General features: G+C 42.8%; 1 long non-coding RNA gene across 1 annotated transcript; it reads left to right on the top strand.

The window, feature by feature from the left end:
• The first annotated feature begins 28767 nt into the window (after positions 1-28767).
• On the top strand, positions 28768-29733 carry LOC132401548 (uncharacterized). Its single transcript, XR_009514606.1, has 2 exons — positions 28768-29155; positions 29231-29733. It is a non-coding gene; the product is annotated as an uncharacterized LOC132401548 (long non-coding RNA).
• Positions 29734-72089: the final 42356 nt, after the last annotated feature.

The raw sequence follows: 72089 nt of genomic DNA, 5'->3' as shown, positions 1-72089 counted from the left end.
TTTGCTACAGGCTTAATGCATTCTAATCAAAGGATATTTGTCTTAACACAGTCTCACATTTTATGGTCGGAAGATTCTTTCAAATTCCAATCAAGACCTTGGCACAAACCATTTTATAGGATTACTGCACACGACAAAACAAATAATGTTGCCCCAAATTCCTTACAATTTATGTTACTTCAGAGAAATGCTAATTGACTAGAAAGTCAGGTAAAAGTCTGTTGTGAATTTCTAGAACAAAGGAAGTGTGGAAAATTTCTTCTATGGTAGTATAGTGATTAAATTATTGGATTAGTAAATAGAGGTTAGAGTCACCAATCCAGAGAAGGAGTGCAAATCTCACTGGGACAGCTGGGAATTTAAGTTTAGACAATTAAATAATTTTTTCCATTAACAAGGAAGCATTAGTGATGGCAATCATGAAATTAACAGGTTGGCATTAGAAACTCTCTGGTGCACTTTATATTCAGGAATACCGCACACTTCTGATTTTTTTTTTCAATTTTGTCCATCTCTTCCAGAAGTTGCATCCTTGCATATTTAGTGACGATTTTGGTCACTGGGAAATCTGCATCCACATTTGTTTTCACCCATGCGTGAGTCCAGACCCAACCACAGCCTCTGAAATAACTCAGCAAACCACTCAGTTAAGGAGGAAGTTGAAATGGACATCGCAGGGTGGCATCCGCCTTCCTCAAATGAATCAATTCTGTGTTCAGTACTGTTTGCAGCTCATCTCTGATATATCTGATATATTGAAGTGGAGATCAATGATGCTACATCTTTTAATTCACAGCATTTATATTTACAAATTTAATGGTATAAAGATAGATTCTGAAATCGACTATCTATAGTGGCTAGGTCCATATGGAGATAGTGGATACACAAATTCAGGGAAAGTGAAGAATGCTGATATTTTGAGGTGTTATTATTACAGCTGCGGGAGACCTTCTGGATAGTTATTTTCTTCCTTTAAACTAAGATAGACTTTGTAGGCTAGCCTGGAGCTTTGAGGGACTACCTAAATATTCTGTCCCTTTGCCACAGTTGACAACTTGGTGCATTTAAGGCATTCCCCACTGAGGTGCTATTATTGTGGAGAATGGAATAAAGGATAGCGAAGTACATTTAAAGATAACACACCCCATAAACTATTGCCCTCCAAAAACAATGTGCATGAGATGGATTTGATAGAGATCAAAACAATGATTCATAATTCACCAATATTCCCATTTTTACATCCTATAACAGTTGGAATCTAGGATATTGCAAACTTCCACAACCACCTTCTTCTGCAGAACAGACCTGTCAATGATAAGATGAATGAGATCTTTCAAATAGATACAGTAATAATCATTCATAATTCACCCTTGCTGAACTTACAGGTACCTCAAATCAATTGCACATAGTTACTAAAGACATCATCTTCTTCTGCTTCACTGGCAAAGGGTGTCTGCATGTTTGGCCCGAGTTGCTATGCCTAGAATTTGCAGCCTAAATCATATTATATCTACATTGTGTCTTGTCACAATACTGGGATCTGGATAACTAGCCTCTTGATCAGCTAGTCATAAAGTGAATATCAGATCCCATAATCACTGACAAACATAATGCAGGGAATACCTTGTCTGATATTTCTCCTAGACGTTGTACAGAAGTGTTGTTTGTAACATCACTTATTGGGTTAAGTTACTCCCAAGAGTTGCAGAGTACTCGAGAGCACATCATAAGCCCACAGTCTCCATTGTCTGGTGACAAGAGGAATGAGCGCATGCAAATTCACCTCCAAATCACACACTGTCCAGATAGGGAGTATAGCACAGTTCCTTCATCAAAATAAACCCTGGGACCCTCTACATAACCATACTGTTGGAGCATCATTGAGAACTTGTTGACTGTAAAACCCACTGCAGGCATAGTCTTACAGAGCAGCACTAGTGATTCAAGAATGCAGCCCAATCAATGACGGTCGTGGATTGGTAACAAACACAAGACTTGTCACTGATGCCCAGATCCTATGAATGATTAGATTATATATGTTGCTGTGCAGATGGTAAAAGACATTGGAAAACTTCCTACAGATTTGCCTGGAACTCCGAAGGAATTCATCAAGCAGCAAGCAAAATAAGGTGGCAAAAGAACTGCAGTAACAAGTTTCTCAGTGAAAGTAATGCTGCACATCAGTTTTTGTCGGGGTGGGGGGGGGGGAAGAATATTAAAACATTTTTTCTTAAGCCTGAGAGAGAAAAGTAATCTGTGGGCCACAGGAATAAAAAGGCTATTCACCTTCAAAACGTTTTGAAAGACCAACCACAAATAATATACATTTGTCTTGTTATTTTTTTACTTAAGAAACAGAAAATCTCTACAACACACTCAAAATGCTAGAGAAACTCAGCAGACCAGGCAGCATCTATAGAAAAGAGTAAACTGCCAATGCTTTAGGCCAAGGCCCTTCTTCAGGACTGGAAAGGAAGGGGAGAGGTCAGAGTAGGAAGGTCGGGGGGGGGGGAGAGAGACGAGGAAGTAGTACAAGATGGTAGATGATGGGTGAAACCAGGAGGGGGAGGGGGACTGAAGTAAACAGCAGGGAAGTTGATTGGTGGAAGACACAAAGGGGCTGGAGGAGGGGGGAATTTGAAAGGAGAGGATAAAAGACCATGGAGGAAAAGATAGAGGGAGGAGTTCCAGAGGAAGGTGTTGGGCAAGTAAGGAGACAGGGTGAGAGAGAAAACAACAGGAAAGGGAATGGTGAAGGTGAGGGGCTGGCAGCATCACCAGAAATTCGAGAAATTAATGCTCATGCCATCAGGTTGGAGGCAACCCAGATGGAAATCTCTGTAACATATTTGTGTACATATTCTTTATAAGCAGGTTTACAACTTCATTACATATGCTATGCAGTAAGTTGGAGACCCTGAATGAATACTTCTCTTCTGCATTCACCAGAGAGAGGGATCCTGACAAACATGAAGACAACGTAAAATAGGCTGATATGATGGAACATGTCAATGTTATGAAAGATGATGTGCTGGAACTTTTCAAAAACATTAGGACAGGTAAGACCCCAGGAACAAATAGGATGTACCACTGGTTACTGCGGGAAGTGAGGGAAAAGGTTACTGTGCCTTTGGTAATGATACTTTGTGCTTCATTGGCCACAGGAGTACTGACAGTGGATTGAAGAGTGACAAATGTAATTTGTTTGTTCAAGAAAGGTGACGGGGAAACCCTGGGAATTATGGACCAGTGAGTCTTATGTCAGTGTTGGGCAAATGGAGGATTCTTAGAGAAGCATTTACAAGGATTTGGAGAAGTATAGATTGATATGGGATAACCTGACAAAATGAACATTGATTTGTCCAACTTGAAGTAATTTTTCCCTTTTCCCCTTCTTTCCTTTTACACTCCCCATTCTGGCTCCCCCTTTACCCTTTCTCTTCTCCTCACCTGCCTATCATTCATCTCTGGTGGCTTTCTTCATGCTGTTTCTTCTATTCTCCCTTCCAATCGGATTCCTTCTTCTTAAACCTTTTATCTCCTATCACCTGCTTTCTTCTTACTTCATCCTCCCTCTCCTACCCACCTTCCTTCCCCCTCACCTGGCTTCACATATCAACTTCTAATTGAAGTGCTTCTCTTCTCCACCCAGCCCCTTACTAGTCCAGATGAAGTGTCTCAGCCCAAAAATTGACGCTTTATTCCTCCCCATAAATGCTGCCTGACCTGCTGAGTTCCTCCAGCATTTTGTGGGTGTTCTTCTGGAATTCCACCATCTACGGAATCTCTTGTGACTAAGGATAGTCAACCTACCTCTGTGAAGAAGTCTGACTAAGTTTTCTGAGTAAGTGACAAAACATACTGACGAAAGCCGGGAAGTGGGTGTGATGCGTATGGACTTTAGTACGACATTTGTAAGGTTCCCCATGGTAGACTCATTCAGGAAGTCAGTGGTCAGGGTATCCAGGGAAATTTCATGCATGGATTCAGAATTGGCTCATCCATAGAAGGCATTGGCTGTAGTAGGTGGACTATATATTGCCAGGAGGAGGTGACCAATGATACTCCACTGGGATCAGTTCTGGGATCCCTGCTATTTCTGATGTTTATAAATGACTTGGTTGAGGAAGTGGAAGGGCGTGTTAGTAAGACTGCAGCTAACATGAAGGTTAGTAGCATTGTGCATAATGTAGAAGGTTGTTGTAGGTTACAACTGGACACGGGTAGGATGCTGAGCTGGGCTGAAAGGTGGCAGATGGGAAAAGTGTGAAGTGAATCACTTTGAAAGGTTGAACTTGAAAGCAAGGTTAATGGCAGGATGCTTATTAATGTGGAGGAAAGTGGGATCTTGGGCTCCATGCCAATCAATCCCTCAAAGCTGCCACACAAATTGATAGGATGGTTAAGAAGGCATATCGTTTGTTGGCCTTCACGAGTTTGGAGATCGAGTTCAGAGACGTGAGTGAATGTTGCAGCCATGTAAAACTCTGGTAGAGCACACTTGGAGTAGTACATTCAATTCTGCTTGCTTCATTGTAGAAAGGAAGTGAAAGCTTTATAGAGGGTGCAGAGGAGATCTGCCAGGATGCTGCCCTGATTGGAGTGCATGTCTTTTGAGGAAGGTTTGAGCGGAGCGGAGGAAGAGAGGTGATGTGTTAGAGGTACACACAATAATAAAAGGCAATGATAGATTAGAGAGCCGGTACCTTTCCCAAGGGTGAAGGAAAGTGTAGGGAGGATGACAGAAGTATCCATTGTAAGTTGCCTATCACCACACAGGTCAACAGTGGGTGCAACCTCATTGACTCTCCACTCGGTATGGATCACCTGAACAGTAGAAATACATGTGTATGTCAGGCTGCTATTATTGACTACAGCTCAACATTCAACACAATTATACCCTCAGTTGTAATCAACAAGCTCCAAAACATGGTCCTCTGTGCCTCCCTCTGCAACTGAATCCTTAACTTCCTCACCAGGTGACCACAATCTGTGTAGAGCAGAGACAACGCCTCCTCCTCACTGACAATCAAAACTGGCGCACCTCAAGAATGCATCTAAACCCATGATTTTGTGACTCGACACAGCTCAAACACCATCTGTAAATTTGCTATGAAGGACCTATTGTTTGCTGAATTTCAGGTGCTGATGAGGAGGCATACAGGAGTAAGATAGATCAGAGAGGAGCTTGAGGAGAATTGCTATGTTATTAAAGACTCTCGCAAACTTCGACTGAGGTACCATGGAGAACATTCTAACTGGTTGCAAAACTGGCTGGTATGGAGGAGCCCTGCACAGGATCAGAAAAAGCTGCAGAAAGTTGTAAGCTCTGCTAATGCCCTCATGGACACTTGCTTCCCTGACATCAAGGACACCTTCAAAAGGCAATGGCTCAAGAAGGTGGTATCCATCATTTAGGTCCCCATCACTCAGGACATGCTGTCTTCTCACTGCTACCATCAAGCAGGTATAGGAGCCTTAAGCTACACACTCAATAATTCAGGAATAGCTTCTTCCCTTCTGATATCCGATTTCTGAATGGACAATGAGACCATGAACACTACTGTACCTCTATTTTTCCTCCTTTTTTTTACCTATCCTTTTGCATTATTAATTTAATTTAATTTTCTTTTTTAATATATACTAATTGTAATTTATAGCTTTATTACATTGCAATGCTGCTACAAAACAACAAATTTCGTGACATATGCCAATGATAGTAAACCTGATTCTGATTCTGCATGTTTTTAATGCAGAGGGGTTGGTGCATGGAACAACAGAGTGGTGTTAAAAGCATTAGGGACATTTAAGATACTCTTAGATAGGTGCATAGATGAAAGAAAAATGGAGGAGTTGGAGAAGGTTAAAGGGTCAGCAATACATTTTGGGCCGAAGAGCCTCTACTATGATGCACTGTTTGAAGTTCTCTGTGCTGTTATACAGAGAAGATCTTCATAAAATCCTTTGGTTTAATTATGCATGAATATTATAAAAGATTTTTTTTAATATTTCAGACGAGTTCACTGCAATGCAAATTAAAATTCAAAACACTCACCCAGTTAGAAGGCTCTAAATCAGGTTTTTTTAAATAGCTCTTCTAACATTTAAAAATGGCTCATAGCAGATTTACAAAAAAGCAACATTCTCTTCCTTGAAACAAATTGCTGTTCTGAGTGTCATTGTTATTTTGATTGACTAACACATGATAGATGACTGATGCAATATAGACTGTAGTCTATTCTGAGAACTTCCTGATCTGTAAGGCTCATGAAAACAATAAAACTAGAACTTTGCAGTCACGCCATTGTTACTCAACAATAATGCCTCTGAATCTCCTTTTCTACAATTGATAAAAGCAATAGGTGAGGAATGATTCTCCTCTTTGGAGGAGATCATATTGCAAATATTTCAGAATACATCTCTTTCAGAAACCAGAATCAGAAGTTTCACTGACATATAACATGAAATTGGCTGTGTTACAGCAGCAGTTCAGTGCAAAGACTTAAAAGTTTATAAATTGCAAAAAATAATAAATAGAGCTTTAAAAAAAAAGAATATCATGATAGTTGTCATGGACCATCCTAAAATCTGATGGTGAAGGGGAAGAAGCTATTTCTGAATCATTGACTGTGGATCTTCAGTCTCCTGTACCTCCTCTCTGATGGTGGTAATGAGAAGAGGTCATATCCCAGATGGTGAGGGACTCCTTCTAGACGACCTCAATGATGGAGAGGGTCGTGCTCATGATGAAGGTGGCTGAGTTGACAACCTGCTGCCTTGCATGGTCCTGTGTATTAGTGGATCCATTCCGGGCTCTGAAGCAACCAGTCAGAATGCTCTCTCCTGTAAATCATCTTCCATTTACTCTTTTCAATATTTTGTTGAAACTGAGCAGATGGTCTCGAAACTTTTGTGAAAATTTACAAGTTTCTAACTTTTGTTCCTGCCATTGTATTTTCATGTCACTTCTGCATCACTGGACTTCCCACCGCAAGTTGTTTATTATGTACATAAACAATCTGGATGTGAATGTAGGAAGTGCAATAAGTATGGTGCAGATAGGATCATTTATCAGAAGATAATAGGATATAGGGACAAAATTAGACCATGCAGCCCACCAGGTCTGCTCCATCATGCAATTGTGACTGATATTTCTTCAATTCCCTTTCTCCTCCCATCTCCCCAAAATCATTAACCAATTTACTAATCAAGAACCTATCAAACTCTGCCTTAAATTTAGTGACTTTGCCTGCACCACACTCTGTGGCAATGAATTCCACAGATTAACTAGCCTTTGGTTGAATAAATCTCTCCTCATCTCAGATCCTAGACTTCCTTACTAATGGAAATGCCCTCAATAACAGGCCTAGAGAAGCCTTCCATTGTTGGAAATTACATTGTTATTGACAGTGAGAGAACATTGAACTTAAAACTATACAGCACAGTACAGGTGCTTTAGCCCACAACATTGTGTCGAACTTTAACCCACTCCACGATCGGTCTAACTCTTCCCATGTACACAAGGCATAATCCTCTAATTTTCTTTTATCCATGTGTCTATCTGAGTGTCCATTATATGACCCTATTGTATCAGCCTTTACCACCACCCGTGGCAGTACATTCCAGGCACCCGCACTTTCTGTACATAAATAATACCCACCTCTGACATCCTCCCTAAATTTTCCTCCATTTGTCTTAAATTCGCCTGCAGTGTTCAACAGCAGAGTAATATTGATCAGTAAGTAAAATGAATAGACCAGTGGCAAATGGATTTAATGGGCTGTGTGTTCCTATGACACTTCATGATCTCAGCGGAGAAACCTGATGTTGCACAAACTGAAAGCACATGGCTTAATGCATTATGCTCATTAAACCATTAGAACAGCTATATAGAAAGGAAGATGAGAAAAGGCATCTAGTTAATCCCCTACCCTTGTGTAGTACGATTCTGTAAAACAATAACCCATTCTGTGGATACAGTCTCTCAGCATTTAAGATGGTGCTGGTGAAGCCCAGCAACTATTTGCTGGTGGCAAATAAAACAAAGAGGACAATTAAATTCCATATTAATCACACTTTTTCTGGTATGCGTTCACTGCAAAAGAAACCTATAACTTCCCTGTTGGAGTTGAGGTGTTGAACCGCCTGTACGACCTAGCATGTTTGAAGTGGGAACTGAAGGTGCAGGACGGTTGTGGTGAAGTATGTTCCAGTTGAATCGAAGTGCCGGGGTCCAGGCCAGAAAGCAGAGGATGGGCCAATTGCTTGGCCGTTGCTGGAAGAGACTTGGAGGCAATTTGATGCGGTAGAACCAAGGCGAGGCGAGGCGAGGCAGAGTTGAGGTGGAGCTCATGACCAAGAGCAATGAATGACCCGGGAATTGAACGATTTAAGTGCCAGGCCAGATTAAAAAGGTCAAAGTGTCAGGACCGGAGGCGAGCATTGGGCCAATGTTCACCTTGCTGCTCCATGAGCTTTACTCAGCTCTGCACTGAAATGGAGGCCCCATGTGCTGCCGAGGCACTAAGGGTTCAGACGACGATGCACTGAAATGAGATTGTGGCCTGCAACTAACTCGCTTTCTTGAATTTCTGTTCAGAATGCTATTTGTCTTACTTTCAGTGTTTGTACGATTTGTTTTGTCACTCTGCAAGTTGGGAGTTTGAAGTTCTTCTTTTGTTTTAATGGGTTCTATTGGATTTCTTTGTTTTGTGGCTGTCTGTGAGGATCGTATTTCAAGGTTGTATAAAGTATATGTACACACTTTGTAAATAATGTTCTTTGAACATTGAAAATCATCAAAGTCAAAAGTAAATTTATTATCTTACTATGTATGTGTTACCATATACTACTTCGAGATTATTTTTTCCGTGTAGGCAGTTACAGGAAAATAAAGAAATACTATAGAATTTATGAATAACTATGCATAATAAAGACAGACAAACAACATGTAAAAGGTGGCAAATCATGCAAATAACTAAAAATGAAGGAAGTAAGTCATATTGAGAACGAGAGTTGCAGAGTCCTTGCAAGTGAGTCTACAGGTTGTGGAGTCAATTCAACACTGAGATGAGAAGATATCCACGCTGGTCAGGAGCCTGATAGTTGTATGGCAATGACTGTTCCTGAACCTGGTGGTGTGGGACCTGAGGCTCCTGCCTCTCCTACCTAACGGTAGTAGTGTGAAGGGAGAATGGCCTGGAAGATGGGGCCTTTGATGTTGGATGCTTATTTCCTGCAGCAGTTCTCATTGTACGTACTCAATGCTGGGGAGGGACTTGCATGTCAATCACGTTTTGTAGACATTTCTTTTTCTGGTTACTGGTACTTCCACACCAGCTGTGACGCAGCCTGTTAGGATACTCTCCACTAAGCATCCATAGAAGCCTGTCAGTTTTAGATACACGTCAAGTCTACGCAGACTTCCAAGGAAGTAAAGGTACTGTCATGCTATTTTAGTGATTGCGCCTATGTGCTGGACTCAGCACTCCTGATACTGTAGTGCCAAGGAATTTAAAATTACCCAACGCTCCACCTCTGATACCCTAACGAGCCCTGGCTCATGAACTTTCGGCTGCTTCTTCCTGTGTTTAATAGTCAGCTCTTTGGTTTTGCTGACCTCAACCAGATTTGCAGACTTCCCCTTATAAGACGATTTATCACTGACTTCAATTTGGCCACCTGGTGTCAGCAGCGATCTTAAGTTTGGTGTTGGAGCTGCACTTAGCTTCGCGATCTTAGATATGAAGCATGTAGAGCAGGAGGCTAAACACACAGTTTGTAGTGCACCTGTATTGATGATGAATGTGGAGGAGATGTTGTTGCCAATCCATACTGACTGGGGTCTGCAAGTGAGAATATCAAGGACCCAGTTGCACAGTAAGGATTTGCGACCTAGATCTTGGAGCATTGTGCTGAATGCTGAGCTGTCGTCAATGAAGAGCATCCTGATGCATGCATCTTCATTGTTCAGATGTTCCAATGCTGAGTGAAGAACCAATGAAATAGCAGCTGCGGATGACCAGTTGTGACAGTAGGCAAATTAGAGCATATCCAATTGATTCCTCAGGTTGCTTCATGACCAACCTCTCAAAGCACTTCATCACAGTGCATGTCAGTGCTACTGTGTGATAGTTATTGAGGCAGGTTACTGTGCTTTTCTTGGGCACTGATATGATTGAAGTACAAACCTCAAACTACCAAAACAGAACTGAAAAGATGTCAGTAAAAATTCGAGCCAGGTCTTGAGTGATCGGCAAGGTACATAGCCTGTGCTTTTTTGTGGGTTCACCCTCCTGAAGGATGTTGTCACATTGGTTCTGTGTAGAAATCACAGGGTCCTCAGGATCTGCTGGGGTTCTTGAAGATCATTCCATATTCTATTGGTGAAAGTGAGCATAAAATACATTAAGCTCATCTGGGAGAGAAACCTTGTTAGCAATTATATTGCTTGGTTTTGCTTCCTAGTAGGTGATAACATTCAAGCCCTGCCACAGTAGTTGAGCATCCTTCTGTGATTAAAATTTGTTTTGGAGTTGCTACTTCACATGTGAGATGGCTTTCAATAGGTCACATCTGGACCACTTGTACTTTCCTGGATCACCAGTCCTGAACACCACTGATCTAACCATCAGAAGATTTTGGATCTCTTGGAACAGGCAGGAATTTTTTGTTGGCCAACATTCTGAATGATTTTGTGGATACACACTTATTTACGTGCCTTTATAAAGTCTATCACAACCGTGGGATATTCTTTGTGGTACTCTGATGGATTCTTGAACGTGGCCCAGTCCACAGACTCAAAGCCATCCCATAGACGCTCCACCACCTTCTGCAACCACCTCCTTGTTGTCCTTACCTCTGGTGCTTTTCTCTGCCTCTTTGCAGATATGAAGAGGATGGACAGATGATCAGATTTCCCAAAATGAAGTCAAGGGGTAGAACAGAGGGGTGTTCCTGATGGTGGTGTAGGAAATAGGTGAGTACATTGTGTTATCTGGTGCTACAGGTAACGTTCTGATGTTAGTTGGGCAGGGATTTCTTCAAGCTATCCTGATTGAAGTCCCTGGCAAGTATGTGAAAGGCGTCAGGGTAGGCTGTTTCTTGTTTCTTGATCATGACGCTCAACACATTGAGAGCTTGCTTAACATCTGCCTTTGCTGGTATGTGAACTCTGGTCAGGATCATTGCTCTTTCAGCAAGGAGAATAGCTGGCACTTAGTTATCAGATGCTCAAGTCAGGAAAACGAGTGCGACAGGACAGCTACATTTGAGCACCGCTATGAGTTTATCATGAAATTAACGTCTCTGCCTCTACTCTTTCCTGAGTAGATTGAGAACCCCTCGGGCTGCACTGTATCCAGAGTGTTGGAGGTGAACCAAATCTCAGTGAAGCAGAGACTTTGATACAGCAATCTTTCCCTTAGGTCCTCTGTCTAACGCCCCAGTGGCTGTACATGGGCCAGGAGTATTTTGGGTAGTGGTGGCCAGGTAATCTGTCATTTCAGTGTCAGTCGAAGACTACTCTTTTGTCCACACTTCCTATGGCAGACAATCTTCTGTATCCAGGTGCCATACCTGCGGTCTTGGGAGTCCAGTTTGCTGTCTTCTTCAGGAGATTGTATAATCGCTAGTCCATTTGAACGGTTCAAAGTACATTATCTAAAGGAAAATTAAAGGCTGCAGATTGCAGTGATAACAGTTCAGAAGATATACATTCAGTAGCTTAGTGAGCTACCTGCACGTGGGGTATGTCACAAGCGCCATCTTAACTGTGCCTAATTCAGAAGAAACTTCAGGAAATTCTACTTCAACTTGCTAATGAAATTGATAAATCTTCATGTAACTTGCAACTGGAAGTGTACACAGAGTCCCTGAAATTAACCAGAATTCTTCTCCAAGGGCTGCATCGATTTCTTAGCCTCTTTTTATAATGCTAAACCAACTGTGAAGTAATTTGATGAAGACAGCTTCTAGTCTTTGTTCATTTGCCACCTACTATTTTCCAATCTGCATGCTGACTTAACATTTGAACTAGTATATCAGGCTCAGAATGTACTGTGCTCCTGTCAGCCCAACTAGAGTTGCCAAAGGGGTTGATCCTAAAGGCTAGAGGAATGAGTGATTAGTTTTATTTGTTTCTTAACTGCTGCAGATGCCAAAGTGACAAAAATGAACTTTTGAGGTGTTGGAAATTTGAAAGAAAAGAATGCTGGAAAAATTCAGTAGGCCAGGCACCAGCTGTGGAGAGGTAGAGATGTGGGGTTAATTGGCAAAGATTATAAAGTATGGAGAGAGATATAGACCTTGATTCTGGCCCTCTTCCCAGTTGATTGTTCAGGTTGAGTTAAGCCATCATGCGGTCATAATCGCTGAAGAAGTTTGCTGCTGCCTTCAGGCAGGAGCTACAGGAGTCTTAAGTCCCACACGACCAGGTTCAGAAACAGTTATTACTCTTTGACCATCAGCTCCTGAACTGGTTTGCATAACTTCACTCACCTTCAAGGATTCTACAACTTTTGTTCTCCGCATTATTTGGGGCAGCACAGTAGAGTAGTAAATAGTGTAATGGTGTTACAATACCAGCAACCTGGGTTCAATTCTGCTGTCTGTAAAGAGTTTCTGTACGTTCTGTCCACAACCACGTGGTTTTCCTTAGTGTGCTCCAGTTTCTTCTCACATTCCAAAGACATGCAAGTTAGTGGGCTGATTGGTCACATGGATGTAATGGGGCAGCACAGGGTCACTGGGCCAGAAGGGCCTGTTGCTGTGTTATATCTCCAAATATAAACAAATAAAAATATTTTTTTGTTTGCACAATTTGCACATTGGTTGTTTGTCAGACATGGTTTATGTATAGTCTTTCATAAATTCTTCGTATTTCTTTATTTTCTATCTTCCATCCATTACCTACACCACCATCTCCACAACACTGCCCAATGACAATGGCTTTGAAATCACAAACATTTTTATGATTACTTCCCCAGAACTTGCGATATCTCAGATTTTTATCCTCGGGAGACCTAGCTTCATCTAAAATGTTGTCACTTACCCAATCTTCTATATTTCATCTTGGTCACTTGCCTTATGTGATTTCCATTGCCCCCTCATTATTCCACTTCACCTGTTTCCTACCTGTAGCCCAATTACTCTTCAGGCTCCAGTCTTTGGATCTCCCTTCCATATACTCCACTGTCAGTGACATATGACTCCCACAATCAAGAGCCATCTCTCTAGGCACCACTCTTTCATGACTTACGCCAGTGTTATTAAACCTGATTCTGATTCTGTTCCACTGTGGTATCTTTGTAATAAAAAACTTCCTGAAAAGAACAAAATTGATAGATCATGAGAAATAGGAACTAAAGTAGACGATTCAGCTCATCATGCCAACTTCAGCATTCATTAGGTTCTTAACTGATCTTTCATTCAGCTTTGCTTTCCTGAATTAATCACATATTCCTTTACAGACTTAAAATCTAAAAATGTGTTGATTTCTGCTTTAAGTATACCCAGTGGCTACTTTATTAGGTACACAAGAACATCTGTTCATTAATGCAAATACCTAATCAACCAATAATGTGGTAGCAACTCAATGCATAAAAGCATGATGCAGACATGGTGAAGAGGTTCAGTTAGTGTTCAGACCAAACATCAGAATGGGGAAGAAACGTGATATAAGTGTCCTTGACCATGGAATGATTGTTGATACCAGATGGGGTGATTTGAGTATCTCAGAAACTGCTAATCTCCTGGGATTTTTGCACACAACAGTCTTCAGAGTTTACAGAAAGTGGCAAGAATAACAAAATACATCCAGTGAGTGGTGTTTCTGTGGGTGAAAACACCTTGTTAATGAGAGAGGTCACAGGAGAATGGTTGGATGGTTTAAGCTGACAGGAAGACAACAGTAGCTCAAATAACCACACTTTACAACAATATGAGCCAAAGTGTGTCTCTGAACACACGACCCATGGAACCTTGAAGTGAATGGGTGACAGCAGCAGAAGACTATGAGCATATCTTCAGTGGCTACTTCATTAGGTACAGGTGGTCACAGCGTTTATACTTTGCTACTCTAGGATACAGAATCCTGAAGATCCCCCTCACTCAGGGTAAAGAAATCTGTTTTCATCTCCGACCCGAATGACCATTTGAAAACTGTGGTTCTTGATTCTTGACGCCCTATTCAGGAGAAACAACATCCTTGAATCAACTTTGTCAAGTCCATAAGGATTTTATTCATTTCAGTGGAATCACTTCTCAGTGTTGTAAAGTCAAAATGACTTTTGCTTCATCTCCTCTCATGCTACAAACAAACCATCCCTGGAATCAGTCTAGCAAAGCTTTGAGACGTACAAACAAGCTGGATGAACTCAGCAGGTCGGGCAGCATCCGTTGAAATGAGCAGTCAACATTTCGGGCCGAGACCCTTCGTCAGGACCGTCATGAAGCTTCGCTTCATTTCCTTTATCACAAGTATATCCACCTCTGGGTAGTGAGATCATACTTGTCTGCTATATCCCAGAGGCAGTCTTTCCAAGAGTCTATCTAGTTGGAACAATTTATCCCACTTCCAATAAAGGCCAATTATATTAGTGACTAGACTTCAAATATATATAGCATTGTTCGTAATGTGCTCAGGGATATGTATGGACTTATTTTCTATCAAAATAAACTTTATTCATAGTAAAAACAATGTTTACAGGGATAAATCAAGCAATGCCTTTGCATTCTTAGCCATGGTGCTAAATAGATTTCAATTACATTTTCTTAAAATCAAAGCACTGTTGCCACTCATGCAGGCCTTTGGGGTGGTACACTACTACAATAGTTGAGGAGCTTCCTCACCCTACCCAGCCCTTCCCTGTCCAGTGGCAGGAAAACCCTACGCCGCGGTTCTGCTCCACCAAATATTTGCGCAGGCTGCACCAAGCATCAGTACGTCCCTCAGCACGCACTCCTGCATCCTATAATGCACCATTCGTCAGCCCTGCTCTACAGACATCCCGATGTGCTGGCAGAATCGAGTAGAGCAAAGGGTGTCTTTCACTGAGTTAATGATAAATCAGCAGCATTTGATGTCTGCCTATGTGTGTATCCCTGGAAACAGACTGTAGATCAGAGAATCCTCTGATGAACTGTAACACAAGCCCTTGCATCTTTCTCCGCACCGGCTTTGCAAACCCACAGTCCAAAAAGAGGGGAGTAATTGTCTCCTGATATCCAAAGACTCCCTTACTAATAGGTTGTAACTGTTCACTCAAGGACAGCCAGGTCCTGCTGAAGGTTAACACCTTTCAGATTTTCACCATTTAAAAGGTACTTGTCTTCTATTTTTTCTGCTGAGGGAGAAACCTCTTTTTCACATTACTTTCTTTCTGTCATGTCCTTGCCTACATCCTCCGCACTACCATTCTGTTTTGTATCATCAGCAAACTAGATATATAACTCCTCATCCAATCATCTAAATTTGAAAATGTGGGGGCTTAGTATCATTCCCTACATGACCTCCCAACCTGAAAATGAGCCATTTATTTCCACCCTCTGTTTTTGTCCATCACTAACCTTCTGTTAATATCAATATGCCCATGTTCTCTAATTTAATTGCGTGATCTTTTATGTGGCATTTTATAGAAGGCCTCCTGAAAGTTCAAAAGCACTGCATCATTTAATTTACTTTATCTACTTTGCCAGTTACTACCTCAATAACTTCCAACAGATTTGTCAAATATAATTTCTTTTTCATGAACGTATTGTCACTATTGTTATTTTTTGAAGTGTTACCGATGTCATGCCAACTAGATTGTGATTCAATGTTTTCTCTGTCTCTCTTAAACAGATGATTACATTTCGTCCTTCAGTAAGGAATTTGGACAGTTAACTAATTTATCCACCATCCCCATGTGAAAATTTATGACTTTCCATCAAGAAGTGCTTATCTTTAGCATTCTTTTAGCTGTAGACCACACCAAAGCTGCTATCAAATTGAATTTTGACAAGTCCAACAGTACCCCAGAGGTTCCAAATTGTGATAGCATTGGACTCCGACCTGTTCTTAAGCAACAAGAAGGCGTGAAAGTCAATTTCTAGAAGACTTATTGCCATGATTTGCATTATATTGGTGACAAGGCTTGAAAAAAATATTTCATTGACTGCAAGATCAGAATGTCATAGAGTTGTATGGTATAAAAACAGGCCCTTCATCCCACCATGACTATGATGAGCTCTATGATAGAGACAAATGATTGAATATTTATGTTAGTTCCATTTTCCTACACTAGTTCCATACTTCCTCAAACACAAGAGATTCTGCAGATGCTGGAAATCCAGAGTCACATATACAAAATGCTGGAGGAAATCAGCAGGTCAGGCAGCATCGATGCAATGGAATTAACAGTTGATGTTTCAGGCTAAGGCCCTTCAACAGGACTGGAAAAAAAGGGGGAAAGAAGCTAGGATAAGAAGGTGGGGGGAGGAGGAGTACATGTTAGAAGGTGTAAGGTCAATCTCCTGTCAGACTCCTTTTTCATCAGCCCTTCACCTTTTTCACCAATCACCTCCCAGCTTCTTACTTCATATCCCTTCCTCACTCCTCTGTCTTCACATATTGCCCTCTAGTTCAATCGTTCCATTTAATATCAGAGAAATGTATGCTACCTGCATCCTGAAATCCTTGTTCTTCACAAACATCCATGGAAGCAGAGGAGTGCCCCGAAGAATGAGTAACAGTTAAAATGTTAGAACCCCAAAGCCCCCTCCTATGCACAGGAAGCAGCAAAGCAACAAACCCCCACCCCCACCCACTTCCAGAAAATAGTAACAGCACCCTCCGCCCACCAGATGGGCAATAGCAAAGCCTCTAATAAAGACCATGGTCTGCAGTACAACAAAAAATATTCATTCACCCAATAATTCGACATACCACAAGCTCGCTCTCTCTCTTTCTCTTCCCATTACTGGGAAAAAGAGGTGTTGACTTTCACATGGTGGGGGGGGAGACAAAACAACTCATTGATTTATGGTGTTAAAAGTCTGTTGCGTTTCCCACCCCCGAGTTCTCCACTTGGAGAATCGGCAACAATCTCTCACCCACAAACGAGAGAGAGAGAGTACGATTCACCAGGTACAGAGCCTCTGACAGCTGATCCACTGTTCCCGATACTCCGCTGTCTTCCGCAAAGTTTCAGTCGGCAGCACCGACTTAGAATCAGCCTGTCCACAGTGCTGCAAAACCAAAGGCGCGCTTGTCTTCTAGACCACGTCCTTGGGATATCGAAACATGGCCGGCCAGGAGCTCCTGGGAGCAGGTCCCACCTCCGCAAAGAACTGAAATGTGAGTGTAACTCCAGGTCAGGATCTTCAACAGAACCCCATCCACCCTAAAATGGGAAAAGAGAGGCAACAAAGGAAGAAATTGAACTGTTTTCATAGATGAACATGAAGGAGTCCCAATTTAGCATCATCATAACTCCACCTCTGCCTACGTCACTCTAGCTATCACTACTACAATAATTGACCATAAGATATAGGAGCAGAATTAGACCATTTGGCCCATCGAGTCTGCTCCACCAATTCATCATGGCTGATCCAATTTTCCTCTCAAACTCAATCTCCTGTCTTCTCCCTATATCCTCTCATGTCCTAAGCACCCAAGAATCTATCAACCTCTGCTTTAAATATGCATACATACTTGGCAACCACAGATGACTGTGGCAAAGAATTCCACAAATTCACCACTTTCTGGCTGAAGAAATTCCTCCTCATCTCCATTCTAAAAGGATGCCTCTCTATTCTGGTCTTAGACTCTCCCTCCACAGGAAACATACTCTCCACCTTCACTTTATCAAGACCTTTCATCATTCCACACAACCACGACATAGCAGCAGAATTAGGCCATTCAGCTCAACAAGTCCACTCCACTCTTTCATTGTGGCTGATCCCAGATCCCATTCAACTCCATACACCTGCCTCTCACCATATCCCTTGACTCCCTGACCAATCAGGAATCCATTATCAGCATCATCATTCAATGGATTTCAATTAGGTCACCCCTCATTCTTTGAAGTCTAGTGAATACAGGCCTTGAGCCATAAACACTCTTCATATGACAAGCCATTCAATTCTGGAATCATTTTTGTAAACGCTATTTGAACCCTCTTCAATTTCAGCACATCATTTCTGAAAACTGCTCACAATACTCCAGGTAAGGCCTTACTAGTATTTTATAAAGTTTCAACATTATATCCTTGCTTTCATATTCGAGTCCTCTTGAAATAAATGCTAACATTATATTTGATGTTCTCTCCACAAACTCAACTCACAAATTAACCTTTAGGGAATCTTGCATAAGGACTCCCAAGTCCCTTTGCACCTCAGTTTTTTTGTTTTTTTCTCTTGATTTAGAAAATAGTCAACCTTTTCATTTCTTCTAACAAAGTGAATGAACTTACACTTCCCAACACTATATTCCATCTGCCATTTATTTACACGTTCTCTAATCTGTCTAAGTCCTTCTATAGCCCCTGTATTTCCTCAAAACTAACTGCCCCTCCACCTATCTTCATGACACCTTCACACTTTATATCAAAGCCATCAATTCCATCATCCAAATCATTGACATATAAAATAAAAAGAATCGGTACCAACACAAACCCCTGTGGAACACCACTAGTCTCTGGCAGCCAGCCAGAAAAAGCTCCCTTTATCACCTCTCTTTGCCTCCTACCAATCAGCCACTGTTTTATCCATGTTAGGATCTTTCCAGTAATAGCATAGACTCATAGTTGGTTAAGCAGCCTCATGTGTGGCACCTTGTCAAGGGCCTGAAACCACATCCTTAACAATCAACTCCAACACCTTTCCAACCACTGAGTTCAGACTAACTTTTCCTTTCTTCATCCTCTCTCCCTTCTAGAAGAATAGAATGACATTTGAGGGGATTTCTCTTCCATCCTGCTTCTTCCTCTCCAATGGTGGAAAAACCCTGGACTGTGGCCATTGTGGTAGCTACACCAAGTTTCACTGAGTCTCTCATCACGTACCCCTGCAGCCTGGAATGTGCCATTCAGCAGCATTTGGACATCACCATTTCCTCCTACGTACAAAATGCAGGAGGAACTCAGCAGGTCTGGCAGCATTTATGGAATTATAGAATCGATGCTTTGGGCAGAGGCACCCTCTGCAGATGGTGCTTCAACCGTTGAGTTCCATCAACTCATTTTTTTGCTCCAGATGCTACAATTAATTGCACTGTTTGAAAAGAACCATTCAAATGCAAATTATTATGAGACATCGCTTACCCTCAAGTGGTTTTAGAAAAATGTTAGGCTATTGTATCTGAATTTGGTGCAAATTTCCACTCATAAAAACTGTGCAATCATGCCATTTCCTCTTATTCCTCCAGATAAGTGTGAAGTGGTTCATTTTGGTAGGTCTAATTTGAAGACAGAATATAGTATTAATAATAAGACTCTTGGCAGTGTGGAGGATAAGAGAGATCTTGGGGTCCATGTCCATAGGACACTAAAGCAGCTGTACAGGTTGACAGTGTTGTCATCAACCTTGGGATTGAGTTAAAGAGCTGTGGGGTAATGTTACAGCTATATAACACCTTGGTCAGACCCCACTTGGAGTACTGTGTTCATTTCTGGTCACCTCGCTACAGGAAGGATGTAGATATTATACAGAGTGCAGAGAGATTTACAAGGATGGTGCCAAGATTGGAAGTAAGCCTTATGAGAATAGTTTGACTGAACTGGGCCTTTTCTCCTTGGAGTGATGAAGGATGAGAGGTGACCTGATAGAAGTGATTGTGTGGATATCCAGAGGCTTTCGCGCAGTGCTGAAATGGCAAACATGAGGGGGCATAGTTTTAAGGTGCATGGAAATAGGTGTTGCCAGGGGTAAATTTTTCACACAGAGAGAGGTGCCTGCGTGGAATGCACTGCCAACGACAGTGATGGAGGTGGACACAATAGGGTCTTCTAAGAGCCTCTTAGGTAGATAAATGGAGCTTAGAAATGTGAGGGCTATACTTTAGGGAAATTCTATGCAGTTTCTAGAGCAGATTACATAGTAAGCACAACTTTGTGGGCCTTATGTTCTATGTTCTAAATTCCTAGGAATTGAGGAGAGGTAACAATGGGTTAAAACTTTGCTGCCTTGGAATCAGAATGCGACTTTCACACCAAAGGATACTGAATGCCATTGCTCTATTTTTAAAGTAAATGGATTTGCAAATACAGTGGCATGCAAAAGTTTGGGCACCCCTGGTCAAAATTTCTGTTACTATGGATAGCTAAGCAAGTAAAAGATAACCTGATTTCCAAAAGGCATAAAGTTAAAGATGACACATTCCTTTAATATTTTAAGCAAGATTTCTTTTTTATTTCCATCTTTTACAGTTCCATCCTGTTTGGTCAGTACTTAGTAACGCCCCCTTTGGCAAGTATCACAGCTTGTAAACACTTCCTGTAGCCAGCTAAGAGTCTTTCAATTCTTGTTTGGGGGATTTTTGCCCATTTTTCCTTGTAAAAGGCTTCTAGTTCGGTGAGATTCTTGGGCCATCTTGCATGCACTGCTCTATTGAGGTCTATCCACAGATTCTTGATGATGTTTAGGTTGGGGACTGTGAGGGCCAAGGCAAAACCTCCAGCGCCTCTTGAGGTAGTCCATTGTGGATTTTGAGGTGTGTTTAGGATCATTATCCTGTTGTAGAAGCCATCCTCTTTTCATCTTCAGCTTTTTTTACAGATGGTGTGAAAAAATTTGCTTCCAGAATTTGCTGGTATTTAATTGAATTCATTCTTCCCTCTACCAGTGAAATGCTCCCTATGCCATTGGCTGCAACACAAAATCGATCCACCCCTGTGCTTAACAGTTGGAGAGGTGTTCTTTTCATGAAATTCTGCACCCATTTTTCTCCAAACATACCTTTGCTCATTGCAACCAAAAAGTTCTATTTTAACTTCATCAGTCCACAGGACGTGTTTCCAAAATGCATCAGGCCTGTTTAGATGTTCTTTTGCAAACTTCTGATGCTGAATTTGGTGGTGAGGACACAGGAAAGGTTTTCTTCTGATGACTCTTCCATGAAAGTCATATATGTGCAGGTGTCACTGCACAGTAGAACAGTGCACCACCACTCCAGAGTCTGCTAATTATTCTTGAAGGTCTTTTGCAGTCAAATGGGGGCTTTGATTTGCCTTTCCAGTAATCCTATAAACAATTCTCTTAGAAAGTTTTCTTGGTCTTCTAGACCTCAACTTGACCTCCACTGTTGCTGTTAACTGCCATTTCTTAATTACATTACGAACTGAGGAAACGGCTACCTGAAAATGCTTTTCTATCTTCTTTTAGCCTTCTCCTGCTTTGTGGGCATTATTTATTTTAATTTTTGGAGTGCTAGAGAGCTGCTTAGAGGAGCCCATGGCTGCTGATTGTTGGGACAAGGTTTGAGGAGTCAGGGTATTTATAAAGCTTTGAAATTTGCATCACATGGCCTTTCCTAACGATGACTGTGAACAAGCCATAGCTCTAACAAGCTAATTAAGGTATGAGACCTTGGTAAAAGTTATCTGAGAGCTCAAATATCTTGGGGTGCTCCAACTGTTGCATGATGCTCCTTTCCTTTTTTCCACTCTAAAATTGTACAAAACAAAAATACAATAATCTTGCTTAAAATGTTGAAAAGAATGTTTCATCTTTAACTTTATGATTTTTGAAGATCAGTTCATCTTCTACTCACTTAACTATTCACAGTAACAGGAATTTTGACCATGGGTGCCCAAACTTTTGCATGCCACTGTATCCTGCACTTAAGCCAATATTCATTTAGTTGCTAACAGGACTAGAAAACAATCAGAATCATATGTCGTGAAATTTGTTGTTTTGTGGCAGATATAATGCAATAAATAAAATATACTCTAAATTGCCATAAGAAACATATGTAAAAATATGAATTACATTGATGTAAAAGAGAGCAAAATTAGTGAGGTAGTGTTCATGAACATGAGAAAATCTGCAGATGCTGAAAATCCAAGGCAACACAACAAAATGCTGGAGACGCTCAGCAGGCCAGGCAGCATCTATGAAAAGGGAAAAACAGACAACATTTCAGGTCAAGACCCTTCATAGGGACTGGGAAAAAAAGATGTTGAGTCAGAGAAGAAGTTGGGGGAGGGTGGAAGAGGTACAAGATGGCAGGTGATAGATGAAACCAGGAAATGAGTGGTGAAGTGAAGATCTGGGCAGTTGATTGGTGAGAGAGATAAAGGGCTGGAGGAGGCAGAATCTGATAGAGGGAGACTAGAAGACCATGGAAGAAAGGGAAAGAGGAGGAGCACCAGACGGGGTTGATGAGCAGTTAAGAAATAAAGGTAAGAGAGGGAAACGGGAATGGGGAATGGTGAATGGTGAAGGGAGAAACAATTACCGTAAGTTCAAGAAATCACCAGGTTAGTTTACTGTTCATTCAGAAATCTGATGGGAAAGGGGAAGGAGCTGTTCCTAAAACATTGACTGCATATCTTTAGGTGGAAATAAGAAGAGAGCATGTCCTGGGTAATGGGGATAATGGTAGCAGCCTGGATTTATGTGTTTATTCAGGGTAGTTACTTTTTGATGCCTCATTATCCACATTAAGTGCAAACGGATGAATCCAAAGAGAATTTCCAGGCCCCTCATCATTAATCAGCTCGAAGTGCTATTAGAGTTTCTGACAGACCCTACAAGGAAGTAAATACACGTATGACTCTGTTGGTAGTTATAAAATTTATAATCCCCTTCCCCATATGTATTTAATATTCACATGTATTAATGTCAACAGAAGATAAATTAGAGCACAAAGTATAATTTCCATTGCTGCTGAGGATCAAATTGGAAACTGGAGTGTGCTGGATTCAATTTTTGAGTTTATTAAGTTGGGAATGTTTTTTTGTTGCTCTCCGAATTGCGATTGAATACAGCATATATGAAGAATTGAAAATGAGCTATTATCACTTCTCAGGATGTCACATGGCCACGCTTCACAGAGACTGCTCTCACTCTTGATCAGTTGAGCGTTTTTCAATTAAAATTTAAGCCTCGTTAAGCTGGCAGGTTTTATGGCAGCAGAATGTCACGTCTTATCAGCAAAAAGGTGCCCAATGGACATTAACTGAACAATTGAGCATTAACTACCAAAGTTTTCTTAGTGTCACGTAAAACTTCTACACGGGGGATAGCTGTAATCCTTGAATTTATACAACTTTATCCTTTTTTAAAAATATAGAGATCTGGTCTCTATGCAGCTAGGGAAAAGGTATTGCCAAATGCCACACACTCGGCTTGATTATTTACAAAAAGTGGGGTTGATCTCCAGCACCTCATATTTGTATCAAATTTTGATCACAATCCTTCTGATTTACAATTTTGTTTGCTTTGGTGCTATTCTGATCAGTTATGAGGTAGATTCCCCATCAAGTAATTTAATTCATGTTATTTGTCATGACTGAGACAGGAGTTTGTTCTTAATCTCTAGTTTTATCTTTTGGCTGTTGGCAACACACCCCTGTATTTCAGAAGGTGTTTGCCGGATTCCTCCATACTTAGTGGTAATGTTCTCTGGTTTCAGAAGTACTGTGAAAGAAGTCTTACTGAGTTGCTGCACTCCATTTTGTGAATCTCAGAGAATGCAATTAATCTTCCAGGTCATGGAGCATATGTTTAACGGGGACAAAGAGAGAATTGAGTTGCAGGACAAACTCAGAAAGGGCCATGCAGCAACCACACAGCAAGGTGCTCAGTCAACGTTGTGGGTCAGGAATCTTTACCTACGCATGTTTACAACTGGGCGTCAATGATGAGGGCTACTTTATCCTGAGTGGTGTCAAACACCTTTAGTGCTTTTGGAGGTGAGCTCATCTAGGCAAATGGAGAGAACTCCATTACAGTGCGGTAGTTCTTGCGAAGAATTTGAGGAATCAGGAGATGAATCGGTCACTGCAGAGCTCCCAGACTCCAGCCTGCTTTTGTACATGAGTGGTCTACAAGTTTTCATCTGTAGCAACCATCGATCGCTAAGTAAAGATTATCTGTTCATTAAGTTCATAACATGTAACAAAGTCCATTGTAACATGGACAGACTGATACAAAATTCTCAAAGAAGCTGTATATGGTTTCTTGAAACCTGCTACACAGATAATCTTTAGAATTTATATTATTGAAACCCAGAGAGCTGTCTGCAACATTGCACAATCCTTAAAGGGATGACTCTCTTAAAGGGAAGAAAGATTTACTGTTCACACCAATATTACCTATACTGCAAGACTTTGATATTGGTAGTATTGTAGCGATGTGCTACACGCAGCGCTAAAATTACGACACGGAGTCGGTAACTGCAGTCGAAGGAAAAAACTTTATTCGAAAACTTCAGCCTCACTTTTAAGCCTCTGTCAACCGGCCCCCCATGGCGCGGAGGCTCTAAAGCTCTGTGCTCGCAAACCCCCGTAGGCTATCTAATTGTGAGTCGGTTTGGATACGCTATGAAATGGGTCGCCACAGTATTATTAACTGAGATGGTTATACTTCCTCTAGTAGTTGATGCTTGTTGCCTGGCACTTTCGCAGTGCATCTGCTTTGTCAGACCAATGTACTAATACGTTTTAATTAATGTTTTACTTCTCCATTGTGATTATTCTGCAGGAAAATTTGCAGGTGCTAAATTGTTGTCGGTGAAAAGCAGTCAATGTAGGTGTTCTACATTTCTGTCAATGGTTCATCTGATGTGCTACTGGATCATTGTGCTAGTTCAGCTATTTACATTCCTGCTTCACTTGCTGCTTCAAGTGAATTCTTTCTTCTCTGAGAAGTGCCAGAAAGCTGAATTCCCACAGATAGCAGAGGTTATGGATGACTACAGACACAGAGTGACTACAGAACTCACACACGTTCCCACTTGGGACGGACCTACCCCATTGCCCTCTAGCAGCAGATGTTTCAAATTCCAAAACCAATAAGACCAACGACAAATTCAAGGATCATAGATTAACTTTAATTAGTCTATCTATTCCAATACAAGAAAAAAATGGCAAAATATTACATCAGAAAGTTTATTTCAATTTGTATTGGGCCCTAACACTATTATATTGGATATTAGGAATTTGAAATAAAGAAGAATGCTGGAAATGCTCAAAGGGTCAGGCAGCATTTGTAGAAAGAGGAGAGTTAACTTTGATTCTCCCTGTATGGAAGCTGCCAGATCAGCTGAGTAGTTTTCTGTTTTTGTTACTAGCATTTAGACGTGAACATAGAACTTTACAGCACAGTAGAGGCCCTTTGGCTCTCAGTATTGTACCGATCTTTTAACCTACTATATGATCAATCAATCCTTCCCTCCTACATAGCCTTCCATTCTCCGATCATACATGTGCCGATCTATTTCTAAAATGCTCCTAATGTATTTGCCTCTACCGTCACCCTTGGCACAGCATTCCATGCACCCACCAGTATCTGTGAAAAAAGCATACATTTCACATATCCCCTATACTTTCCTGCAGTCCCCTTAAAATTATGCCCCCTTGTATTAGCCATTTCCACCCTGGAAGAAAGTCTCTGGCTATCCACTCAATCAATGCCTCTTATACTTCTATCAAGTTGCCCCACACCCTCACTTTCTCCAAGGATAAAACCCTAGCTCACTCAACCTTTCCTCATACGACATGCTCTCTAATTCTTGCAGCATCCTGTTAAATCTCCTCTGCACCTTCTCTAAAACTTACATATCCTTCCTATAATGAGGTGACCAGATGGAACAATATTCCAAGTGTGGTCTAACCAGAGTTTTATGGAGCTCACAACTCTGGAACTCTTGAACTCCAAAAAAGAAAGTGCAATTGAATTTCAAGCTCTCAGTAAGAAGGCCATTAAATGAAAGGTACTTCTGATGCACACTACTTACTTCAAAAATAAGACATGCACCTAATTTTTGAATTTTGAATACCTAAATTTGGATGATAAACCTTCAGCAGTCTGAAGTTCCCGCCTACAGTCCCAGCAGGAGAAGCTCTACACCAGCAGTTCAGCTCCTACAGCAGCAAGTGGTTGTGCTCAGATGTGATTAGTACGTGGAGGTGGCATGTAGGCAAAGACTACAACTTTGCGGGATAAATGGAGATCAGTAGTTGATAGAGATATGAGAGTGATGTAGGTGGGAAATATGAGGGTTTTAAGCCAAGCCTTGAAGTAAATAATCTAAAGAAGAGTTAGGTTTCTGGTTCTAGGCTGAGATCTTTCAAAGAGACCCACCTGATTTCACAGAAGCAAGTCTCACCTGCCAGTATGTGTCCTCACTCCAGGAACATGATCTCTTTGATACTGTGTGAACTCTTCACTGGTAATGTAACCTCACAACTAATGAGTGGACTTATCACTGATGTGTGGCCAACTCTCAATACATTGAAAGCTGACTTTAACAGAGTGACTTGAGAACCAATGCAGACCAAGCTAAGAAGAACCAGCACTTGTACTCAATTTCCCATCATGGACATCAATGTACATGTCCACGATTCTTCATATTTTCATGGCAGGCACTGAGAGAAAGCTCCAATAAAATCAGTCTTCATGCACGGCATTATGAGCTCCCAGATTTCATTCCAACTTTGTCAGTGAATTAGACTGTGCATTGCATACAAATCAAACATTATGCTATTTAATTTCTAAGCAAGTTCATTTATGTTCACATCCATGCTAATTGATGACCATCAATGTAATTTTATTTCATTGAATGAGATCAGCGATTTGCCCAAATTTACACAAAGAACAGTCAGATAACTGATCACGTTCCATGGCTGTTAATAGTGAGTGATAAACATCAGCCAGAATGTCAGGAGAAACACTTTGTTCTTTTAATTTTTGTATAAACTTCCAGTGGAGTTTTAAGTCATAAACTTTTGATTAGAAATCAGACTATCACTATCAGGTAACTTGAACTCACACCTTTAATATGAAATCATTTAAAATTAATATATCTTAAGCTCTCATTTTGTACAAGAGCATAAAACATAGGAGCAAAATTAGGCCATTCAGCCCATTGAGTCTGTTCCGCCATTCCATCATGACTGATTTATTTTTCCCCTCAACCCCATTAGCCTGACTTCTCCCCAAAACATTTGAAATGAATGACAGCAGAGGAATTTTTAATGAAATTATAAAGCACAAAATGAGGCTGCTCAATCCATCATGTCTATGATAGCTCTTAGAAACAATTACCAAATTAATCCCATTTAACAGCTTGTTTTTCTTAAACTTGTAATTAATATTTCCATGGCTCTGACTAAGGAGCCTATTACAAATTACTGCAGTCCATAGTGAAAAAGATTTCTTCAGCCTCCAAGATAACAAGTATAGCTTTGTCCAAGTTAAACTCATTGCACATAACAATAAATTTAGCTTGAATGATCCATTATAGAATAATTTCTGTACAAAAAGTTGCCATTGCTGCATAAGTTAGATGCTTGAAGCAGAATGTTAATGAGAAGATACATCTCTGGCAATTAGCTTTAATTAAGTGATGTACTAGAAAATTTTCAAGAAATAAAGTACAGATCTGGAATATCAAACATTATATACCAAATTACTATCAATCTGTATCAAATTCCCATCAATCCCTATTCACCTGTCAGCTCAGTGCCACCTTCTGTAAACTCCCACAAAATCACAATGGCGTTATGTTATTAGTGTTAATTCCATTTAATTTGACTCCAAAAGTCAAACTAATTCAGAAACTATTCTAAATGGTTTCTCTCCAGCTGAAGGGTCTCGGCCGGAAATGCCGACTGTACACTCTTTCCCTAGATGCTGCCTCGCCTGCTGAGTTCCTCCAGGATTTTGTCTGCGTTGCCCAGATTTCCAGCATCTGCAGATTTTCTCTAGTTTCTCTGCAGCACCGAGCTGTCCTTTGAGCCACAGAGGCTTAAACTGCTTTTTCTGACTCCATCCTGTTTAATGGGTGTGTTGTGATTGATGGCTAAAGACATTATGCAAGCACTTGGGCACTATTATCTTATTATCTGGGCTCCAGACACAGTAAATATGTTGTCTTTGAAGTTATAGACTCAGAGCTGGCAGAGCCTCAATTCTCAGCCGTCTTGTTTACCCATCGCCAACATAGTCTAATTGCAGTACAACCTTTTGGTTGTTACGTTGAGTGTGTTGGTGTGTTCTTGTTTATGTGTGTGTGTGTGTGTGTGTGTGTGTGTGTGTGTGTGTATGTGTGTGTGTATTCCTTAGGTTATAATAACAAATCTGCCAAATTATATAATATACTCTGAAGAGGAAATAAATATTTAAAGATGCCTAAGCACAGGTTAGAACTCAACAGGTGTTAACAGCTGAGCTTTCCAGTCCTAGTTATTAAAGGATTACTGGCTGCTTTGGAAAATGGGAATGCTGCCCAGACATAATGAAGGCAGAGACACAACAAAAGCAGGGCAAGAGATGGGAAGGAACTCAACTAAAGGAGAGCATACCCACACGTGATGGAGGCCAAGCCTTCACACACCTGAATTGACTTCTGAAAAAAACCTGTTGCATGTTATGTCCATGGTCATTATCAGTTATATACCTTTCGTTCTCACAAGAACAACCTGATGGTATTACATCACTACGACATGCTGCGAAGCTCCTCCAGTACTTTTTGCTTTATTTAAGATTTCCAGCACCCTTAGCAAGCTGTCATGTTCACCGTCATGTCAGCCAGAGGCCATCCAGGCCAATTTAAAGACTGCTGCTGGGGGTAGAGCAGCAAATTTGCATACAGTAAGTTCTGACAAGCAGCAATGACATACTGACAAGAGAATCTGCTGACACGATTTTAGTTAACTACAGCATCAGGAGTACCTCTTCAGCAAAATCATGCTGAGGGATAACTTTAGTTCCCCTGAATGGAGCATATCCGGTTTAACATGGCTCTGGTGAAGCACAGTGACATCTTGCAGGTAACAAAGAAAACAAAACTACAAATTACTGGATTAATCATACTTTTTCTTCAGATACGGTCACTGCAATCAATAGCCTGTAACTCCCTTTTCGGAGTTGACCTTTTGAACAGCCTGTGTGACCTGGCATTTTTGCCGAGTGAACTAAAGTCTTGAAGGTGTAGGACGTTTGCCGCATGGTGAGTATGAACCAAATCAAGTGCAGTGGGGTTGGGCCCAAGAGATGGGAATGAGCTAATATTTGACCATTGCAGGAGCAGACTTGGAGGCAATTCGATGCAGCAGAACCCAGACGAGTGGGGGTGAGGCAAGCAGAGACAAGGCAAAATCGAGGCAGCGGTGCCTGGCCTGGAGCAGAGAACGAGGAACAATGCGGCTTGGCAGATTTAAGCACCGGGCCTGATTGAAAAGGTCCAGTAGCTCAGCCTGGAGGTGAGAAAAGGTCCAGTGTTCAGCTTAATGCTCTGCAAGGACTGCTCAACTATGCGCTGAACTAAGGTTGTGGCCTGCAATGAATGGGCTCCTGGATTGACTGCAGTGACGACTGGCTTCAGGGCTGCGGACTCTCTTTTGTGAACTTCAGTTCTGAATGATACTTGCTTACTTTTATTGCTTGCACAATTTGTTTTTTCTTCCCCTGCACACTGGCTGTTCGAAGGTTTTCTTTTTTTAAATGAGTTCTGTCGGGTTTCTTTGTATTGTGGCTGCCTGTAAGGAGACGGATCTCAAGGTTGATTATAAATGTGCTTTGAACTTTGATGGTTTTAATGGCTTGATCAAAAATTATACATTTGATAGCACAGTACATCCTCGGCCCTGCGTGAGAGAGGGCCAGATTAGAGTACAGGATTCCCCCGCTATCCGAAGATAGAGCATTCCTATGAAATGGTTTGTAAGCCAGAATGTCATAAACTGAATAAGCAATTACCATTTATTTATATGGGAAAAATTTGTGAGCGTTCACAGACCCAAAAAGTAACCTACAAAATCATGCCAAATAACACACAAAACCTAAAATAACAGTAACATATAGTAAAAACAGGTAAATACACAGCCTATATAAAGTAGGAATACTTTTCTACAATCATTGCAGCACTGTCTAGCGTAGCGAAAGTCTCACTACGTAGCGGAAGCAGCCTTTCCAGTGACCTTTAAGCTATGAAGCTGCCAAATCATACCAAATAACACATGAAAATACACAGTCTATATAAAGTATTTGAAGTGTAGTTTCACTTACCGGAATCGGGAAGACAGCGAGCACACTGATGATGGTGTGTTAGGTTGAGTCGTCGGAAGTTGAAGTGTTCAGCAATTTTTTTTCCAAAAAATTGCAGTGTCGACACAGTTAAACACTTGCTTATACAAATAACCACCTTCTGTAATTATTTTCTTCAGTTCTGCTGGGAACTTTTTGGCAGCTTCAGTATCAGCCGAAGCACTCTCTCCAGTAAACTACGAAGCTGCCTTCGCCTCAGAAACCAATCAAACCACCCACCACTACCTTTAGATTCCATTTTCACTACACTTTCATCCCCATTGGCCAGTGCTTTCTGTTTCAGCTTATTAAAAAGACTGACTGATTTCTCCTTAAGTATAAGGTAATTTAATGGAACACCACGCTTTGTACACCCATCAATCCACTCAAGCAAGACTTTCCATTTTATCCATTATTGGATGCCGACTAAGAGAGACCACTTTGCTACGGGCAGAACCGCAGCTTTCAAGATTCTTCCTCTCTACATATAAATAGTGCAAATGGTTCAATGCGCGGTCAATGTCCTTACTTTGTTCACCACGATCGAAACGCTTAATTATGTCTAGTTTTATGCTAAGTGTAACATCCTTACGAGCTCTTACAGGCTTTTCGGATTCCTTAGAACTCGCCTTGCTAACAGATGCACAAAATAAATCGACATAAAGCACAGATGCCCACAAGCACGTGTTTGAACAATGGTGGCTTGAATGCAGTACCGGGGGAGGAGCTTGGCTGCTTGGGGTGCGCGCTGCCTTTTTTTATAAGTGAAAACACCTTCTATTAGTGAAAACAGGTAACTAATGTAGGTCTTTCGTAACAGCAAGGTGTCGTAAAGCGAGAGTTCGAAAAACAGGGGCCACCTGTGTACTGCACAACTCCTTGATGTGATTGTTGAACCTGGAATCCTTGCTTCAGAGGCGCCAGTGTTGCCAGCTGAGCAACTGCTGACGCGCTCCTCCAAGCTCAAGATGGCGCTGACTACCCAGATCAAGCTGCAAATGAGCCTCTGTGAACTACAAAGACCACCAGTTCTCCTGTCTCTGATCCTAACAGCCTGCTGAACATTTTTGCATTGGCCTTCGTGGCACTCGCCATGTTGAACCAGTCCTCCTGCTGCCTCTCTGGCAGCTAGTGGGACACTGGCCGTTTAGAATGTGAGCTTTGTCCTATTGACCTACGTGTGTAGACATTTGGCACATCCATGCGGTAATTTTGCTGTCTACACAGGCTCTTCCTTCAATGCAGCTCACAGGAGTGTGACTGGGGGTGCAAGTGTGTGCATGGCACACATCACTGCGGAATGCAGAGGCACCTTTGGGAGAGAGTCTCCATCCAGTGTGCAAAGGAGATGCAGCAGTTATGAAGGATAATGAAAGGTGCCACCAGTAGGTTACACATACCTTGGCAACAGGCCATTGAACAGTGTTGTAGCTGTACAAGATTCCATATATTACCAGCTGTACCTGCGGGAAATTCTGCTGATGCTTTAAATCCTGAGGAACACACAGAACGCGGGAGGAACTCAGCAAGTCAGGCAACATCATTGGAAAGGAATAACGAGTTGACATTTCAGACTGAGACCCTTTGCTGGGACTAAAAGGGAATAAGAAGGTGGAGGGAGGGGGAGGAGTTCAATCTGGAAGGTGATAGGTGAAGCCAAGAAAGGGGGAAGGATGGTGGGTGGGGGAGGGGACATGAAGTGAGAATCTGGGCGGTGATAGACGAAAAAGGTAAAGGGCTGAAGAAGAAGAAATCTGACAGGAGAGGAGAGTGGACAATGGGAGAAAATGAAGGAAGAGGGGTACCAGAGGGAGATGATAGATTGGTGAGAAGAGAAGGGACTTCTCTCCTTTTCACTCGTTTGGAAAAGTAGCAGCAAAACCAACACAAATGTTACTCGATGCTGTAGGAGTTTATACATGTATCAAACACTTACCTGTGGCAGAGTGATAGTGAACCAGTTAATCCATTAAAGAAACAAAGGCTTGAGGAATGATATTTTTATGCTGAGTCACCTTGCATCTCCAGTAAGTGTTATGAATCGGATTCAGATACAAGTGGGATAATCTAGTAGGATTATAAGCAAAGGACACGAGAGTGAGGTTAATTTGATAGATTCTTTCAAAATGTCAGCAGGAGTTCAAAGGGCCGAACAGCCTCCTTTGATAATCATTCCGTGATTCTATGATTTGAGCATAGGAAGTAGAAAGTAGGTCACACAGGAGCTCTTGATGTACTTTTGCACCCAAAATGGGCCACAGGAGACTTGACTGTCTCAGCAGTGACTGGTCTTGCTGCTCAGGTAAGGAATAAAAGGCAGTCCCATCTGAGTGTATCCAACTGAAGAGGCAGCAGGTTAGTTGTGTGGGATGCAGAAGCTGGCTATAATGATCACTATTTTCCCAAAGCGCTGGCTTACTGAAAAGTGGCAACAAGCTCTTATAGTAATATTTTTTTTAATTGAATTCATACATGAGGAGTAAAAATCTTTATGTTGCATCTCCATCTAAATGTGCAATGTGCCACTTATAGTAACTTGTGATAAGTAGTATGTACAACCCCTTTATTGAAGCATTCTTGAGGTCCTGGCCACCTTTTAAATAATCTTTTCCTGGAGGTTCTTCAGTATTAGAAGACATAGTGAGAAATTCCCCTGGGCCTTTGAAACACATGCCACTCTTTGAAAGCTCTGTCAGCAGTTGAGGGTGGTGTGGGGCATCACAAACATAATATACATTTCTGTCCATTAATTATCCCTTAATAATCATTACTAAAGCCCATGAGCTAGTTATTATTCAATTGTTGTTTGTTCATGCTTGCTGTGTGAAAATTGATTCATTTATTCATTCATTTTTAAAATTCATTTATTAAGAGAAGAAATTTTGCAGATGTTGAAAATCCAGAGTAACACATACACAGTGCTGGAGGAACTCTGCTGAAAAGGCAGCATCCAAGGAGAAGATCCATGAAGGGTCTTGGCCCAAAACATTTTTGTTAGTCCTGACCAAGGGTCTTGGCCTGAATCATCATCTTGTTCCCTACTGTGGTGCTGCCTGACCTGCTGAGTTCGTCCAGCATTTTGTATGTGCGACTCACTTATTGTATCTGTAATTCTGGAGAGTCCCTTTGGTCCTCAAGCACAAAGAATATGCCTCCGTTCAGGACCTTCCAATTCCTGGGAAAATTCTGTCTTCATCCTCCTAGCTCTTACCATTACAATTTCATTGTTACAACATCCATTCAACCACTCCTTGGTAGCTGGAAGAGCACTGCCCAAGTTGTATGAAGAGGGAAGCAGGAAGTACATTGCTTATATTTCAGAGTGGTGAGAATGTAGGATGAGCCACCAGAGGAAGTTGTTGAGACAAGTACATTAACAACATTTAAAAGGCACTTATACAGGCACACGGATTGGAAATGTTTAGAGAAATGTGGGCAAGTGGGATTGGTTTAGATTGGAATTTTGGTCACTCAGGCTGAAGGACCTGTTTCTGTGCTGAACGGATCTATGCTCCTTTACAAGCTGGCTGTGGGGATGAAGCTTGATTAAAATGGGGTTACTATAAGAGCCTGCAATTGATCAGCAGAATAAGCTGTGCTAAAACTGACATGAGAAAACCTCACAATGCTGTGCTGTGAAATTGTAATTGAAGTTTGTGATCCATATGTGGGTTTCACAGTATCACAGTGGCCCAAGATGCTGCTTAAATGCCAGTAAAATGTAATAAAGCAATTTCTAGCCTTACATTTAGAGAAATGCTTTAAAAACTCCAGCCCAACTCCTAATCCTTGGAGATAACTTCAGCTGCAGCCTTAACTGAATTTAGAATTTCTTGAAGATCAATACTCCATAGCCTGTAAACATTTGAAAACAATGAAGGAAAAAATTTAGCATGAGAGCATTGAATTTCATAAGGGGCTCACTAATATACAATCTTATCATCTTATCTGAAATTGCAAGTGTTGGTAACAGCTCTTTTGCTTATTAGATACTTTATATAAATAATACATCTATCCTAAAATAAATTGTATTATTTATTTTTCTGTTTTATCATTGTTAATTTTTGATTAGTTATTCATTGACTTCAAATTCATATTTGTTTGACTCACTAAATTCTGCTTTCCATGAAATTGTAGATTCAAATACACACTAAATGCTTTGAAAAATGCTTAAACATAGTTCAGCAGATATACATAATGACAATGATATATTAAGAAAAGATTTTTAAATGCATTCATAAATGACCTTTTTGCAGGTCACCCCAAAGTGCATATTGTCACAGTTAATTTGTAGTCACTATTAAAATGTAGGAAATGTGAGAACAAACTTACATATTAGTGAGGTCCCATAAACTAAATCAATTTTGGTTGGGATTAAAGATAAATATTGGCCTGACAAGTTGAGTTAGAATCATGAATGCAAATCCATTGTGAGAATGTTGTTGTTGCTTACTGATTTCCAAATATCTTTGCAAAAGAACATACCATATTCTAGGTGAAGTTACGAGTCTGAAGTTAAACTTCTTCCCTATCTTGCTCTCTTCCCACCCCATTTTCTCTTTGCCCTTCCCTCTTCTCTAATCAAGGTGAAGAGCATAACTGGAAGAGCAACATGCACACATTTGGTCTGGGGTTAATTTGAAATTTTCCATGAAATACCGTATAAGTCACAGGTTTACTAGATTGCTTAACTTAACTGCTGCAATGCTGCTTTGCCTCAGGGAACTGCAGACTTTGAATACTGAATATCCTCTGCAGTGTGCAGGCCTATTTTTCTCTGCACTTCATCTAGCTGTTCCACTTTTGTAAAAAATGATCTATTAATAATTTACACCAGGGGGTATTACAGTGGTAAAGCAGGTTCCAGAACTTGGGTTCAAACTTGAACACAGAAGATGTCTGTGTAGAGGTTGAACGTTCTCCCAATGAATGCATGAGATTCCATTAATTGCTTTTGTTTCTTCTTGTGACCCAGAGAGGTGCTGGTAAACATGATTGGTTACTTTGAGTCCTGTCCAGATGGAGGGCCTCAAATTAAAAGGTCTAATATCTATTTCCCTCCACAGAGGCTTCCTAACAGGCAAGTTTCTTCAACAACCAATTTTCTTCTAGCAAACTGGTTGTTGCTCTCATCTCCAATTGCTGTTCATTCCATATTCCTACCATCTTGTGTGGAAAAAAGAACTCATCCACCTGGTCCCCTTAAACTCTTACCTAAATAGTGAAAATCTTTTCACTCTTAATTGAATGTTTGCCCTTTACTTTTAGACTCCACTACCAGGGAAAGAGTGTGACAACCCTCCTTAACTCAGCTAGTTCCTAATTTTATAAACATCCATTAGCTCATCCCACAGCTTCCCTCACTCTGGGGAAAGCAGTCCCAATCTATCCCGTCTTACTTTATAACTCAAGCCCTCTTGTCCCAGCAATATCCTAGTGCATATTTTCTGTGTGTTCTCTAGGTTAATCTAGCTTCTTACATGATGGTGAACAGAACTATACTCAATACTCCACATATGGTTAAAACAACATTCTATGCAGCTGTACCCTGATGTCTATAATCCTGTACTGAGTGCTCCACCAAGTCCTTATTCATCTGAAAGTTTACATTCTAATGTTCTGAGCAATATCAAGTTCCTGAGTGTCAGTATCTCTGAGGATCTAACTGGATCCAACAAGTTGATCCAACTACAAAGAAGGCATAGTGGCTATATTTCATTAGAACTTTGAGGAGATTTGGTATGTCACTGAAGTCACTCGAAAATTTCTACAGATGTGCCATGGACATAATTCTAACTGATAGCAGCTTTGTCAGTGGTGAAAGGATCACTGCACAGGATCAGAAAAAGCTGCAGAAAATTGCAAACTCAACTGCATCACCGTCTGGTATAGGGGGTGGTGGGTAGGCTACTGTACAGGACTGAAAGAAGCCTCAGAGAGTTGTAAAGTTAGTCAGAGCCATTATGGGTACTAGCCTCTGTAGTATCTAGGACATCTTCAAGGAGCAATGACTCAAAATGGTGGTGTCCATCATTAAGGACCCCCATCACTCAGAACATGCCTTGTCCTCATTGCAACCATCAGGAAGGAGCCTAAAGACACACTCTCAACAATTCAAGAATAGATTTTTCCTCTCTGCTATTTGATTTCTGAATGGACATTGAAGCCATGACCACGAACTCACTACTTTATATTTCTATTTTTGTGCTACTTATTTAATGTAACTATATTCCCATGGTAGGGGAGTCTAGGACAAGAGAGCACAACTTCAGGATTTAAGGACATTCAGTTAGAACAGAGATGCGGAGAAATTACTTCAGTCAGAGGGTGGTAAATCTGTGGAATTTGTTGTCAAGATCAGCTGTAGAGACTAAGTCATTGGATGCATTTTAGACAGAGATAGATAGGTTTTTGATTAGCCAGGGCATCGAAGGGTATGGGGTGAAAGCAGCGGTGGGGATGACTGGAAGAATTGGATCAGCCCATGATTGAATGGCAGAGCAGAGTTGTTCGGCCAAATGGCCTACTCCTGCTCCTATAGCTTATGGTCTTATATATGTTTATATACACTGAATTCAGTTTTTTTCTGTTATTAAGCATTGCATTGTTCTGCTGCCACAGCGACAACAAATTTCACGATATATGCCGGTGATACTAAACCTGATTCTGACTGAATGCCATTGCTGCTTTGAAAAGCTTGTGGTTACTGAGTCTAGATGAGAAAGAAGATCAAAATCAGTTTTCTTCCTCTTGCTGCACCAAAAATTTAGTAAAACTCCACAACTTACCTAAAGGGGCTTAAATGTTCTAATTTTGATAGTGTTGCAGATATTTATTGGAGCAATCAAAATATATATAAAGAACAAAAGAAAATCAATAAATTATTTTAAGAATTTATTATCTAGTTTTCTTGTAGTCGTTTTCATTTTGCTCACTTGGCAACACAGAACAGATGTCCTAAGAACTGCTGTGAAAATTGAATCTGCAGTATGAGTGAAGGGCAAATTCCTGTGGTACCATGGGAGATCTTATAAACAAAGCACTACTTGTTAACATTAGAAAACAATCCAACAACGTCAGATGGAGTCTGTTAAGGAGAAATATAGAAATACCTCACACTGGCCAAGGTATTTTTGGAAGGTATTCTGAGGGACCATAACTGTAAGATTTGGATAGATAAGGACCGATTAGGAATAGTCAACATGCCTTTGTGCATGGTGAGTTGTGCTGAAACAATCTTATAGTTTGTTGTTGTGGATGTTATTGAGAAGGTTGATGGACTTTACTTTGTCAAGGTCCTGTGTGAGAGGCTGGTCAAGAAGGTTCAATTGCTTGGCATTCAAGATGAGGTAGTAAATTGGACTGGATTTTTGCATTAAGTGAGAGGCCAGACAGTGGGGCTGTAGATGTTTGCCTCGCTAATTGGAAGCCTGTGACTAGTTTTGTACCACAGGGATCAGTGCTGAGTCCATTGTTGTTTGCTATCTACGCCAATGATCTGGATGATAATGTGGTAAACTGGATAGGCAAATTTGCAGATGACACCAAGATTGTGGGTGTAGTGGACAACAGGGAAGACTATCAAAGATTGCAGTGGGGTCTGGTCCAGATAGAAAATTCAACTGAAAAATGGCAGATGAAACTTAATGCAAATAAGTGAACTGTGCTGCTCTTTGAGAGGGTAAACCAGGAAAGGACACTGGGGAGAGTGGTGAAACAGAGAGATCTGGGAACACAAATCTATAATTCCTTGAAAGTGGCATCATAGATAGATTGGGTCATAGAGAACGCTTTTGGCACATTGGCCTTCATACGTCAAAGTGTTGAGTACAGGAGATGGGATGTTATGTTATGTTTAAGACATTGGTGAGGCCTAATTTGGAGTATTGTGTGCAGCTTTGATCAGCTACCTACAGGAATGTCATCAATAAGATTTAAAGAGTGCAGAGTACATTTACAAGAATGTTGCCAGGACTTTAGGACCTGCATTACAGAGAAAGTTTGAACAGGTTAGGGGTTCATTGCTAGAACATAGAAGATTTTGGGAAGATTTGATAGAGGTATACAAAATGATGAGGGGTATAGAGAGGGAATATGCAATTTTCCACTGAGGTTGGGTGCGGCTTGAACTAAAGGTCATGGATTAAGGGTGAAAGGTGAAATGTTGAAGGTGAACATGAGAGTGGACTTCTTCACTGAGAGGGTGGTGAGAGTGTGGAATGAGCTGTCAGTGGAAGTGGTGGATGCAGGATCAATTTTAATACTTAAGAGAAATTTAGGTAGGTACATGGATGGAAGGGGTATGCAGGGTTATGGTCTGTGTGTAGCTCAATGGGACTAGAAAGGTTAATGTTTCAGCACAAACTAGATGGACTGAAGGGCCTGTTTCTGTCCTGTAGGGTTTAATCGCTCAAATACTCCTGCTGGATCTACTTGTGAACCCTTTATTTGTGCAGAGAAGGATGTACCTGTGTGTGACCTAGCAATCCTTAGTGTTGATGCTTCAGTGATATTGACGATTACAGCAAAGCTATTGGAAGTGACTGGCAGCTAATGCATCCATCATGGAAATGGTCGATAACTTTATAGAGCTTTGTTTTGGAAATTAAGAATGGATCTGCAAGTATTCTTCAAACTGTGATGGGCAGATATTTGTTTTAGCTTAGTTCTGGTCGTTCCAGTTCACTTCTGGTTTTTGTAGTAGAAGTTTAGGTTTTTCTTCATTCTGTGTTGAAATGAGGAAAAACTTATAGTTGACAGTGAGGGAAAAGTCAAAAAAGTTAAGATTAAACAACATCAGCCTTGTGCTGGATAGCAGTTGATAGATTCCTCCAGTAATTAAGAAATTGACTTCATCAAGACTTGCATGGGTGAGTGTGCTCCTTTGAGAACATACATAAACCAAAAACCATGGATGAACTAAGAGATTCATCGCTGAAAGCTAGATCTGATGCTTTCAAGATGGGTGATCCAGAATTTTACAAGATATGACCTACGGAAGGCTAGTTAAAGAGTGAGAGAACAATTCTTACGAAAGTTAGAGATGGAATTAGATGCACGTTATCTCTGGCCTTTACTTCCTACAAAGCAAAATTGGCTATGATATCTCACTCCCAGATGAGCCAAATGCCTTTTGGTGTACTCTTTGAAAAGGAAAATAACACTACTCCTGTATGAATCCCTACAGCATATGGTGACCCTTTAATCACTGTCTCTGAAGCTGATGACAGAACAGTTTCCATGAGGATGAACCTTCACAAAATGTCAGGTCAAGGTTCAAGGTTCATTTTATTGTCAAAGTATGCACATACAATACAACTCTGATATTTGTCTTTTCTAGATTGCCATGAAGCACACACACAAAAGTTAAAGAAACAAGACTCACTGACCTCAGAATCCGCCACCCCCTCCATGCAGAAAAAGAACAGGGACAATGGCAATCCTTGACACCCTCCCCCATAGGAAAAAAACAGCAATACAATCCCCATCCCTTCCCACAGAAAGAAACAACAACAGCAACAATCCCTGGCCAGAAAAAACAGCAACAGTAACAATCCCTGACCCGCTCACTAGCAGAGAAAAAGTCAACGACAATAGCAACACATCCCCAACTCCTCCACCATAGAAAAAATGTGACCAACCCCCTCACTCTGAAAAAAGACAGTGACTGTAGCATCAAAAATGCCCTCCCACCCTCCCTACCCAAACACAAAGAACTTACAGATCACCCACCCGCCCATCAGCCACAAGAAGGAAAACACCAGAAAACTGAAGGAGAAAACTTTATTGTATAAAGTACAATACAATCAGATAAATGACAGAACATCGAACAGTCCTTCCGTGACTCAGAACTCATGCCTGGTCCAAACAATGGCCTCCATTGGGAGCGATCACTGACCGTCTGGCACCATTGGGAGCAATTGCTCACCCTTTGGCCTCTGTTAGGAAAGATCGCCGACCGGGTCTGAATGCGGTCACCTCAGTGGTCTCCATCAGGAGCACTCGCTGACCAGATTCGCACACTTTCACCTTGATGCTTCAACCTTTGAGATGAGTTTCAAGTTTCTGGGTGTCAACATCACTGAAGATGTATCCTGGGCTCAACATATTGACACAATTACAAAGAAGACATGACAATGCATATATTTCATTAGGAATTTGAAGAAACTTGGCGTATCACCAAAGACTCAGATTTCTACAGATGTACCATGTGGAGTATTCTAAATGATTGCATCTTCATCTGGAGTGGTGGGGTCCACTGCACAGGATCAGGAAAAAGCTGCAGAAAATTGCAAACTCAGCCAGCTCCATCGTGGGCGCTGGTCTCCCAGGAGATCTTAAAAAGGCAGCATCCATTATTAAGAACCCTCATTGCCCAAAGGTCTACTTTCTTCTCATTGCTACTATCAAAGAGGAGGTACGGGAGCCTGAAGACACACACTCAACTCTTTATGAACATTTTTCTCCCCACCACTATCAGATTTCTAAATGTATACTACCTCATTTTGTCTCCTTTCTGTGTTTGATCTCTTTTTGCGTTACATATTTAAGCATATAGATTTCTTACTGTAACTTAAATTTTTACTATGGATTGCAACGTACTACTGCTGCAAAGCAACACATTTCATGACATATGCAAGTCATATTAAACCTGATTATGATTCTGATTCTGAAAGTGAAACTTAAGCACAGCAAAAGAATTGCTCACACAAGTCTGCTCTCAGGTCAAACAGAAATGTATTTTGCCAATTAATCTTCCGCTTGCAGGAGGAAGAGAAAATCAAGTGCCCTTTTTTATGTAGTTCATACAGTCTCTCTGATTTTGTGAAGTATAGGATTTTATTCATGTTTTGGAGGTGAGGTACAACAATTCAATTAATGTACAGAGATTCCATTATTATTTCTCAACTAATTGGAAGTGAGAAGGTGCATGATTAGTGATTTCCAACCTTGCTTTCCCCATGTGACAGTTGTATACTTTCGTGATCTTTGCCTCTGCTCAGTATCCAAGTGGTTTCATAACAAGATGTTCCATTTTATTGACTGACTCTACAGGACTGCTATTCCCAGCTGCCGCTGCTGACCATCTCTGTTTATAGATTTGTCAGCTGCATGTATTTCTGTAGAGGTTAATTTCAGCAGAGATTAGCTATTTTGAGAAGAACCCCACAATAGTTATATATCTTTAGAGCAACCCATGATCTCTTTCACATTCTTTTAGGCACCTTCTCTTCTAGAAACTGATCATTAACTGAAAGCCTGTAGCGGTGTGCTACACGCAGTGCTGAAATAACGATACGGAGTCGGTAAACTGCAGTTAAAGAAGATTTTATTCGAACTTCGCGGCTTCGCTTTAAAGCCTCCCTGATCCTGCCCTCCCCGGGCGCGGATGCTCTAAGAGGCACATATTCACAGTCCCATGCGGGCTTTTCCCTTTGTTGGTGAAGTAGACCTGGCGCCCTTTTGGGACTGGCCTTTATGCTGGCGCGCTGGCTATTTGTGAGCCGGTTCGAGTGCACTAGGAAGTGGGTCGCCACATAACCCCCCACCCCCCCCAGAACCGGCGATACACCCCCAATGTCCACAGTCTGGGCCAGACCCTGTTTGGGAGGTCGGGCCCTGCGCCGCGGTGCCGGGAACTCGACCGGTTGCACCACGTCCAGATGGGCCGGCTTGAGGCGGTCCACCGTGAAAACCTCCCCTCTCCCCCCAACGTCCAGCACGAACGTGGACCCATTGTTCCTGAGCACCATAAACGGCCCCTCGTAGGGCCGTTGCAGCGGTGGTCGATGCCCGCCCCTTCGTACAAACACAAACTTACAGTTCTGCAGGTCTTTGGGTATGCAGGTCGGGTTCTGCCCATGCTGCGAAGTGGGTATGGGGGCCAGGTGACCGAGCCTCTCGTGTAGGCTGCCCAGGACTGCTGCGGGTTCTTCGTCGTGCCCCCTTGGGACTGGTATGAACTCCCCGGGGACGACCAGGGGCGCGCCGTACACCAACTCGGCCGACGAGGTGTGCAGATCGTCTTTGGGCGCCGTGCGGATGCCAAGTAGGACCCAGGGAAGCTCGTCCACCCAGTTAGCTCCTCGCAGGCGGGCCATGAGGGCCGACTTCAGGTGACGGTGGAAACGCTCCACCAGGCCGTTGGACTGTGGGTGGTAGGCAGTTGTGTGGTGCAGCTGTGTCCCCAAAAGGCTGGCCATAGCTGACCACAGGCTGGAGGTGAACTGGGCGTCTCTGTCGGAGGTAATGTGGGCCGGTACACCAAAGCGGGACACCCAGGTGGTGATCAGTATCCGGGCGTAAGATTCGGAGGTGGTGTCGGTGAGCAGGATCACCTCTGGCCATCTGGTGAACTGGTCCACGATAGTCAGGAGGTGCCACGCTCCCCGCGACAACTGGCAGGGGGCCCACGATATCCACATGAATGTGGTCGAAACGCCGGTGGGTGGGGTGGAACTGCTGCGGCAGAGCTTTGGTGTGCCGCTGCACCTTGGCCGTCTGGCAGTGCATGCACCTTTTGGCCCATTCACTGACCTGCTTGCGGAGACCATGCCAAATGAACCTGCTGGAGACCATCTGGATGGTTGTCCGGATGGAGGGGTGCACTAAGTTATGAATGGAGTCGAAAACACGGCGCGAACAGGCTGCCGGGACAACGGGATGGGGTTGGCCGGTGGTGACGTCACAGAGTAGGGTCCTCTCACCTGGGCCTACGGGGAGGACCTGGAGCTGCAAACCAGAGACTGCGGTTCTGTGACTGGGGATCTCCTCGTCTGCCTGCTGCGCCTCTGCCAGCGCCTCAAAGTCTACCCCTTGGGAAAGGGCATGAACGTTAGGGCAAGAGAGCGCGTCCACCACAACATTTTCCTTACCCGAGACATGCCGGACATCCGTCGTGTATTCAGAGATGTAGGACAGATGGCTCTGCTGGCGGGACGACCAGGGATCGGACACCTTCGTGAACGTAAAGGTAAGCAGCTTGTGGTCCGTGAACGCGGTGAAGGGCCTACCTTCTAAGAAGTACCTGAAATGCCGGATTGCCAGGTATAGCGCCAACAGTTCCCAGTCAAAAGCACTGTATTTGAGCTCGGTTGGTCGCGAGTGTTTGCTGAAAAACACCAGGGGTTGCCAGCGACCCGCGATGAGTTGCTCCAGTACCCCACCGACTGCCGTGTTGGATGCGTCCACTGTGAGGGCGGTAGGGACGTCCATTCTGGGGTGCACTAGCATCGCGGCATTTGCCAAGGCTTCTTTCGTTTTAATGAAAGCGGCGGCAGACTCCTTGTCCCAGGTAATGTTCTTGCCCGGACCAGACATCAGGGTGAACAGGGGGCGCATGATTCAGGCACCTGAAGGGAGGAAGCGGTGGTAGAAATTTACCATACCCACAAATTCCTGAAGGCCTTTGATTGTGGTGGGTCGGGGAAAATGGCGGACTGCGTCTACCTTAGCGGGCAGAGGGGTTGCCCCGTCTTTAGTAATCCTGTGGCCCAGGAAGTCGATGGAGTTGAGCCTGAACTGGTATTTGGCCGGGTTGATTGTCAGGCCGTATTCACTCAGTCGGGCGTAGAGTTGATGGAGATGGGACAGATGTTCCTGACGACTGCTGCTGGCTATGAGGATGTCGTCCAAATAGATGAATGCGAAGTCCAGGTCGCGTCCCTCCGCGTCCATTAACCGCTGGAACGTCTGTGCGGCATTATTCAGGCCGAACGGCATGCGGAGGAACTCAAAAAGGCCGAACGGGGTGATGAGTGCCGTTTTGGGGACGTCGTCCGGATGCATCGGGATTTGATGGTATCCCCGGACGAGGTCTACATTGGAGAAGATCCGTGCGCCGTGCAGGTTTGCTGCAAAATCCTGAATGTGCGGCACAGGGTAGCGGTCCGGTGTGGTAGCCTCGTTCAGCCTGCAGTAGTCGCCGCACGGTCTCCAGCCCCCTGTCGCTTTGGGCACCATGTGCCGGGGGGAGGCCCATGGGCTGTCGGACCGCTGGATGATCCCCAGTTCCTCCATCCTCTTGAACTCCTCCTTCGTCAGTCGGAGCTTGTCCGGGGGAAGCCGCCGAGCGTGGGCGTGGAGGGGTGGTCCCTGGGCCGGGATGTGTTGCTGTACGCCGTGTCGGGGCATGGCTGCCATGAACTGCGGTGCCAGTACCGATGGGAAATCCGCCAGGACTCTGGTGAAGTCATTGTCGGACAGCGTGATGGAGCCTAGGTGTGGGGCTGGCAACTGGGCTACACCCAGGGAGAACGTCTGAAAGGTCTTGGCGTGGACCAGTCTCTTCCTGGGCAGGTCGACCAGTAGGCTGTGAGCCTGCAAAAAATCCGCACCCAGAAGCGGTTGGGCTACGGTGGCCAGTGTGAAATCCCACGTGAACCAGCTGGAGCCGAACTGTAGCTGCACTGTACGGGTGCTGTAGGTCCTTACTCTGCTGCCGTTCACGGCCCTCGGGGGAGACCCGGTGCCCTGTTGTGGGTGTCGTAACTCGTCGGAGGTAAGACGCTGATCTCAGCACCGGTGTCGACCAAAAAACGGCGTCCCAACCGCTTGTCCCACACATACAGGAGGCTATCCTGATGGCCAGCCGCCATAGCCATCAGCGGCGGCTGGTCCTGGAGTTTCCCGGGAACTTGCAGGGCGGGATACTGCAGCGGGCTTCTGCGCCCCACCGCTAGTGGTAGAAGCACCATTGTTCATTGGGCTCCTCACCCGTGCTTCTGGAGTTAGCGGGCTCTGTAGCTGGGCCTGGTCCAGATTGCTGCTGGGAGCGTAGCCTGGTGATCTCTGCGACGGACGCCCCACTCACCTTCTTGGCGTTCCACAGCAAGTCCGCCCAGGCTGCCACCTTCCGGGGGTCACTGAAATCTGTGTCAGGCAGCAGCAGGCGTCGGGCAGCTGCTCCAGGAATGCCTGCTCAAACATGAGGGAGGGCTTGTGTCCGCCGGCCAGAGACAACATGTCATTCATTAAAGCCGATGGAGGTCTGTACCCCAAACCATCCAGGTGCAGTAAACGGGCAGCCTGCTCGCACTGTGAGAGTCCGAAAGTCCTTATGAGCAGGGCTTTGAATTCCGTGTATTTGCCGTCCACTGGGGGAGACTGTACGAATTCCTCAACCTGGGCCGTTGTGTCCTGGTCGAGGGAGCTCACCACGTAGTAGTAACGTGTGTCCTCCGAGGTTATCTGCCGAACGTGGAATTGGGCTTCTGCTTGCTGGAACCATAGGTGAGGTCACAGCGTCCAGAAGCTTGGCAGTTTTAACGAAACTGCATGAACAGGTGCGGCGTCATTCATCTCCGGTCCAAATATCGTTTGGGCCATCGGGGTCACCAATTGTAGCGGTGTGCTACACGCAGCGCTGAAATAACAACACAGAGTCAGTAAACTGCAGTTAAAGAAGATTTTATTCGAACTTCGCGACCTCACTTTAAAGCCTCCCTGATCCCGCCCTCCCCGGGCACAGATGCCGTAGGAGGCACGTATTCACAGTCCCGCGCAGGCTTTTCCCTCTGTTAGTGAAGCAGACCTGGCGCCCTTTTGGGACTGGCCTTTATGCCGGTACGCTGGCTATTTGAGAGCCGGTTTGAATGCGCTAAGAAGTGGGTCGCCACAAGCCTGTATATTCTGTGAGAACATGGCACATACAATTGACTCCATATATGTCAATCAAGCCTTTGTCTGTATTTTGTAGCATATGTCTTAATTTCCATAGAGTTGCTACAAGTACCACATTGATCCTGTAATCTTTAGTGATAAGAGGCTTATTGCTAAAGAGAGCATTCTAATTTCTTCCTCGTATCATCTGTAGTTCAGCTATGCAAACTGTCTACTTCTGCGGGGCAGGAAAACATTATGATATGCATCATACATATGCAACTCATGATATGAGTTTTCACATCATGATCTGTAAACAAACCTTATATGATATATCAGCGACTTGACTGCTCAACATATACTGTAGCTGCTGATTCAGAGAGTCAGTGTGCCTGAGAACAGAGAATCCTGAAGGAACAGGTACACCTCTTCAGATGGACTTCTTGGAGAGCTCCATTTTACAGCTGCCTGTCTTGTAGCAGGGGTGTAGACTCCATGAACATTATTAAATGCAAACAAATCAATCTATTCAATAGGCTATCTATCTAAAATTTAAAACCTGCCAACTAGCTAAAGAGCCTAATCTCAAATTAATCTCCCCAATTTATATCAATCATAGACACTGATCTCAGCTGTAGATTTATAATCAGCAACTAATTATTCCTGAAATGTTTTGACACAGATGAACTATTTCTGTAATCTGTTATTTATTTTGTCAATTAACCCTATTTCCTAATTATTTGCATGTGTAATGTTTCAAGTGCTGTTATCTATAATTCTAAGATTAATAAACAATTATTCGTTCACGACTTGTCTGACTTCTTTGATAATTGACAAGAAAGGATTAATTAATTTGCTCAGTAGTTTGTGCATATCTTGTTGAAAGGTAGCTCTAAGAGCTTGTCGATGTGTCGTTAACTTCAAAGCATAAATTCTAAGATAAACCCCAGATCATTTATTTGTAAGGTTTTAAGCGGAACTCTTAAGAATTTGTCAGGTACACTTGATGAAACTTCCAGTCAAGATGACAATCTGATTTGAGTTAAAAAGGACAGATAATGCCTTGATTTAGCATTTTGTTTCAGTTGTATCTCTCCAGACAATAATAGAAGTAGTATTAAGCTTAAAAGTACACGCCTGCAAATTTTCCATGTAGTGACATTAGTTTAAACTTAGCATCACTATATCTCTGGTATGGATCTATGTTTTTGAATGGAGTTGCTAGTCTATATGACAAAGATAAGTTTAAGTATGCCGTTTTAAATATTTTTCTTAATGTCACACGATATTTATAATTCTACTTATCACTAATTTAATATTTTTTAATAAACTCGTGATTATCAGAGACATTTGGAAACAGCAGGAAAGGCCTTCTGGTTGTAATAGTCAATGGTCTTTTGTACCGTGAATTTTAATTCTTTTCACATGTGGTGTGGTTACCACAATCCCAGCCTTGAAGAAAGGCTGCCATGATTGCACCGTTATTATGTTAGAGGCCACAAAATCTTTAGTTCAGCTTTGCGTTGGCAGTGACATAAAGACTATGATCCACAAAGACTGGACCATCAGTGACAAGTTGCTACTGGATTCCTACCCTTGGCTGCTATCACTTGATTCATGATTACTTTATTATCAACAGGGATTCTATTTTTTCTCAAATTTTGACCTTTACTTTGCAAATAACAATTAATCCATCTCCAATGCTCCAGGCATTGTAAGAACACAAACAAAAAGTTGGAAGAACACAGTAGGTCAGGCAGCATCTATGAAAAGGAACAAACAGGTGATGTTTTGGTTCAAAACCCTTCACTATTTCTCACACAGTCTTTGACAAATTCAATCAAAGATGGATCTTGTGCTGTTTAGTTGTAAAATGAATAACTTCAGTGACAGGCATGGCTGGATTTCAATATTCCAAGCACATTATATTTTATTTTTGGATATAGATCAATTGGATTTTCATATTGTAAAACAGAGAGCAAGCAATTAAAATTGATCCTGTATGTCTTAAAATCTAGCATTTCCAAAACCATGATAGTAATGTTGCTGGTTAAGGCACTGTAAAGTGTATAACTTGACAGCCTAAATAAATCATACAGCAATTTGATTATCAGAAATTTTATCTTGCTTTTCTGGTGCAATACTGTTCACAGAAGACAATTCCCAACTTTCATCCTTCTGTTATAAATATTTCTTTTTATTTTCCTGATTCCTGCTCCATTTGAAATCTCATAGAAACACAGAAAATGCACCTTAGATGGAGGCTTTTTACCCATCATATCTATGGCAAATAAAAATAGGTTTTAGTTTAATTCCACTACCGAGCTCTTGCTCTTTTTAAGTGCCCATGTGGGCAAAGCTTAATGGCAGTGAAGGTCACTACCTCCACAACCCTTTCAGGCAGTAAGTTCCAGACTTATATTCCTCACTGTGTGAAATATTTTTCTTTCTCTCAACTTTTCCTTTATCATTCTACTAACTTAAATATTTCAATCTTACTTAGATCTGTGCACTTTAGGCAAGGACTACACTATCTCTTTATTTTCTATACTTAACTTCCTTTGTTTCAAGGAGAGTAACCCTGCCGAGACAATTTCTCAGCACTATAATTCCCCAGCCCAGGAAGTGCCCTTGTCAATCTCCTGTGCACCCCCTTTATTGTTGCCACGTTATCCCTGTTCAACTTACATTTCATAGCATCTAGTGCAACTCTTCTGTCTTGTATTCTCTGCCTTGACCATGAAGGAAATAATCTCTTACACTTTTATTCCCATCAGTCTCAAAATGGCTAAATATTATCTCCACATATTTAGCCAACCACCCCTGAATGCCTCATTGTCATGACGTTACTTCTCTGTCTTACTTGTGATCCAAATATGTTCGTGAGCAGGCGTAGGAACCAAGCATAATATCCTGGTGAATTTTGAGGGCCACTTGTGTCAAGTGAAACCCTGTGGCAGAATGTCATGTCTATAATAAGAGAGACACTAAAAAATCTGAAGATGCTAGAAATCCAAAGCAACACACAAAGAAAATACTGGAGGAACTCAGCAAGTCAGGCAGCATCTATGGATATGAGTAAACAGTCTATGTTTTGGGCTGAGAACCTTCATCAGAATCTTCATCATAACAGAAAATGGATCTTCGTTTACATAGTTGCACCTTGTGGTTTCCAAGGCAACCACAGTTTGTCAGCATCAATAATGAAATAGTGGGTTGGTTCTTGCTTATAGTCAATGGTTCCACCATTAGTTTTATACCCTCTGACCATGTGTCTCTTCTCTATGTTATCCATCACATGGCAACTTTGATAATAAATTGACTATGAACTTTGAAAATCCACAAAATTCTTGTGGTTTATACAATCATCTCTTCTGTGAAAAGTAGCAGCCTCAGTAATAAGTCCTATGAAACTCACTGCATAAATGATAATCCCCACCCCATTTGCTAAAATTCCTAGCCCTTTGCATTCTACCACCTGTCCAATTTTTAATCCATTTTATCAGTTTTCCCTGAATCCAGTAAACATTTACTTCCTTGATCAATCTACCAACTGCATCTTTGCCTAATAGCTTGTTAAAATCCACATGCCTTGCAGAAAATACTCCATCTTCATTCACCCTTCTTCTTACCTCATCAAAAAGTTCCACTGTCAGTCAGACATGACCTTCCCACAACAAATCCATAGGACTGTCTCTAATTATCTGGTGCCTCTTTATATTCTGATTTATGCTGTTCCTCATAACATTTTCCCACTACATGTCAGACTGATGGGCTTGCAATTACTTAATCAATCTTTTTCTTCTATTATTTATTTCATTTGCAATGAGCCAGATCAGAACGTGTAATCTTATTTAATGAATTTTTAAGTAGAAGTCAAACAACTTACATTTTTTATTAACAATTGCACTAGATAATATTATTTTTGAAATCCTTTTTTAACAAAAGGAGCTCCCCATTGGTTACTGAAGGATAACATGATCTCAAAACAGTCTAAAAGAGTCCACAGGCAACTAAATTATAGGATGGTGTCTTGCTAGTGGGAAAGGGTCAATTGCATAATTATTGTCACGTGCACGAGGTACAGTGAAAAACTAGTCTTGCATATCGTTCATACAGATCAATGTGTTACATCAATGTATTGTGGTAGTAAAATAACAGTGCAGAATTGTGTTCAGTTACTGAAGAAGTGTAGTACAGGTAGACAGTAAGCTGACATTTTGTAATGAGTTAGATTTTGTGGTCAAGAGTCCACCTTATGATACTAAGGAACTGTTTATAGTCTTATAACAGTGGGACAGAAGCTGGTGTTGAGCTCGGCTGCATGTGCTTTCTGGCTTTGTATCTTCTGCATAATGGGAAGGGGGAGAAAAGAAATGCCGAGGGCCTTTGATTACGCTGGCTGATTGCCGGGAAACCCAGGGAAGGGAGGTTGTTTTGTGTGCTGAACTGTGCCCGCGACTCTGCAGTTTCTTGCAGTCACGAGCAGAGCAGTTGCCTACTGAACCTTGATGCAGCCTGGCAGGATTCCTTCATTGATAAAACCTGCATCAATAAAAATTGGTGAAGGTCAGAGGGAATTTGCCAATTATTTGAGGCCTTTTGTGAAGTAGCAGCACTGGTGCACTTTCTTGGTCATGGCACTTCCGTGGTTGGACCAGGACAGACTATTGTTGAATTTCACACCTAGGAACTTGAAGCCCTCAGTCCTCTCATCCTTAGTCCTACTGAAGTAAACATAAGCATGTGCACTGTCTCCCTTCCTGAAGCAGAAAAGGACCAGTTCTTTCTTTTGTCATTGATATTGTTGTAGTGATATGATGCCACCGGGCTTTCTCCCTCCTTTCTGTACTCAAGCTCATTGTTACTTGAGGTATGGTCCACTCGACTGGCCTGCAAACTTGTGATGGAGTTAGTGCAGAATCTAGCCACACAGTTGTGAGTGTAGCGTAGATGGCTGAACGTGCAGCCTAGTTGGGGAGCAGTGTTGAGAATAATCATTGCAAAGATTCTGCTGCATGGCCTTATTGATTGCAGTCTGTTGGTCAGGGATTCAGTTGCAAAATGAGGTGTTGAGTCCCAGGGCTAAAAATTTGGAGATGAGATTGTTTGAAATTATTGTATTGAAGTTGGAGCTTTAGTCAAATAACAATAAGCTAATGAAAGTCTCTTTATGTCCAGGTGTTCCAGAGGTGAATGTAATGACAAAGAGATTGTCTCTGTTGTAGACCTGTTCTAACAGTAGGTGAATTGCAGTTATGGTGGTGTTGAAGCACTTTATGGCTGTGCATGTCAAAGCCATCATGTTTCTTCAGCACAAGAGGTATTTGGTGCAGATCTATAAGTGGAAAGAGGGGAGTTGTTAATTGGGGAGGCGAAAGAAAATGCCATAAGAGTTTAACATATATTTTATTCTGTCTACACCAATGAAGGCACAAATATTCCCAGGTATGATAACAACACATACAGAAAGAGAGGTAAGAAATGAAGGAAGTCAGTATCCATAAAGAAATAGGAAAATTAGTAGAGTGAAATACTGACAAATCTCCAAGGCCAAATAATGTTTTAAGGGATGAAGTAAGTGCCATTGGAAGTAAACAAACTCATTGCTGGTCAACCTCCAAAATGTTGTCAAGACTAGAGTTCCTATGATGTCAAGATGGTTAATGTGATTCCACTATTTAAAAAAGAAAGGGAGAATGGGAAAATAAAAACGGAATTACACTTCAGTATTCCTAACAACAGCATCAAGGACACACTAATGGACATTTGGTTGCACAGACAAAGCAACAAAGGTTTAAGAAAGGGAACTCATGCAATATTAAGTCTATTGAAGTTATTTGAGGTTGTAACTATTGACAAAGGAAGATCTAGTGTATGTCTTATATTTGGACTTTCAGGTGGCTTTTGATATTGTGTAGATTGGAGATTAATGTGTAGCTTTAAAGTACATGAAATTGGGAATGATTTGTATTGAAAATGGACTTTTGGAGAACAGAGACTGAGAATAAATAGACCTGTGTCTATCTGGCACAGTGATTAGACTTCCCAGAATGCCTCATAGTCACGGCACCTTTGTCTACCTCAACAGTGAGATAGAGCAATGAATGGAGTGCAGGGTGCTTGGGCCTCAATTTTTCAATATACTGTATGTATATACATCAGTGATTACGTAAAAGAATTCATTACAATACATTCACATTTCCTGACGCCTCTCAAGTTAGTCTGTGACAAGAATGCTAGGCAGCTCCAATTTGATTTAGACATTGGATTAGTGGAATACAAATACATGGAAAATGCAAACAGAAATACTGATGATTATCTGAACAGCGACAGAATGGAAAGGGAGAAGTACAATGAGAACCAAATTTCTTGTAAGCAGCAACTGAATGCAATTGTTCAGGCGCTTCAAGCAGCTAAGAAGGTGAATGACACATTGGTCTTCATCGGATGAGGATTCGGGGAATGAAAAGCGAGGATATATTGCTGCAGCTTTTCAGAGCCGTGACACAACTTATGGATTTTGTTTGAACGCTTGACCTACTTATTTGAGGAAGAGTATTCTCGGCATAGAGGAGTGCAATAAAATTTATTAGACTGATTACTGGGTATAGTGGGACCGGCATGAGAAGTGATTGGGATATCTTGGCCTATATTCAGTGGAGTATACAGGAATAGAGGGAATCTCTTAGAAAATCATAAATTCTAATGGGGTTTGACAGTCGAGATATAGGGAGACTACTCTAGGTGGCTACAGGCTCTTGAATCAGGGTCGTAGACTCAGGATAATGGGTACACAAATTACAGAAAATATCAAAGATCAGGAGAAATTCCTTCACCCAGAGGGGAGTGAAACTGGGTTTTCTTTTACTACAGCAGGTTGTGGAGGATAAATCATTAAATATATTCAAGAAAGGGGTAGATGTATTTCTTAATGCTCAAAGAGTGCTGGAACAAGACAGGATCATGAAGTTGAAATGATTGTGGTACCACATGACTTGCAGGTGCTCCTGTTTTCTAAGTTTCTGTATTCCTACGTGGTAAATGTTGAGTTTGCTAATAACCTTAAGGACTGCCAGTGTGTATGGAATGTAGCAAGGAGAAACATATCCATTAATTTTCCTTAACGATATGCTTATCTCACAGGCAATTATCCAACTGTACAAGGACTGTGTTTCCCTTTAACAATATAATCTGGGCACCCCAGTGGCAGGTCTAAGATTGCAGAAGTACCTTATCAAATACCAAGAGATCAATGTCTGAAGTGCTGATAGAGGAATGTATTGGTTATATGACTGAACTAGCAAACCAGGCCTCTAAGTTCCTAGACCAAATAATGATAAGAATTCCAACCCATATCACTGTTGTGGATAAATTTATTCAGGGAATGTCATTCAGGGAAAGAAATCTGCCATCTTTATCCATCCTGACCTTCACATGATCTCAGATCCTCAGTGTACTGTTGGTTTTTAACAGTTTTATGAAACTGAATAAGGACAATGAAGGTTGGGCAATAAATGTTTCCATTGCCAGCAGAAATAATGTCACATGAACAAATTTAAAAATATCATTATATAGCGGTATGCTACACGCAGCGCTGAAATAACGACACGGAGTCGGTAAACTGCAGCTAAAGAAGATTTTATTTGAACTTTGCGGCTTCGCTTTAAAGCCTCCCTGATCCCGCCCTCCCCGGGCGTGGATGCTGTAGGAGGCACCTATTCAGTCCCACGCGGGCTTTTCCCTTTGTTAGTGAAGCAGACCTGGCGCCCTTTTGGGACTGGCCTTTATGCCGGCGCGCTGGCTATTTGTGAGCTGGTTCGAGTGCGCTAGGAACTGGGTTGCCACATAACCACTCCCCCCCAGAACCGGCAATACACCCCCCAATGTCCACAGTCTGGGCCGGACCTGTTTGGGAGGTCGACCTCTGCGCCGCGGTGCCGGAAACTCGACCGGTTGTGCCAAGTCCACATGGGCCAGTTCAAGTGCGCCTGTGAGGGCAGTAGGGACGTCCATTCTGGGGTGCACTAGCATCATGGTGTTTGCCAAGACCTCTTTCATTTTAATGAAAGTGGCGGCGGACTCCTCGTCCCAGGTAATGTCCTTGTCCTTACCCGACATCAGGGCAAACAGGCATGATTCGGGCAGCTGAAGGGAGGAAGCGGTGGTAGAAATTTACCATACCTACGAATTCCTGAAGGCCTTTGATTGTGGTGGGTCGGGGAAATGGCAGACCGTGTCTACCTTAGCGGGCAGAGGGGTTGCCCCGTCTTTAGTAATCCTGTGCCCAGGAAGTCGATGGTGTCGAGCCCGAACTGGCATTTGGCCAGGTTGATTGTTAGACCATACTCACTCAGTCGGGCGTAGAGTTGATGGAGGTGGGACAGATGCTCCTGACGACTGCTGCTGGCTATTAGGATGTCGTCCAAATAGGTGAATGCGAAGTCCAGGTCACGTCCCACCGCGTCCATTAACCGCTGGAACGTCTGTGCGGCATTCTTCAGGTCAAACGGCATGCGGAGGAACTCGAAAAGGCCAAACAGGGTGATGAGTGCCGTTATGGGGACGTTGTCTGGATGCATCGGGATTTGATGGTATCCTCGGACGAGGTCTACCTTGGAGAAGGTTTGCTGCAAAGTCCTGAATGTGCAGCACAGGGTAGCGGTCCGGTGTTGTAGCCTCGTTCAGCCTGTGGTAGCCGCCGCATGGTCTCCAGCCCCCTGTCGCTTTGGGCACCATGTGCAGGGGGGAGGCCCATGGGCTGTCGGACCGCCGGATGATCCCCAATTCCTCCATCCTCTGGAACTCCTCCTTCGCCAGTCGGAGCTTGTCCGGGGGAAGCCTTCGAGCACGGGCGTGGAGGGGTTGTCCCTGGGTCAGGATGTGGTGCTGTACGCTGTGTCGGGGCATGGCTGCCGTGAACTGCGGTGCCAGAACCGATGGGAAATCCGCCAGGAACTTGGTGAAATCGTTGTCGGACAGCGTGATGGCGTCTAGGTGTGGAGCTGGCAACTGGGCTGCACCCAGGGAGAACATCTGAAAGGTCTCGGCGTGGACCAGTCTTTTCCTGGGCAGGTCGACCAGTAGGCTGAGAGACCGCAAAAAATCCGCACCCAGAAGTGGTTGGGCTACAGTGGCCAGTGTGAAGTCCCACACTAACCGGCTGGAGCCGAACTGTAGCTGCCATAGGTCCTTACTGTGCTGCCGTTCACGGCCCTCAGGGGGGTACCCGGTGCTCTGTTGCAGGTGTCGTAACTCGTCGGAGGTAAGACGCTGATCTCAGCACCGGTGTCGACCAAAAAACGGCGTCCCGACCGCTTGTCCCACACATACAGGAGGCTATCCCAATGGCCAGCCGCCGTAACCATCAGCGGCGGCTGGCCCTGGCGTTTCCTGGGAAATTGCAGGGTGGGCTACAGAGGCGGGCTTCTGCGCTCCACCGTTGATGGTAGAAGCACCATTGTTCGTTGGGCTCCCCACCCCTGCCTCTGGGGTTAGCGGGGTCTGTGGCCGGGCCTGGTCTGGTTTGCTGCTGGGAGTGTGGCCTGGTGATCTCTGCGACGGACGCCCCACTCACCTTCTTGGCGTTCCACAGCAAGTCCGCCCAGGCTGCCACCTTCCGGGGGTTGCTGAAATCCGCATCGAACAGCAGCAGGCGTATGTCCTCAGGCAGCTGCTCCAGGAACGCCTGCTCAAACATGTCGCAGGGTTTGTGTCCGCCGGCCAGAGACAACATCTCATTCATTAAAGCCGATGGAGGTCTGTCCCCCAAACCATCCAGGTGCAGTAAACGGGCAGCTCGCTCATGCCGTGAGAGTCCAAAAGTCCTTAGGAGCAGGGCTTTGAATTCCGTGTACTTGCCATCTGCCGGGGGCGACTGTACGAACTCCACGACCTGGGCCGCTGTGTCCTGGTCGAGGGAGCTCACCACGTAGTAGTAACGTGTGGCATCTGAGGTTATCTGCCGAACGTGGAATTGGGCTTCTGCTTGCTGGAACCACAGGTGAGGTTGCAGCGTCCAGAAGCTTGACAGTTTCAATGAAACCGCATGAACAGATGCAGCGTCGTTCATCTCTGGTCCAAATATCGTTTGGACCGTCGGGGTCACCAATTGTAGCGGTGTGTTACACGCAGCGCTGAAATAACGACACGGAGTCGGTAAACTGCAGTTAAAGAAGATTTTATTCAAACTTTGCAGCTTCGCTTTAAAGCCTTCCTGATCCCGCCCTCCCCGGGCGCGGATGCTGTAGGGGGCACGTATTCACAGTCCTGTCCCGCACGCGGATGCTGTAGAGGGCACGTATTCACAGTCCTGTCCCGCACGCGGATGCTGTAGAGGGCACGTATTCACAGTCCCGCACAGGCTTTTCCCTTTGTTGGTGGAGCAGACTTGGCACCCTTTTGGGACTGGCCTTTGTGCTGGTGCGCTGGCTAATTGTGAGCCGGTTCGAGTGCGCTGGGAAGTGGGTCGCCACAATTATATACTTTTTAGCAGCATCAATATCTTAAGAGATCCTCAGACATGGTAGAGTAGTTCACAGTATATTCAGGACATCAAAGAGTTAATGGAAGGCAGTGATCTTAAGAACTGCTTGCAGAAGTTTATTTCCTTCTGGGCTTTAGTTGCTGGGAAAATAAAAAGTGTTCTGTGGATGTTAAGTTAAAGAATAACCAAGTTCTCTGATAGATTTGGAAGGTATTGCACTGTGGTCTGTCATGTTCCCGACAAAGCATATTGATTGGTTGTGACCTTATAACAGTTGGAGAGAAAAAAAATTCTTCAAAGATCAGAGCTGTCAGTTTGTCCTTAGGTCAGAATATTATTTTCAAATTTGCTTGACCTCATTTGTTTCCCCTAAATTGGAAATTCATTGAAAGTTCTTAACAGCAAAATATTTGTAATTGGCACTTATTTGCTGCATTACTGAAATTTCCTATGTTCTTAATTGCAGGGAAATAGCAATAGCAGTGGCTACTCAACATGGTTAGCACAATTGTCCACCAGCAGAAGTTTGCCTGTTGCTAAGAGATGGAATTCCTGACTCTGAGCCTGAAGATACTGAGTTCAAAGTCTGTACTGGCCTGTCCCGGTGTTCTGAATTATTGGATGACATCCACCAGAACTGTTGTACGTCAGATAGCTCCATGCCCCCTAGGACACACACATCTTTACTCACAAGAACATTGGACCACGAGTTGGCAATCTGTTGCCTCAAGCCTGCTCTGCCATTCAATACAATTAATGCTGATCTACTCCAGGCCTCAACTCTTACTTCCTGCCAGATCCTCAATCTTTCAAAAAATATATCTATCTCTATTTTAAGAGCTTCTAATGATGTAGCCTCCTTTGGCATAGTGAATTCCAAAAATTCACTAAAAGCTATGAGGAAAAAAATTCCACAAATCCATCTAGGATTTAAATGGCCCACATCTTACCAAGTGTGACAGTGGGATAGTGTGTATGGAACTGGAGGAAATAGCAGAGGTACCTAATGAACACTTTGCTTCAGTATTCACTATGGAAAAGGATCTTGGTGATTGTAGTGATGACTTACAGCAGACTGAAAAGCTTGAGCATGTAGTCATTATAAAAGAGGATGTGCTGGAGCTTTTGGAAAGCACCAAGTTGGATAAGTCGCCAGAACCAGATGAGATGTACCCCAGACAACAGTGGGAGGCGAGACTGAGCCTCTGGCAATGACCTTTGCATCATCAGTGGGGACGGAGATGTTCCGGAGGATTGGAGGGTTGCGAATGTTGTTCCTTTATTCAAAAAAGGGAGTAGAGATAGCCCAGGAAATTCTAGACCAGTGAGTCTTACCTCAGTGGTTGGTAAGTTTTTGGAGAAGATCCTGAGAGGCAGGATTTATAAACATTTGAAGAGGTATGATATGATTAGGAATAGTCAGCATGGCTTTGTCAAGGGCATGTCGTGCCTTACGAGGCTGATTGAACTTTTTGAGGATGTGAAGGAAGAGCAGTAGATGTAGTGTACATGGATTTCAGCAAGGCATTTGATAATGTACCCCATGCAAGACTTATTGAGAAATTACGGAGGCATGTGATCCAAGGGGGCATTGCTTTGTGGATCCAGAACTGTCTTGCTCACAGAAGGCAAAGAGTGTTTGTAGATGGATCATATTCTGCATGGAGGTCAGTCACCAATGGAGTGCCTCAGGGATCTGTTCTGGGACCCCTACTCTTTGTGATTTTTATAAATGGCCTGGATGAGGAAGTGGAGGGATGCGTTAGTAAGTTTGCTGATGACACTAAGGTTGGAAGTGTTGTGGATAGTGTGGAGGACTGTCAGAGGTTACAGCGGGGCATTGATAGGATGCAAAACTGGGCTGAGAAGTGGCAGATGGAGTTCAACCCAGATAAGTGTGAAGTGGTTCATTTTGGTAGGTCAAATACGATGTCAGAATACAGTATTAATGGTAAGACTCTTGGCAGTGTAGAGAATCAGAGGGATCTTGGGGTCTGAGTCCATAGGACTCTCAAAGCAGCTGTGCAGGTTGACTCTGTGGTTAAGAAGGTGTACGGTGTATTGGCCTTCATCAACCATGAAATTTAATTTAGGAGCCAAGAGGTAACGTTACAGCTATGTAGGATCCTGGTCAGACCCTACTTGGAGTACTGTGCTCAGTTCTGGTGGCCTCATGACAGGAAGGATGTGGAAACTATAGAAAGGGTACAGAGGAGATTTACAAGGATGTTGCCTGGATTGGGGAGCATGCCTTATGAGAATAGGTTGAGTGAACTTGACCTTTTCTCCTTGGAACGACGGAGAATGAGAGGTTACCTGACAGAGGTGTAGAGGTATAGCTGATGAGAGGCATTGATCTTGTGGATAGTCAGAGGATTTTTCCCAGGGCTGAAATGGTTGAGGACATAGGGTTAAGGTGCTGGGGAGTAGGTACAGGGGAGATGTCAATGGTAAGTTTTTTACTCAGAGTGGTGAGTGCGTGGAATGGGGTGCGGGGAATGGTTCTGGAGGTCGACATGATAGGGTCTTTTAAGAGACTTTTGGATAGGTACATGGAGATTAGAAAAATAAAGGGCTATGGGTAAGCCTAGTAATTTTTAAGGTAGGGCCATGTATGGCACAACTTTATGGGCCAAATGGCCTGTATTGTGCTGTAGGTTTTCTATGTTTCTAAGCTTCTACAAATTCACATCTGCTTGTTTGTGACTCTACCACTGGTGGGAGTATCTCCACATTTACCCTGTAATACCACTTATATGCTTCAATATGATCCCTCGTTATTTGTCTAAACCTCAAAGAACTGAGATCTAACCTTTTAGCCTCTCTCAATACAAGACAATCCTCATATCCTAAAAATAAGCCTGAGGAATCTACAATGGATTGCCTCCAGTGCTACTAAACCCTTTCAAAGGTAAGGGAACGAAAACTGAGGTGTAGACCATAAGACATAGGAGCAGAACTAGGCCATTCAGTCCATTGAGTTTGCTCTGCCATTCAGTCAAGACTGACTTATTCTCCTTGTCAACACCATTCTCCTGCATTCTGTCTGTAACATTTGATGATCTTATTAATCCCGAACATATCAACCTCTATTTAAGTAAACCACAGCCATCTGGCAATGAAGTCTCCAGTTGCATCACCCTCTGGCTAAAGAAATTCCTTCTCATCTCTGTTCTAAAGAGATGTCCTATTCTGAGGCTGTGCCCTCTGTCCCTAGACACCCTCACTATTGGAAGCATCTCCTCCATATCCATTCTATTTAAACCCTCAATAACAGGTCAGATTCAATGAGATCCCCATCATTTTTCTTAACTGTAGTGAGTGCAGAACCAGAGCCATCAAATGTTCCTCATATGTTAACCCTTTCATTCCCAGGATTATTCCCATAAGCCTCCTCTGGAACTGCTCCAAAGTCAGGACAACCTTTCTTAGATATGGAGTGCAAAACTGCACACAATACTCCAAATGCAGTCTGAACAATGCCTCAGCATTATATCCTTGCTTTTAAATTCCAGTCTGCTTGAAATGAATGCTGATATTGCATTTGCCTTAACCACTGAATTAGCCTTTAAGTTTACTATTAGGGAATCCTTCACTAAGACTTCCAAATCCCATTGTGTCTCTGATTTCTGATTTTGCTCGTTGTTTAGGAAATAGTGTATACCTTTATTACTTCTACCAAAGTCCATGACCATACACTTCACTACAGTGTATTCCATCTGCCTCTTCTTTGCCCATTTCCTAATCTATTCAAGTCCTTACACAGGCTCTCTGCTGTCTCAACACTACCACCCCTTCCATCAATCTTTGTATCATTCGCAAACTTAGCCGTAGAGTCTCATCTAGTGCAATTGCAAAAAAAATCTTTTTTCTAACCTCTAGTCTCGTTGCAATAGAGAGCAAAATGCCATTTACCTTCCCAATTACTTGCTGCTCCTGCTGATAACTTTATTGATTTGTGCGCAAGAACACTTAGATCCCTCCATACTTCACTCATATTCAGTCTTTTCCAATTCATTTAATAATCTGTCTTTGATTCCTCTTCCAAAGTGCATAATCTCACACAGAGCCATAGAATCAAAGAGCACTACAGCATAGAACCAGGCCCTTAATCCCATCTAGTCCATGCTGATCTATTATTCTGTCTATTCCCATGGACCATAACCCACCAAACCAAACCTCTGCCCATCCATGTACCTAAGCTAACTTCTCTTATAGGTTGAAATTGAACCCACATACACCATCTCTGCTGGTAGCTTGATCCACACTCTCACCATACTCAACTTCTAAATGAAGAAGTTCCCCTCATGTTCCCCTTAATCATTTTATCTTCCACCCTTAACCCATAACCTCTAGTTCTAATCTCACCCTACCTCAATCAACAAAAGCCAACTTGTATTGATTCTATCACATATATTCATATTAAACATCATTGAGTCAATATATAGAGGGTCTTATTCAAGTGGGTGCAACACAGGACCTTTTCCAGAAAGAATCAGGGAAAGTAACTGAAGGGGCAATCTGGGAGCACTTTGGCTCAAGTGATCATAATTCTATAAATTTCAAGATTGTGAGGAAAAGAATAGGCCATATTCACAGTTTAGGGTCTAAAACTGGAGCAGGACTCATTTTTGGGGAATTAGGCATTATCTACTAGAAGTCATTTGGGAGAGACTGCTTGAAGGGAATGGAATGAATAGCAAGTGGGAAGATATTAAGAATGTGATATCAATAGCCCAGGAACAGGACGTTCCCTTCAGGATGAAGAGTACATACGTCAAGTTCAGGGAACCTTGGCTGACAGCAGATATTGAGGCTCTGGTCAAGAAAAGAAGGAGGCATAGGTTTAAGAGGTTGGAAATGAGTGAATCCCTTGAAGACCATAAAAACATTAAGAAAACTCTTTAGAGGGAAATCAGAAGGCAAAGAGAGGGTATGAATTGGAGCTGACAATTATTGTTAAGGAAAATACCAAGAGGTCCCATAGCAATAAGAGCAGTTAAGGGTGGTTAGGGAGAGAATAATTCCCCTTAGAGATCAACAGATCCTTGTATATCTTGAGCCACGTGGGCACCATGTTAGGACTTTACATTGCAGTTGTAGAAGTAATTGGTGAGCCTGCACTAGTAATTCTGAGTACAGTTTTGGTCACCGTGTTATATAAAAGATACAGTTAAATTGAAAGGAGTATCAGAAAAAATTTACAAGGATAATGGCTGAGGCTGGGCAGGCCAGGTCTTCATTTCTTAGTATGAAGGAGAATTAGGGGCAATCATATAGAAATGTTTAAAAATTATGACAGGTATAGATAAGGTGGATGGTAACAGTCTTTTCCCCAGGGTAGGGGAGTCCAAAAATTGGCAGCATAAATTTAGGGCAAGAGGGGAAAGATTTAAAATGGGACCCAAGGGGCAACTTTTTCTACACAGAGTGTGGTGATTTTGTTGAATACACTGCCAGAAGAAATGGTTGGGAGAGGTTGATTCATATCATTTAAGGAGCACTTGGACAGTACTTCAAGGGGTGGAGTTTACAGGGGTATAAGCTGAACACTGGAAATTGGGGCATTCTGAGTGGCTCCCTTGGTTCGTTTGGGCTGATTGGGTCTGAATAGATGGTATATTGTTCTTTGATTCTGTTTTTTGCTTACTCAATATATCCAAATCCCACGGTAAAGTTACAATATTCCGATTGCAACATATCCTTCCACCTATTTGTCTGTCGTTGACACTCTTTTTATGAGCTGAGACCCTTCCTCAGGACTGGAAAGAAAGGGGAAAAGTTCTGATCTTTTATTTTCCTTTTACCATTGCTATGTGGTGCAGAAATTCACTGAATAATCCTGAGGTAATAATCATCCTGGGACATTTTACTGCATCAAATGTGCTATATAAATGTTGGAATCTTTTACTTTCTTCTTTTATAAACCAGGCACCATGTCTTCTCAAGCGAGTAAGCAGTCCTCCAGCTATTTAGCTGCTGCCAACATTGATCATTTAAATTTAATTTCAGAAAATCATCCACTGTGTGCATTTGAATTAAATCATGTCTTGTGAGTTAATGGTAGCAAAATGGTGGGAAGTAGCACCAAATGACCACCTTTAACTGCACTGAAAGATAAAACTGTTCCTTTGAATTCTCAACACTCCTACTTGAAGATTCCCCTCAGATGTAAAACTCAACTCAATCAGCTTCACCGACCTTCATTATTGTTGTGTTAGAATCCTGAAATCAATAGCCATTTAAGAGAAATGTTTTTACATGGACTGAAATGATTCCAGAAAATAATACATTCTTGAGGTAACTGGGGTTAAGCTGTCAAATCAGCCCCAGCAGGCTGACCATCCACAAGCAGTATTTAAAACCAAACTGGAAGAAATTTTGCCAGGTAATTGGATTTCACTTTTTCTTAGTGCATTTAAACTTCTCTCTTTGTTGAATGAACACTAATTCATTTTTCCTTTAAAAAATAGTTAAAAGCAAGTCCACCTGATTCAAAAAGTTAAGAAACTCTTAGATAGGCACATGCATGACAGAAAAATGGAGGACTAAGAAGGAAGGAATGGTTAGATTGATATTAGAGTAGGTTAAAATGTCGGCACAATATCATGGGCCAAAGGAACTGTACTGAGCTGTTCTATGTTCTAAAGTGAACACTAGGTATGTGGAATAAGCTGCCAGAGGAAGTGGTTGAGGCAGGTACGATAACAACTTTTAAAAGATGGATGGACAAGCACATGGATAGGAAGGGATTAGAAAGGGTAGGGGCAAATGTTAGCAAATGGGATGAGATTGGATTGGTCTATTGGTTGGTATAGATCAATTGAGCCAAAGGACTTGTTTTCATGCTAAACAATGATAGGATCTATTATGGTGTTTTACACTGACAAGTGATTACGGAAACATCAGGGCTGAAATACACACTTTCCAAGACCGACAAGCAGCAGTGGTGAACACTACAGTTGCCAGTGAGGAGAGGGTCAACAAGGGAGAAGGACACTCACTAATCACCGGTGAGATACATGACAGGAGGGAACTGCTGTGTAGTCCATGGACCAGGAGACCTCAGCCCCACCCAACACCCCCCTCCCCAACTCCACCACAAAAAACTCTTGGTCGGGGATGGTCTAGGGTCACCTCTCCTCCAGGAATGCGAATCCCTATACAAAGCAGAAGTGTCACAAAAAATTTCATGACCTCGTAAGGCATGTCAAGGTGAGCCCTAAACCACTACCCCCTTGTTAAGACAAATTTCACAAGAGACTCTAACACCTGTACGCACACAAACTGTAACCTAGTCTGGCGGACCAATTGAATCGAGAGAGGAGGCTACGGACAGGACAGGGTGAGAGGCTTAATAATGAGTGCTCATAGGCTTTTGGCTTGTTCCAGCAGCCCAGTCAAAATGAGAGAAGAAGCTACACAGAGGTCAAGGTGAGAGCTTCGAAAAGGAACATCGCTGGGCTTTCCACTTTTTCTTGTGGTCCAAATGAACTGCAATTCATTAGCAAGGGCAGATAAAGATAAGGTAGGGACTAGCAGAGCAGCCATTGTTGGAAAAGCTATTGTATGAGTGGATCAGTGTTAGAGTGAGGAGGCTTTGGCTAAGCAGGCTTTAGTGAGGATGGACTTGGGCAAGGTAAGATTCTCCTTCTGCATTCCTTGTCAGTTAGTACAGAGAGAATAGCTCCTGAGGCTGTATTGCATTCTTTGTGCGAGACATGGGAACTTTGGGAGATCTCCAGCCTCCCAGATAACCAATCTTTTCTCTAATTTGTAATGACCAATGCGCGCAAAAATCTGTGCTGTACAATGTTTTGCCCAGTGACAACAACATATGTGCACTGAATTTTATATATGGAGGTATGGAGGTATTCATTTTAATAGCTAGCAAAATATTGTCAATAAGAACTTCGATCTCCTCTGGGTTTGATCATTTTCGTTCTCATTTGACTGCACTCTCACAAAACATATGTAGCAGGCCTGTTGTGGGTAATGAAGGATTTTCTCAATGGAGCTTTTGCATATCATCCATATATGATTTGCTTGCTAAATGCTCTACAAAGTCAAGTTTCCAAATATTACTCCACTTCTTCCCATCTGAAACTTCTCCAGCAACTTTTGCATTGCAACAATACATGAAGGTAACACCAGTTTCTGTATTGTACATACATATTTCTCATAGCTGCACATTCCTGATCTCATGAGCTTTCAGTGTAGCAGTTTCTACTGTCTCATTAAGCCACTCCACTTTAAATGAACTAGCAGTTCATTTGTGCTTCACACCCTTTGCTTGTTTGGATTTCAATATAGTGAATCAATAATTTCTTCAATAAAAAAGTATAAGTAAGCCAGTTCTAAAATCTGCAGACAAATCGTCACAAACTTCACGCTGTCAACACCGTCCACATCAGAAACAGGAAAAGAAAATGTGAATGTGTACGATCGTGAAATGTACTCAGCATGCCAACAAGGTAGAGGATGGCAACCTTTCGTGCACAGTCTAAATTCCTTTGTGCACTTGTAGTAAAAGATGTATATACATGCACTCATGCACACCTTAGAGGGGACATTGTGGATAACCACACCTGCCCCAGATGCACCGAGCTGCAGTTCCTTGGAAAACGTGTTAAGGAACTAGAGCTGCAGCTCAATGAGCTTTGGTTTATACGGGAAACTGTGAGGTGATAACCCCTAAGTTGCAGGAGGCAGGTACCTTGGTTACTTCCAGGAGAGGGAAAGGAAGTGGGCAGCCAGTACAGAGTACCTCTGGGACGGTTCCATTCAATAATGACCATACCACTTTGAATACTATTGAAGGGGATAAACTACTGGGCGGAGTCGCAGTGACCAGGTCTCTGACGCTTGAGTCCAGTGCTGTGTCTCAGAAGGGAAGGGGGCGATGAAGACTGCCTTAGTGATTTCTAGATAGACACTGAACCCATGAACACTACCTCCCTGCTTTTTCTTACTTCTGTTTCTGCACTACCTCTTTTAATTTAACTATTTAATTGTTAAGGATCCAGCCTGAACACTGGGTCAAAGGGGCTCTGCTGATAGCTCTGGACCATGGCAGCCCTTAAATTCAACCTTCTTTCACCTGGCCATGTGGGCTTTGAACCAGCCCCTTCCCTAATTGGACTCTCGCCAATTACCCACTTAGCTCCTCAATAACACCCACCTGTTTCTGTTCTCGCTCATTATCCGGTCCACTTAAACCCTGCCTCAACTCACACTCTCTGCCTGTTTGTCCCAGTCCTGAACTGAGTCATTCCAGCCTGCTATAGCAACTACTGCCAACGGAAATTGTTGAATTCTGTGTCTCTGGATTCTGCCTGTTTACAACCTGATTCTTACCTGAAGCACCCGTAATCGTCTGCCCTCGCCGGACAGCCTTTCCCGGGTGAGACCTCCGCCTGCCATTCCGGCTTCCTGCCTGCCTTCTGGTGTTGAAAGACTGTTGCCCCTGTGGCCGCTAATAAAATCCTGCTAAAAGAACATTCATTGGTCTGCACTTGAGTCCTACCGCAACTGGCCCCTCCTGACATTAATATACATATATGTAATTCAGGTTTTTTTCTATATTTAACAGGTATTGTATTGTACTGCTGCCAGAAAATTAATCAATTTCACTAGATATGCTGGTGATATTAAATCTGATTCTGATAGGGCATTCCATAGTTAGATGAATGGACAAGACATTCTGTGGATGTGAAGGAACACCTAGATGGTATGTTGTCACTCTGGTCTCGAGGACATCTTGGTACGGGTCTACAGCATTCTAAAGTGGGAAAATGAGCAGCCAGCACCGTTGATACATATTGCCACCAATGACGTAGGTAGGAAAAGAGAAGAGGCCCTGAAGAGAAAATTTAGGGAGCTAGGTAGAAAATTGAAAAGCAGGATCTCCAGGATTGCTGCCTGTACCACACACCAGTGAGTGTAAATTTACCGGATGAAGCAATGGATGCAAAACGCTGGAGGAACTCAGCAAGTCAGAGAGTGTCTTTGGATATAAATAAACAGTTGATGTTTTGGGCTGAGACCCTTCATCAGGACTGGGGAAAAAAATGAGAAGTTAGAGCAAGAAGTTGGGAGGGAGGGGAGGAAGAAGTACAAAGTGGTAGGTGATAAGTGAAACTGGGAGAGGGGGAAGGGATGAAGTAAAGAGCTGGGAAGTTGATAGGTGAAAGAAATTAAAGGGCTGGAGAAGGGGGTATCTGATAGACTCGAGAGACTGCTTTGCCGAGCACCCATGCTTCATCCACCAGAAAAATCAGATGTCCCAGTGGCCATCCATTTCAATCCTATTTCCCATTCTCATTCTGACTTGAGAGTCCATGGCCTCCTCTGCTGCTGCAATGATGCCACACTCAGGTTGGAGGAGCAACAGCTTAAATTCCGTCTGATAGCCTCCAACTTGACAGCATGAACATTGATTTCTCGAACTTTCAGTAATTCCCCCCCCCCCTTCACCATTTCCCACTTTCATTTTATCTGCCTATCACCTCCTGCTGGTGCTCCTCCCCCTTTTCTTTCTTCCATAACCTTCTGTCTTCTCCTATTAGATTCCCCCTTCTCCAGCCCTGTACCTCTTTCACCAGTCAACTTCCCAGTTCTTTACTTCACCCCTCCCCCTCCCAGTTTCACCTATCACCTTGTGCTTCTTTCTCCCCTCCCCCACCTTCTTCCTCTGGCTCCTCATCTTTTTTTCCAGTCCTGGTGAAGGGCCTCGGCCTAAACCGTCGACTGTACTCTTCTCCACAGATGCTGCCTGACATGCTGAGTTCCTCCAGCATTCTATGATTGTTGCTTGGATTTCCAGCATCTGCAGATTTTCCTTTGTTTGTGTTGAGAACTCCCTTTGGATAAAGTTCTCCAAGTTTGGCATTTCTGTGCCTCCTGTTTGGGACTTGTAGCCTTCTCTCAATTGACTGCAATACTTTTTAGAGCCTCCAGTAATGGAGTTCTGCCAATAGCATTGCTACAGAGACAGCCACTGAATGAGTAGTTCAACAAGTAAGTGCCACACTTGTTGGTTTCAGAAGTTTTCCTGGACTTTGGGAGTGTTTCCGTAACTTGCAGTCAGTTCTGAGTCCGCCCCTTGAAGAGTCCCAATATCAGCAGCCTGCTCTTTAACTAAAGATGAGAGCAAGAGCGCGATGCACTCTGCTCGCAAGTCTCTTGAGACAATTACACAACAGCTGTTGACTAGAGGTTCGGTTTATTTCAAAAAGGTTTCAGCTTGAGTACCATGACGATTGACATCTTTAATACAGATCTGATTCTGGGCAAGCCTCTTGCATGCTGATGCGAATCATGACTAGAACTACCTGACCTTATTTCTAAACATTTATATGTAATGTAGACAATGTTGCCTCTAATTATTTTTTCATGCTGCGCAGACTAACTATTGCTCTGAGGTGGAAATTTTTACATGGCCTGAAAACTGCAATTCACTTTAATAAAACACCATATAAAAGAAAATTCCAGCTGTGCGGGAACAAAGGCATTGTGCATGGGAGCATTTCAGTTACTGTGTGGCTGTGCATCCAAGCAGCTTAGAGGGAGCAGCGATTTGAGATGCCTTTTAGAAGGCGGAATCGTAATTACAGTAAAGATATCTTTTGTTTTTTAAATCACTACCTTGTTTCCCATATCAGAGGGAAGCTATTGACTCTCCCACCTTGGATCATTGCCATTTTCTATATTACAGCTACAGCACATCTTGGCGTTTAGCAATTATTTCCTTCAGGGAGTACATGGGGCCTGGGAAGATACCTTTGCTCCTTTCCACTCTGTCATCCATGCGAGAGTTCTCATTAAGAGCTATTCACAGCACTGTGGATGATTACCCTGGCATTTTTTTATCCGCTGCATGCAAACCTATTGATCCAGCAGTCAGGCTTCATATCTCAAAACCATCAAGGCCAGATATAATGTTATCATAGCCGAGATAAACTTAGTAGATAATGGCATGAACTTGCCTGATCTATGTGGATGAGTTCTGCACTGTACAATTCACTTACCCCTTGGGCAGCAGCAGAATACTGTTCTGAAACAAACTGCACTCTCCTCAATCGATGGAATCCTTTTTGATTGGACCATTATGAATTTATGCGGTGGACTGTCAAACGTGTGTTTGCAACTTCATCAGTCACCTGGAGAAGAAGTTAGGGAGTCATGGCCAATTTTGTTAGAGGGGCTGTCAAAGTGGATGCAGTCAAAATGTTCACTTCAGTGAGGGATCACAAATGATGCAACATTCAGAAATTGGCTAATATTAAAATGAAGTCAGGCACATAGTTGCCTTGCATGGCACCCACTAAATACAACACCTATGAATGTTCATATTAAGGCACTCTTAGAAGTACATGGGCAGGATGTGCCTCAGAACGTATCTTCTCAGGATTCCTCACAGGCAATGAAGCAATCCAACTTTTAGATACCTTTCTGTGGCAGAGTACTGAGCCTACAGCAGCCACGTTAAGAACAACTTTCACCTTCACAATCTGCCAAATAACTTGCTCCAGCTCTTATTTTGTATTTACAGTCAAGTTTAGCATCCTACTGGGTAAGCTGGTTGTAGTGATGCAGCTCATCTGAACATTACAGTTAGGAAACAAATTTATTGTTCCTTCCTCTTTTTTTAATGTTAGTGCTGGTTCATGTTGGAATCTGTTCTTTATACAGTCTCGAAGGAGAAATTGACTTTGAGTTAAGTATCCAATTTTGACTGTTTCACATTCTTGAGATCATATCTTCTTAACCAGGGCCTCAATATCCTTGCTTTTTATTCCGACAGAACCATACAAACTCTGTACACTCAAAATTTTACTTTTGAAGGCCTCCCACTTACCAAATACATCTTTGCCTAATAAAAAAACCTGTCCCAATCCACATTTGCCAAATCCTTTATGATATCAAAATTAGCCTGCCTTCAATTTCAAAATAAACCCAAGGACCAGACCTATCCTTCTCCATAATTGTCTTGAAACTAAGGGTATTTCTATATTACAGCTACAGCACATCTTGGTGTTCAGCAATTATTTCCTTCAGAGAATACCCGGGGCCCAGGAAGATTCCTTTGTTCTTTTCCACTGTGTCATCCATGCAAGAGTGCTCACTAGTCACAGTCACCCCTAAAAGTCAGGAGGCAGGTAGCTGAGAGGGAAGGGGATTAGACAGAATGAGCAGAGCACACCTGTGGCCGTTCCCATCAACAATAAGTATACCGTTTTGGATACTGTTGTTGGGGCTGACCTACCATGGACAAGTTGTAGTGGTCATGTCTTTGGCACCGAGACTGGACCCTCAGCTCAGAAAGGAAGGAGGGAAAAGAGGAGAGCAGTAGTGATAGGGGATTCAATAGTTGGGGGGACAGATAAGAGGTTCTGTGGAAGAGATTGAAAATCTCAGATGGTCTGTTGCCTCCCTGGTGCCAGGATCCACAATATCTCGGATAGAGTTCTCGGTATCCTCAGGAGGGAGGGTGAGCAGCCAGATGTCGTGGTCCATGTAGGGACCAATGACGTGGATAGGAAGGAGGAGGAGGTCCTGCAAAGTGAGTTTAGGGAGTTAGGAGCAAAGTTGAAGGACAGGACCTCCAGGGTTGCAATCTCAGGATTGCTACCCATGCCACGTGCTAGTGAAGCTAGAAATAGGAAGATAATGCAGCTAGGTATGTGGCTAAGGAGATGGGTGCAGGAGGGAACGCTTCATCTTTCTGGACAATTGGGCTTTGTTCCAGAGACGGTGGGACCTGTTCCAATGGGACAGTTTGCACCTGAACTGGAGGGGAACTAACATCCTTGTGGGTAGGTTTGCTAGTGCTGCTCCAGGGGTTTTGAACTAGATTTGCAGGAAGAGGAGAACCAGAGTGTTAGAGCAGATAGTGAGGTGGAGGAGGATAAAGGTCATGTGAGGACTGAGTGTATAGACTGAAATCAAAGGTTTGTACATGATAGAAATGTTCTCAGGTGCATCTATTTCAATGCAAGGAGTATTGTAGTTAGGGCAGATGAGCTTAAGGCATGGATTGGTTTTTGGGATTATGACATTATTGCCAGTAGTGAGACTTGGCTGCAGGAGGGGCAGGTCTGGCAGCTTAGTGTTCCAGGGTTCTGTTGTTTCAGACGTGATAAAGGGGGAGGGATGAAAGGGGGAGGAGTGGTATTACTAGTCAGGGAAAATATCACCGCTGTGCATTGACAGGACAACCCAGAGGGCTTGTCTACAGAGGCCATATGGGTGGAGCTGAGGAACGGGAAAGGTGTGACCACACTAATAGGGTTGTATTATAGACCGCCCAATAGTCAGAGAGAATTGGAGGAGCAAACCTGTAGCGAGATAGCAGACCAATGTAAGAAACAGAAAGTTGTAATAGTAGGGGATTTTAACTTTCCACATATTGACTGGGACTCCCACACTGTGAAAGGGCTAGATGGCTTGGAGTTTGTCAAATGTGGTCAGGAAAGTTTTTAAAATCAATATATAGAGGTACCTACGAGTGAGGATGCAGTACTTGATCTCCCATTAGGGAACCAGACAGGTCAGGGGACAGAAGTATGTGTTGGCGAACATTCTGGGTTCAGTGTCATTAGTTTCAAATTAATTATGGACAAGGATAGCTCTAGTCCTCGAGTTGAGGTTCTAAATTGGAGAAGGGCCAATTTTGTGGAAATGAGAAAGGATCTAGGAAGAGTGGATTGGGATAAGTTGGTTTCTGGCAAGGATGTGTTCAATAAGTGGAGGGCTTTCAAAGGCGAAATTTTGAGAGTGTTGAGTTTGCATGTTCCTGAAAGGAGCAAAGGCAAAGTTAACAGGCATAGGGAAACTTGGTTTTCAAGGGATATTGGTGATCCAATTAAGAAAAAGAGAGAGGTGTATAGCAAGTATAGGCGACAAGGAACATATAAGGTACTTGAAGAGTATAGGAAAGTACTAAAGAAGGAAATCAGGAAGGCAAAAAAAAAGACATGAGGTTGCTTTGACAGATAATGTGAAGGTAAACCCAAAGGGTTTCTACTAGTATATTAAGAGTAAAAGGATAGTAAGGGACAAAATTGGTCCCCTAGGAGATCAGAGTGGTCGTCTATGTGTGGAGCCTCACGAGAAGGGGGAGATCTTGAACAGTTTTTTTGCATCAGTATTTACTCAGAAAACTGGCAGAGCATATATGGAAGGAAGGTAAACAAGCAGTAGTGTCATGGAACATACAGAGATTAAAGAAGAGGAGGTGCTTGCTGCCTTGTAGCCAATAAAGGTAGATAAATCCCCCAGGCCTGACATGATATTTCCTTGGACCTTGAGAGAGACTAGTGTAGAAGTTACAGGGGCCCTGGCAGAAATATTTAAAATATCCTTAGCCATGGGTTCAGTGCCAGAGGATTGGAGGGTAGCTCATGTTGTTCCATTGTTTAAAAAAGGCTCCAAAAGTAAACCAGGTAATTACAGGCCGGTGAGCCTGATAACAGTAGTAGGTAAATTATTGGACATGTTCTGAGAGATCAGATATACAAGTATTTGGACAGCCAATGGCTGATTAAGGATAGTCCGCATGGCTTTGTGCATGGTAGATCATGTTTAATGAATCTTGTAGAGTTTTTCGAGGAGGTTACCAAGAAAGTAGATGAAGGAAAGGCTGTGGATGTTATATGCATGGACTTTAGTAAAGCCTTTGACAAGGTCCCACATGGGAGGTTAGTTCAGAAGGTTCAGACACTAGGTATACATGGAGAGGTTGTAAACTGGATTCAAAATTGGTTGTGCG

This window comes from Hypanus sabinus, chromosome 11 (genome assembly GCF_030144855.1).
Source record: "Hypanus sabinus isolate sHypSab1 chromosome 11, sHypSab1.hap1, whole genome shotgun sequence".
Lineage (NCBI taxonomy): Eukaryota > Metazoa > Chordata > Chondrichthyes > Myliobatiformes > Dasyatidae > Hypanus > Hypanus sabinus.
This window is presented reverse-complemented; position numbering and strand designations above follow the sequence as displayed.